The sequence below is a fragment of the Pelophylax lessonae genome (genome assembly GCF_965119305.1).
Source record: "Pelophylax lessonae genome assembly, chromosome: 1".
NCBI classification, from domain to species: Eukaryota; Metazoa; Chordata; class Amphibia; order Anura; family Ranidae; genus Pelophylax; species Pelophylax lessonae.
The window spans coordinates 586290101-586362189 of NC_138768.1; positions in this window are offsets into that span (position 1 = coordinate 586290101).

Consider the following 72089-nt stretch of genomic DNA (forward strand, 5'->3'; position numbering starts at 1 on the left):
TCGGGGGGTCCCTAATGTTCGGGGCCACTTGTAGTCTCAGGGGTGGGACTCCCCTGTATACAACCTGTGGTTGTTGTGGCAACAGTGGTCCCAATATGTTATCATTCTGTAGAACGTGCCAATGACGGCGCAACATTTTTTTAACAGAAAAATGTTGTGTCGAAAAAGAGGAGAAAAAAGCAAAATCAAAGGGTTTTTTATTTTTTCTGATCCTGGGCTGTAATAGGTCATCTCTAACCTTCATATCGGCCCGAGCAATGGCTTCTACCAGGGCCACCTTCCCATAAACCTTTTCCAAAAAATTTTTCTTTAATATTGCCGCTTCACCCAGGAACTCCTCCCGGCGCGAGCAATTGCGTTTTAAACGCAACAACTGACTGACAGGAACGGACTCCAACCACGCGTTGTGGTGACAACTCATGGTGTCTATGAATCTGTTCCTGTCAGTCGGTTTGAAAAAGGTCGAAGTGAGAATTTGACCCTCTTCCACCCGTATACGCAGATCCAAAAAATGAATCTCGGTACTGCTAGACTCAAACTGCAGGCTAATACCCCTCTGGTTGGCATTGAGATCCTCCATAAAGTCTTGCAGTGAGTCAGGGCTGCCATTCCATAGGAAGAGGATGTCGTCAATGTACCTACGCCAGAGCACAAGCTCCGGCCTAGGTACACCTAGGACGACATCCTCCTCCCACTTGCCCATAAAGAGGTTGGCCATACTAGGGGCAAAGTTAGCCCCCATGGCCACCCCTCTATTTTGCAGATAAAATTGACCATCATACCAAAAATAATTTCTGGTCATGGCAAAATCAAGGAGTGTAAGGATGAAATCTCTTTGCAGGCTTAACAAGCTGCCCCTCTCCAGAAAGAGAGAGACAGCTTCTCTTCCATGCTCATGATGGTATACAGCGACGAAACTCGCTTTCATTAATCATCTGCATCGAATCGCGTAAATAAGAGGGCAACTTGGTGACAACTGGTTGCAGAAAGTAATCAAAATATCTGCCCACCCGGGAGGTGACGGAATCTATTCCGCTAATGATAGGCTGCCCGGGTGGGCAGACAGGATCCTTGTGCACCTTCGGCAGAAAGTAAATCACCGGGATCCTGGGAGTCGAAGGCACCAAAAACTCTTCCTTCTTAGTGAGTAACTTTCTGTCAAAACCATGTTGAACCAGCTCGACAAGCTCCCTCCTATAAAGCTTGGTGGGATCGCTCCTCAAGGGGATATAAGTTTCTCTGTCAGACAAAAGTCTATACATCTCTGCATCATAGGCGGTGGAGTCCATGATGACAATCCCACCGCCCTTATCAGCTGGTCTGACCATAATGTCTGTACGTTCCTTCAGCGATTTAAGTCCTCGGTTAAATGCCAAATCCATCCCACATTTCTTAATCTGAAGATCCTCTATATCCTTGGTGACAAGGTCTCTGAAAACCAACAGAGTTGGTGCCAGAGATCCTGGAGGATTAAATGTGGAAGCATTACTAAGATTAGTACTCTTAATCCCCATATTGTACTCTTCTCTAGCAGTTGAAGGATTGGTAGCAAAATGTCTCTTAATATTGACCTTCCTGATAAATTTTTGGAGATCAATAAAGGTCCCAAATGTATCAAATGATTTGGGGGGGGGCATATTTAAGGCCCTTATTAAGGACATGCTTCTCATCGTTAGTGATGATTGCTGAACTCAGATTGAAAAGTCCTCCATCCCTCAAAGCCGCCTCTTTTTTGTAACGGAATCTTCTCCCCCCTCTGGTCCCCCTGTTTGGTTTTTTATTCTTTTTGTTTTCAGGGTGGCCCGGGGAAAAAAATGTTGGTCAGACCTCCATTGTTGGTTTTGATTATATCCCTCCCCACCACCATAAGGCTGATTAAAGCGGTGGGATGTAGGTCCCTGAGAGCTTGAATTAGGATTATTAGACCAACCCTCTTGACGATTCTGTGATCTATTGCTCTCAGAAGGATGGTTCGTCATATATCTGGGGGGTTCCGTTGTCCCATTGGCCAATGGAGCAAAACTATTTGAGGTACGTACCGTACCCTCTGGTAACCGTGGGTGGGGACCTCGTCCTCTACCCCTTCCCTTTCCTCTTCCTCTTCCCCTTCCTCGGCCCTGTTGTTGCCATTGGGCTGGTTGAGGAAGAGGGGAGTAAGGGGGTCTGGTTACCTGCTCCACTCTAAACCAACCTTGGGGAGGGAGATTAGTTGATACCTCCATCTGTTCAGGTTGTTGATTGTGGCCTGTGGAATGTTGTTCTACTCCTATTCAATGGCAGTGCGAAGTTGCTGGATTTTGGCAGAACCTGGACGCTGTCGTATACTCCGATCCAGAGAATCCCAAACATGCTCAATAATTTTGTTCAGTGTATATAATAGAAGGATTACTCTGATTGGCTGTCCCCCGAAAAATGGAGGGTAAATGTGTTAATTAATATATGGGCTAACCAATCATGGTTCCAACTCAAGCAGTACATTCTGTTGTGGCAATAAGGCACTTACACAGATGCAAAAACCTCAAATTAACTTACAAATTAAAATTTACTTATATATTACTAATGCACACACTAAATTTCTTATATGGTATTAATAAACGTCACCCCATTTTTTTTTTGTTATTACACCTAATTGGTAACCTACTCATCATCTCCATCTAGTGGTAACAAAGTATATACCACTCTATTTCTAGCATTTGTGAATAGTATTCAGTGAAAACTAGACATAGCCCCTTAAAGGGGCCCAACTTGTGTAATTAATGACCCACTGAAATATAGTTTCAATTCCTATTGTTTAGAAATGAAAAATAAAATGGGTATTCTATACCTAACAGAGGGGGAAGGTTTTACATATGCTGTTTAGAGATGAGCTTGGATGTCCTCTGAACCCATCTCTACCTGAACCCCAAAAACTTGTTCCTATTTTATTCCAATACCTTAATGGCTGGGTAATTCCTGCCCCGCAGCTAATGGAAAACAAAGAGGTGAGCAGTAAAGATTGACCTAGACCACAGCTCATTAGAGTAAAAAAAAGGAACCTGAGTTCAGAGTTTGGATAGAGATGGGTTCAGAGGGTGACTAATATCATTTCTAATGCTATTGCTCTCAGAGGCATGCAGTGCAGATCTTAAAGCGGAGTTCCGGCCTCGGGGGTCAAATTTAGATAAAAATACCCCCGGGACAGTCAGGGCTAGTACATTCCACAATGGATAGCCTCTGAACTGTCCCGGGTCGCACTTACCTGTAAGAAGAAATACTTACCTTGAAAAGTTCTTCTCCAGTGCTGCCATCTCAGGTGTGGGCAGCTGAAGCCAGCGCGTCCTCTTCTGCGGCCTCTTCGGTGACGTCGGTGTCCCACAATGCACTGCACCGTCCCCACTCGTCACTTCTGGTGCAGGTGCGGTGTCCCTGCACAGCTTCTGGGCATGCCCAGAAGCTGTTTAGCAACGAATGCCACGCTTGCACCGGAAGTGACGAGCGGGGCCGGTGCAGGTGCATTGACTTTTGGGAGCGATGACGTTCAGCTAATGGCCCTAATTTGACACAGATATCTAGACAAAAAGGAAGTAATGATATTAAATTCCACTAGAAACTAATATATACTTAGCACCTATATATTGTTTGAAAACAGCACAGCACCTCAGCAGATGAAGATCAGAAGACTGCCAGCAATGTGTCTCCAGGAGACACGTTACCTTAGCATTTACAGTATATATGTTAGAACTAGAAGTGTCATATACTGTAAGAACTGAGAGTGACATGTCATTTATGATCACATTAATAATGAAATTTAGGCAAATAAGCACTTGATTGGTGAAATGAGCTTATCATGTTACATTACATAAAAATCACACTTATTAAAGGCTAATTGCGGGATGAAATATTGTCTTAATACAAGAGTGATGTGTATTCTTACTTGAATGTCAGTGTGTTTTATGTATTTCTTCCAGATCTGTTCAGTATTCCAGTGTAATATTGTGCATGGCTTTCTATAATAAAGACCGGTCATTGATGCTTTCTCCTTGTGCGGGGTGACTGGTCTTATCTCCGCCCCTTCCTGTAATTTCCTACAGGCAGCCTGTAGTGGGTGGATCTTCTGAGCCCCCTTTCACAACCCTGGTCTCTGCATAGACTTTGTGCAGCACAGTTATGCCACTGCCATTACAAAGTAATATTTGGGTTTGCAAAGTCATTTGGTGCACACAAAGTGGATTTACAGTATATCCAACCTATTTTTAAAAAAAAATAAAATTTTTTTGCCTGAAGTTAAGTTTTAGGCCCCTTTCACACATTTGCAACTTTCCCTGCGACTTGGGACTGCGAAGTCACATGACAAGTCGTACCCCATGATTTGCATTACTTTGGTCTGACTTTGATGTGATTTGAGGTCCATACAGTATACCTCAAGAATACACAGGCATTGCTTCACTTCAAAGTCCTGTCAAAGTCATGCAGTTTTCAGGTTGTACAAGTGTGAAAGAGGCCTTACAGGGTTATAAAAGACAGCGCATGCTAAACATGGTAATTACTGAGGTCAGCAGCTCTATATGCTTTACACTACTGAACAGTGCTTTACTAGTGGATATTATTACATCATCCACTGGCAGACCATGTTATAGCTGAAGGAAGGCTACAGCGCGGCCGGCCAGTTCCAGGAGGCCGTCATATGACGGCCTCCTGTGATTGTGCCTGCCGGACACTGCTGTGTCTAAATACAGCTGATCACTATGTAAACAGAAGCCAGTTATACGCACTCCTTTCCTCATGCTGACAGCACGAGGAGAGGAGAAGAGAGCCTATAACCAGCTTGTGTAAAAGGGATATGTACACTGATAATAAGGGCACTGAATATCAGTGTCCTGTTTATCGGTGCAGTCCCAACAGTGCCCATCAGTGCTGCCAATCAGTTCCCACCAGTGCTGCCAATCAGTGCCCATCAGTGCCTATCAATGCTTCCAGTCAGTGCCCACCAATGCTGACAATCAGTGCCCATCAGTGCCTCCCCATCAGTGTCACCTATATGTGCTGCCCACCAGTGCCCATCAGTGCCGTCTATCAGTGCCCATCAGTACTGCCTATCAGTGCCCATCAGTGCCACCTATCAATGCTTATCAGTGCTGCCTCATAGGTGCCCATCAATGCCCATCAGTGTTGCTTCATCAGTGCCTCCTTATCAGTGCCCATCAGTGCAGCCTTACAGTGCCCATCAGTACAGCCTCATCAACGCACATCAGTGAAGGAGAAAAATTACCTGTTTGCAAAATTTTATGACAAACTATGAAAACACTTTGTGTTTTTTTTTTTTTCAAAGTTTTCGGGGGGTTTTTTTAACCTGCCTAGCAGTATCCCTGAGCGTGACTCGGGGTGGATTTTCTATGCTGTTATCGGTATCCCCGAGTCACGCTCGGGGTGGATGTGCAGAGCGCGCAGCGGTGTCTTACCTTCTCCTGGCAATCCAGCGATGATCTCCCATTGCTGTTATCGCCAGCCATCTAAGATCCCCACCGCTTGTCCGTCCTCCGTCGGTGTGATGACTTCCTAGTTCCGTTCCCTGCAGCAGCAGCAATGCTGCATGGGAGCGGAACTAGGGAGGGAAATTCAAACTTTGAACGTTGCACAAAACACAAACACACACATAACATTTATATTATATATATATATATATATATATATATATATATATATATATATATACACACACATACATACATACATATATATATATATATATGTATATATATACACACACATACATACATATATATATATATATATATATATACAGTGGGTACGGAAAGTATTCAGACCCCCTTAAATGTTTCACTCTTTGTTATATTGCAGCCATTTGCTAAAATCATTTAAGTTCATTCTTCTTACTCATGAATGTACACATAGCACCCCATACTGACAGAAAAACACAGAATTGTTGACATTGTTGCAGATTTATTAAAAAAGAAAAACTGAAATATCACATGGTCCTAAGTATTCAGACCCTTTGCTGTGACACTCATATATTTAACTCAGGTGCTTTCCATTTCTTCTGATCATCCTTGAGATGGTTCTACACCTTCATTTGAGTCCAGCTGTGTTTGATTATACTGATTGGACTTGATTAGGAAAGCCACACACCTGTCTATATAAGACCATCCAGATCACAATGCATGTCAGAGCAAATGAGAATCATGAGGTCAAAGGAACTGCCTGAAGAGCTCAGAGACAGAATTGTGGCAAGGCACAGATCTGGCCAAGGTTACAAAAAGATTTCTGCTGCACTTAAGGTTCCTAAGAGCACAGTGGCCTCCATAATCCTCAAATGGAAGACGTTTGCAACGACCAGAACCCTTCCTAGAGCTGGCCGTCCGGCCAAACTGAGCTATCGGGGGAGAAGAGCCTTGGTGAGAGAGGTAAAGAAGAACCCAATGATCACTGTGGCTGAGCTCCAGAGATGCAGTCAGGAGATGGGAGAAAGTTGTAGAAAGTCAACCATCACTGCAGCCCTCCACCAGTCAGGGCTTTATGGCAGAGTGGCCCGACGGAAGCCTCTCCTCAGTGTAAGACACATGAAAGCCCACATGGAGTTTGCTAAAAAACACCTGAAGGACTCCAAGATGGTGAGAAATAAGATTCTCTGGTCTGATGAGACCAAAATAGAACCTTTTGACCTTAATTCTAAGTGGTATGTGTGGAGAAAACCAGGCACTGCTCATCACCTGTCCAATACAGTCCCAACAGTGAAGCATGGTGGTGGCAGCATCATGCTGTGGGGGTGTTTTTCAGCTGCAGGGACAGGACGACTGGTTGCAATCGAGGGAAAGATGAATGCGGCCAAGTACAGGGATATCCTGGACAAAAACCTTCTCCAGAGTGCTCTGGACCTCAGACTGGGCCGAAGGTTTACCTTCCAACAAGACAATGACCCTAAGCACACAGCTAAAATAACGAAGAAGTGGCTTCACAACAACTCTGTGACTGTTCTTGAATGGCCCAGCCAGAGCCCTGACTTAAACCCAATTGAGCATCTCTGGAGAGACCTAAAAATGTCTGTCCACCAACATTTACCATCCAACCTGACAGAACTGGATCTGCAAGGAGGAATGGCAGAGGATCCCCAAATCCAGGTGTGAAAGACTTGTTGCATCTTTCCCAAAAAGACTCCTGGCTGTATTAGATCAAAAGGGGGCTTCTACTAAATACTGAGCAAAGGGTCTGAATACTTAGGACTATTTGATATTTCAGTTTTTCTTTTTTAATAAATCTGCAACAATGTCAACAATTCTGTGTTTTTCTGTCAGTATGGGGTGCTATGTGTACATTCATGAGGAAGAAGAATGAACTTAAATGATTTTAGCAAATGGCTGCAATATAACAAAGAGTGAAAAATTTAAGGGGGTCTGAATACTTTCCGTACCCACTGTATATATATATATATTATAACGCATGAATTATAATCTAATCAATAATATAATTTTATTATATAATATATATATATATATATATATATATATATATATATATATATATATATATATATATATATATATATATATATTATTATATTATATATTATATAATAAAATTATATTATTGATTAGATTATAATTCATGCGTTTGTGTTTCAAATTTATCACATCTGGGATGTCGACTAGAGTCTTGTTTTGGTCAGGTTTAAGTCAGTAATTACTAAGAATTGTAGGCCTATAATACATAACGCCAAATTTCCATGAAAAAAAATTGTACCGCTTTTGGTACAGAATTCCTGACATAATCATACCGCCAGGGAGGTGAAGCAAAAAATAAAAAACCCAGTGGTGAACAAAAACCACCAAAAGAAATCTCTGCGCAATTGCGCAATTGTCATTCAAAGTGCAACAGCACTGGAAGCTGAAAATTGGCCTGGGCAGGAAGGGGATAAAAGTGCCCAGTAGGTAAGTGGGTAAAGTTAAAAGAAATTGAGAATTTTAAGAGCTTCATTTTTTTTTATTTCAAAAAGATCCAACACAGGGACATCACTGACACAGGTGCATTTTTTTTGCTTCCGGGGACACCACCAAAGCAAGGACATTTTTTGTTTCCAGTGCCAAAAAATGTCCTTGTGTTAGTGCTGTCACTGGAAGCAAAAATGTCCTTGCATTTGGGTTGTCACTGAAAGCAAATAATTCCCTTTGTCGATGGTGTCACTAGATGTAAATAATGTCCCTGTGTCTGTGAACATCAGACAACGGACAGAAACAAAAATCCATGTGTCAGTGGTGTCAGTGGAACACAAAATTCCTTTGAATTTTTTTTTTTTCTTTCAGTGAATTTACCGCTTTCTTCCAGAAGCATTTTTTCTTTCAGTAAAACAACTGCTGCAGGGACATTTTTTATTTCCAGTGATAGCACCAATTCAAGGGAATTTTGTGTACCACTGACACCATTGACACATGTGACGACCCATATGCAAGGACATTTTTGCTTCCAGTGACACCACTAACACAAGGACATTTTTTTTCCATCTAGTAACCAATGCAGAGGCATTTTTGCTTTCAATAACACTACAGCAGTGTGTGGTATCCACAGACACAGGGGATTTTTCTACTTTCAATGACACCACCGACACAAAGGCATGTTTTGCTTCCAATGACACCACTTACACACAAACATTTTTGCTTCCAGTGACATCACAATTGCAGTAGCATTTTTTTTCCTTCCAGTGACATTATCAACTTACTTTTCCTTACAATGACACCACCAATGCAGAGGCGTTTTTTCCTTCCAGTGCTGCTTCTGACACAGGGACATATTTCCCTTCCAGTGGCACGACTGACACAGGTGCAATTTTGTCTAACAATGACAGCACTGACACAGGGGCATTATTTCCTTCCAGTGACAGCATCAATGTGTGGATTTTATTTCCTTTAAGTGACACCACCAACACAGACATTGTTCTGTCCAGTCTTATCCCTAACACAAGGGCATTTTTTTACATTCTCTGACACTGCCGACTCTTTCATTGCCTTCCACTGACACCACCAACACAGGGGCATTTTCTGTTATCTAGTGATAACACCAATACTGGGACATTTTTATCCTTCCAGTAACACCATTGACTCAGGGATATGTTTTACTTCCAGTGACACCACCAACGCAAGCACATTTTTCCTCCTATCAGTGCCAGAGAATTTCACCACTTTTATCCCCATATTTTACCACAAGACAAATGGGCTCCATTCACAAAAGCAAATTGCATGCAGTATTTTCCCAAATACCGCATGCGATCCTGAAAATGTCAATTCACCATTGCTTTATGAGATATTTATTGCATAAAGTAAAAACGCTCAGTAAATACCACTTAAACAGGAGTTAAAGTCAATTCATAAAAATAAATAAATAAATAAATACATGCAGTAAAAAAGGAGCGGTCCTGGCATGCAATAATCAAGGAATCGGCAGCCACCGGTATCATTACCAACCTATAAACAACATGGTTTTTAAGGAGCAGAAGGCCACCACGTCCCTAACAACTGATGAGTCAACAGCTGTCAGCCATGTGGTATATTGGTCTGTGCCTTATCAGGTGTGGCTGTACACAATAGATGGGTGTATCAGGTGGTGACAGATGCAGCTTAGTGTACACAGGGTGTGATGGGGGTTGGGTGACACTCACCAGCTCCTCTGGGGTGCGGCTCTCCCTCTACCCACAGCAACAGCACACGTCTCCCTGGCAGGCTGCCATCTTCCTGCACCCCTTAGATAGTTGTCTGTCACATGAGTACAGCAGCCTACCATGTGAAAGGTCCCACCCACCGCTGGTCCTATGACTGCCAATCTGGTGTGATGGTCATGTGAGCTTTAATGCACACAGGCAGTGTCCACGGGGGTGAGTCTGGGTTTGTGGTGGTGGTGGTGATGAGGGAGGTGAGATGGACTCAGTACTGCATGGACCACGGCCAACTCTCTATTGAACCATGGGATTGCATAATAACCTAATAAAGAAACCAGGAAATTCTCATGGGGCCCCCTACTAGCCTTGAGCAGTGTCCGAATGGTCAGTTTGCCCCTGAGATCAGATGCCCGGCTACACGGGGAAAACAATTTGTGAGCACAGCTGCTTTGGGCCCCACAATAATACCTGGACCCGGAGCTTCTTCCCTGTTTGCCCCACGTTAAAGACAGCCCTGGACCCCCATGCTGTTTTTTTTCTTAATTTTTCATTGCCGGCAATTCTTTTTACATTCAGCTGTCAGTGGGGAAACCCGCTGACAGCTGATGACTTATCGGGCTCCTTAACAACCATGTTGTTTACTGGTTGTTAAGTATGCCAGCGGCCCTCCGATCCTTAACAACCAGCTATTTACACTTTTAAGGATGCTGGCTCCCGCCGGCGATAAATTTCCACAGGCTTTCACTACTAAAATACCTCATGACTTCATAAAATAGTGCATAGTGGTATTTTAGTAGTGTTTTTTTAGTGAACGCCAAAAAAATGTTTAAAAAACCCTGTGCGGTATCTTACCGCATACTCGGATGAGGGAAGATACTGCTTTGTGAATGGAGCCCATAATGCACACTGCTATTAAACTCTTTGATTTGCTGCTGTGTGGCACAACCATTGGCACTATGTTGGCAAATGCAGCAACCATTACATAGGTTTCTGCACTGCATGCATTGCTGTGAACTCTGCCCCCTGCTCTGCCTGGAGAAAGGGATGCAGTTTGGCATCTTTACTTTATGCACTAAGGCAGTGATGGCGAACCTTTTTAAGCCCGAGTGCCCAAACTTCATCACAAAACCAACTTATTTTTTTCAAAGTGCCAACACTGCAATTAAACTGCAGACACCCAGGTGATGATCGCACACTGCAAGAGGGATTGTAGTCAATTCAGCACTCGTCCGGCTCTGGCGCCCAGTGTTGGTGTACCTGGCAGCAGCGTCTCCTTTTGTTTCTGCCTTTGATCACCCTCCTCACTCTTGATGGTGTCCTCTCAGCACTGTCCTCTTGCTCCTCTCTGGCTGGTTCAACTCCAGGGGCTGTTGTGGCTTGGACTCTCCCTCCTGAACCACCTTAGCCTCATCTCACTCTTGTCTCCACACTCCTCTCATGCTTGCTGTCCCTTCTCTCTCAGCCCTTTTTTTTCCCAGGCTCCAAGCTGTCTCTCCTCTTTTTTTACAGGGTATGCTGGGGCTGTAGTTTTCCTTTAATTGATTAAAAAGGAGCAATAGTCTTCTGAGACTACATGTCCCATGGTGCACTTGTCCTGGCCCCTCATTGGTCCCTGGCTTCAGCCGCTCTGTCCCTGTCCCGTGTTGCTTGACAGAAGAAGGGGAGCGAGTGGGGAAAATACATCGACAGCCCTCGCTCGCTTCTCCTCTTGTCACCGGGCGGGCAGTGGCGTTGTCTCTCGCTTGCCCACAGAGAGGGCTCTGCGTGCCAGCTGTGGCACGCGTGCCATAGGTTCGCCATCACTGCACTAAGGTGTCCTTTTATGAAACGGAGATGAGCAGTGATCCTGCTGATCACAGCTAATTTCCGATCATTCTCAGTTTATGAAACAGAAATGATCGGGGGAGAACATGTTCTCCACTGATCATCTCTTCACACGGGAATCTGTCATTGACAGACACAGAAATGGCCAGGCTATGAAGCTGCGATCCCCACACTTCACTGGCGATCTGGGTCAGAATTCACACTCCCGGATTCACCAGCCTGGAGCTTGTGAAGCGGGGAGTGAAGACAGAATCGGGGGAGAACTGAGGGGGAAAAAGGAAGATTATGGACTTCCTTCTTCCTCGTTCAGACCCCCCAACACAGTAATCATGTCCCCCTGCCATATTTATGTATATATATACATGTATATATATACACACATACATGTAGATATATATTTAATGTGTATATATACATACAATGTATGTGTGTGTGTATTCAGTGTATATATATATATATTTATGTAAGGGGACTATTATTTATTAACCTCGTGTACTCAGCAGTGATAATTTATCACTGCTTGTTAAAGCGCGCCAGGGATTTTCATACTACTGTAATCTCGCTTTGTCTCACGAGATTACAGACGCCCCATTGACTTCTACACAGATCTCCGAGAAAACCGTTCTCCTCTGATCACCCTGGGCGAACTGAAGTTCTCCGATTCATAAAATGGGTGCCAGATGTGATCATTTTCCCTGGAGAACTGTAGAGAAGCCAACAGAGAAAAAAATTCACCCATTCATAAAAGTACACCTTTATGACAAAAAAATGCAATGCAATATGGCTACCTGGAGCTGTTCTGTACACAGAATGTGTACTGACCACACCCCAGAAACATCATTTCCTCCTCATAATTGGCTCACACATTTTTCCACAAGTCTGCCTAAGTACATTCTGTGTACAGAACAGCTCCAGGTAGCCATATTGCATTGCATTTTTAGAAAATTACAACAGCTGCAGATTGAAAAGGAAAGGTAATTTTTAATAACATTCAAATACAATATGATTTGTGTCACAATTGTATACACTATATTGTTTTTTCTTCCGCAATTTTTTTCACCACAAAACTGGAGTATCTTTTAAGCTATTGGTATTTCTACAGTAATTATTTTAGCTCAACCCCTGTTAATAAATGTTAATTGTTAATTAAGCAAAAAGCGTTTTTTTTGTAAATAAGGTAAAGTTTTGTTCACATCAATCAACAAATCATGTGCTAGCAAAAATCTTGTTTTTTTTAATTCTCCTTAAACACATCTGGGTATTCAATGTGAACCAACACTGACTTTACAAAATGAATAGCCTCAACCCCTTTAGTAAATATAAAGTGATACTAAAGTCTCATTTTTTTCATTAAAAAAAACAAAAAACAAACGTTATACTTATTAATAAAAGGTATGATAAAACAACCGTGCCAGGAAAAAAATGTTATACTTACCTGCTCTGTGCAGTGGTTTTGCACAGGGCAGCCCCAATCCTCCTCTTTTGGCGTCCCACGCCAGCGCTCCTGGCCCCTCTCTCCTGCCGAGAGCCCCCACAGCGAGCAGCTTGAGACAAGACAAGCAACTACCATTGTCAAGGTCAGAACAGAAGTAACAAGTTATGTATTTACAGTATCTCACGAAAGTGAGTACACCCCTCACATTTTTGTAAATATTTTATTATACCTTTTTATGTGACAACACTGAAGAAATGACACTTTGCTACAATGTATAGTAGTGAGTGTACAGCTTGTATAAGTGTAAATTTTCTGTCTCCTCAAAATAACACAGCCATTAATGTCTAAACGGCTGGCAACAAAAGTGAGTACACCCCTAAGTGAATATGTCCAAATTAGGCCCAAAGCGTCAATATTTTGTGTAGCTACCATTATTTTCCAGCACTGTCTTACCCTCTTGGGCATGGAGTTCACCAGAGCTTCACAAGTTGCCACTGGAGTCCTATTCAAATTCTCCATGACGACATTACGGAGCTAGTGGATGTTAGAGACCTTGCGCTCCTCTAACTTCCCTTTGAGGATGCCCCACAGAGAAGCCATATGGGTGTTAATTATTTCATTAGCGCAAGCATAGTGTTCTGCTACTTTCACACCTATATATGTGTATGTGTATATATACATACATGTGTGTGTGTATATATACCCCTACACAGAAGTACAGATGTTATGCCTGCCTCCAAAGATCCCTAAAAAATGCCCAAAAAAACGCCTGTGCCAAAAAAAAAAAAAAACGCCCAGGTGTGTTTTTGCAGCAGGCGTTTTTTTGGGCATTTTTTGGGGGTCTTTGGAGGCAGGCATAGCATCTGAACTTCTGTAAAGGGGTATATATACACACACACTTATATGTATTTATACACATACACATATATAGGTGTTGGCAGAGAAGCCATATGGGTGTTAATTATTTCATTAGCGCAAGCATAGTGTTCTGCTACTTTCACACCTATATATGTGTATGTATATATATATACATACATGTGTGTGTGTATATATACCCCTACACAGAAGTACAGATGTTATGCCTGCCTCCAAAGACGCCCAAAAAATGCCAGCTACAAAAACGCCCAGGTGTGTTTTTGCAGCAGGCATTTTTTTTGGGCATTTTTTGGGGGTCTTTGGAGGCAGGCAAAACATCTGAAATTCTGTATAGGGGTATATATACACACACACTTATATGTATTTATACACATACACATATATAGGTGTTATAGCAGAGAAGCCATATGGGTGTTAATTATTTCATTAGCGCAAGCATAGTGTTCTGCTACTTTCACACCTATATATGTGTATGTGTATGTGTATATATACATACATGTGTGGGTATATATATATACCCCTACACAGAAGTTCTGATGTTATGCCTGCCTCCAAAGACCCCCAAAAAATGCCCAAAAATACGCCTGCTACTAAACCGGCAAGGTGTGAAAATAGCGGAGCCACTATCCTGTTCTATATTAATTCTAATACAAATGAACTTCTGGTTCTGGACATGCTACAGAGCTGAAACTTCACAGGTACACTTTTTAGACCCCCCCAGACACTAAATCCAAAGAAATCTCTTTTTTTTTTCAATAATTTTTTCAATAATTGGCTCTCTATCAAAAATGACAATTTTTAAGAGCTTTTTTTTGTGTGATTAATTTAATAGTCCTTGGGGCATGACCCAGAACCCTAGACACTTTTTAGGGGCATTTATTGGGTTTTAGGGCTTCAAAATTGTGTTTTTTGATTACCGAAGTTCGGGTCCCATTAACCGCTTACCGACTGCTCACAGTATATTTACTGCGGCAGTCAGCCCCTCACAGGCAGAGCGACGTAGGTCTACGTCGCTAGCCTGTAAGGCTCTGGGGAGCGAGTGCGCCGCCGGAGGTGCGCTCCCGCTCCCGCGCAGTCACGGACCCCCCCGCGCGTGTGACCGCCGGACCCGATGTCCACCGGTCACTCGGCGATCGTCTGGGGAGAGGGAGAAAGTCAGGCGGCTTATGTAAACAAGCCACCTGTCATTCTCCCCGGTGTAGAAACACTGATCACACGGTTCTACAATGTAGGACCGTTGATCAGTGTTCCTACAGCTCAAGCCACAGCCAATCACAGTAAGAATCACGCCCCTGGGGACACACACAGCCCCTCCCTCTCAAATAATAGCACTGATAGCAATAGCACTGATTACTGTGAAATGTCACTGGTAACCCCAAAAGTGTCAAAAATGTCAGTCAAGGGTCCGATCTGTCCGCCGCAATGTCGCAGTACCGCAAAAAAATCGCAGATTGCCGCCATTACGCGTTTAAAAAAAAAACAACAAAAATGACAAAAATCTTTCCCTTTGTTAGTAAACGCGATAACTTTTGCGCAAACCAATAAAAATATGCTTTTTGCGATTTTTTTTACCAAACATATGTAGCATAAAACAAATTGGCCGAAAATGTTAAAAAATTTTGATTTTTAAATTTTTTGGGGGGGGAATTTCATATAAAAAAATGTGAAAAATATTGTTATTTTTGCAAAATTGACGCTCTTTTTTTGTTTATAGCCCATGATCAAAAAATCGCACAGGTGATCAAATACCACCAAAAGAAAGCTCTGTTTGTGGGAAAAAAAAGGATGTCAAATTAGTTTAGGTACAGCGTCGCACGACTGCGCAATTGTCCGTTAAAATCACGCAGTGCCGAATCGCAAAATACCCCCTGGTCTTTTAGCAGCCAAATCCTCCGGGGCTTAAGTGGTTAATTTCAATGGGGTTCTAAAATCCGGGCCGAACCTTCGGGAAGTTCGGGTGTTCTGGTCAAACCGAACTTTTGAAAAGTTCGATCATCCCTAATTGTGATGTGTCTCTCCTGATGATAACAGCTGATTATTATTATTCTCTATCCAAATGTGTTTTATATACCCCTAATGGTTTCTTGTAATACATTGTTTTGCATATGTGTGGATAGTGACCAACTTAATCCTCCAATTAGGAGAGTGTTAGTGCAATTAAATATATTATCTTATGAAAGTGCTAGTGCAAAATAATATATTGTCACATTATCCACATAGCAGTGCTATAGGTGATTGGCTGCATTTCTGAAAATTTATCTTTTTCTTAGTATCTTGAAATAGCCATTTGCTTCCAAAAATACTCCTAGGTGCCAGATCTTTTTATTATTGACATTCTCAGAATGGTGCCCATGTCAAGTGAGTCCACTGGAGTAGTAGTGCCTACTACAGTGATTTCCAGCTTTTAGAGGGGCCCCACTGGTATAGTAAGTGTAGAGTTGCATTGGTTCAAGCTGGACCAATGTAACCATGTAAAGATATCCATAACTGGAATTAATTTTTAAAACAAGTACCCAGGCTTTTTAACCACTTAAGCCCCGGAAGATTTTACCCCCATTCCGACCAGGGGGTATTTTACGACTCGGCACTGCGTGACTTTAACTGACGAAATTTACATCCTTTTTTTCCCACAAACAGAGCTTTCTTTTGGTGGTATGTGATCACCTCTGCGCTTTTTATTTTTTGCGATATTAATAAAAAAAGAGCGAAAATTTTGCAAAAAAATGACATTTTCAACTTTGTCTTTTAAAAAATATCCAATATACTCAATTTATGTATTTTTTTTTTGGCCGAAATATATTTAGCTACATGTATTTGACAAAAAAAAATTCAATGAGCGTATTTTTATTGGTTTGCGCAAAAGTTATAGCGTCTACAAACTATGGTGTAAATACTGAAATTTACGCAGCTTTAATTTTTGACTGCCTATCTCATTTCATGAAGTGCTAAAATGGCAGGGCAGTACAAAACCCCCCCAAACTACCACTTTTTGGAAAGTAGACATCCTAAGGAATGTTGTGAGAGGCATGTTGAGCTCATTGAATATTTCATTTTTTTGTCACAGGTGTTTGAAAAATGACTAAAAATGGCTTTTTATGGACTTCAAAAGTGTGATAGGTAGTAAGGAGTGAGATCAACAATTTACGCCCTTAGAAAGCCAAAAGGTGCGCATTGGTTTTCCGGGTCCTGTACGCGGCTAGACTGGCAAAAAGTCTCACACATGGGGTATCATTGTACTCAGGAGAAGCAGCAGAATGTATTTTGGGGTGTCATTTCACATATACCCATGGCCTGTGTGAGCAATATATCATTTACTGACAACTTTGTGTAAAAAAATAAAAAAAAAATAAAAAAATGTTTTTTCCCCGAAACTTGTGGCAAAATATAAACTATTCCATGGACTCACCATACTTCTCAGCCAGTAGCTTGGAGTGTCTACTTTGCAAAATGGGGTCATTTGGGGGGGTTTTGTGCCATCTTGAAATTTCAGGGCCTCTGAAACTGTGACAGGTAGTCAGGGGTAAAATCAGCAATTTACGCCATTAGAAAACCTGAAGATGTGGATTGGTTTTCGGGGGCGCGTACACAGCTAGGCTCCCAAAAAGTCTCACACATGTGGTATCCCTGTACTCAGGAGAAGCAAAAGAATGTATTTTGGGGTGTCATTTCACATATTCCCATGGCATGCATGAGCAATCTATCATTTAGTGACAACTTTCTGTAAAAAAACAACAAAAAAAAAAAATAATAATTTTCCCGAAACTTGTGGCAAAATATAAAATACTCCATGGACTCACCATGCCTCTCAGAAAAAAGCTTTGGGTGTCTACTTTTCAAAAAGGGGTCATTTGGGGGGTGTTTGAACAGTCCCGGCATTTTATGCTCAATCTTATCCACACATCACCCACTCTTCTAACCACTTGAAAACCAAGCCTTTTCTGTGCCTTTTTGTTTACATGAAAAAATATTTTTTTTTTACTAGAAAATTACTTTGAACCCCCAAACATTATATATTTTTTTAAAGCAGAGGCCCTATAGAATAAAATGGTGGATGTTGCAAATTTTTTTGTCACAGGGTATTTGCGCACAGATTTTCCAAACGCAATTTTTGCGAAAAAAATACATTTTGTTTTAATTTATTGCACAAATACACTATATAATTCCAATTTTTTTGGTAAAATTTAAAAGATGGTCTTATGCCGAGTTCATAGACACCTAACATGACATGCTTTAAAAATTGGCAGCGGCAAAAACATACGTACATTTTTAAAAACATTTAAAAGTCTCTACAGGTTACCACTTTAGACTTACAGAGGAGGTCTACTGCAAGAATTACTGCACTCGATCTGGCGATCGCGGCGATACCTCACATGCATGCTGCAATTGCGGTTTACATATGACACTAGACCACCGCTTGCGTGCGCCATTGCGCGCAAGCACCGGGGGAAAGGGGGGGGCTCAATTTTCTTTTTTTTTTTTCTTTTTTCTTTTGCTTTTTTATGTTATTTTGACACCTTTCCGTTAATTTTTTTTTTTAACCACTTGCCGACTGCCTAACGCCGATCTACGTCGGCAGTCAGCCCCTCACAGGCAAAGTGACGTAGGGCTACGTCACTAGCTTGTGAGGGTCTAGGGAGCGAGCGCGCGCCCCCGGAGGCGCGCTCCCGCTCCCGCGTGGTCACGGACCCCCCCGCGCGTGTGACCGGCGGACCCGATGTCCGCCGGTCACTCGGCGATCGGCGGGGGAGAGGGAGAATGTCAGGCAGCTTGTGTAAACAAGCCACCTGTCATTCTCCTTGCTGTTAGGATACTGATCACTCGGATCTAGTATGTAGATCCGTTGATCAGTGTCCATACAGCTCAAGCCCCAGCCAATCACAGTAGAAAGCACGCCCCTAGGGATACACACAGCCCCTCCCTCCCAAATAAAGTTAACCCCTTCACTACCAGTGTATTTTTACAGTAACAGTGCATATATATAGCACTGATTACTGTAGAAATGTCACTGGTAACCCCAAAAGTGTCAAAAATGTCAGTCAAGGGTCCAATCTGTCCGCCCCAATGTCGCAGTACCGCAAAAAAAATCGCAGATCGCCGCCATTACACGTTAAAAAAAAAACAACAAAAATGACAGAAATCTTTCCCTTTGTTAGTAAACGCGATAACTTTTGCGCAAACCAATCAAAATACGCTTTTTGCGATTTTTTTTACCAAACATAGGTAGCATAAACAAATTGGCCAAAAAAGTAAAAAAAATTTAGATTTTTAAATTTTTTTTTGGGGGAATTTCATATAAAAAAATTTGAAAAATATTGCTATTTTTGCAAAATTGACGCTCTTTTTTTGTTTATAGCGTGTGATAAAAAAATCGCACAGGTGATCAAATACCACCAAAAGAAAGCTCTGTTTGTGGGAAAAAAAGGACGCCAAATTCGTTTAGGTACAGCGTCGCACGACCGCGCAATTGTCCGTTAAAGTCACGCAGTGCCGAATCGCAAAATACCCCCTGGTCGGAATGGGGGTAAAATCTTCCGGGGCTTAAGTGGTTAAATCATTTTTATTGTTATCATAGTGAATTTAAGTATCCCCTATGATAGCAATCTGTGGTGACAGGTACTCTTTTTTAAAAAAATTGGGGTCTTTTAGACTCTAGATCTCTCCTCTGACCTTAACGCATCTGACCACACCAAAATTGGTGTGATAAAATACTTTATCAATTTCCCAATGGCCCTGTTTATTTCTGGCGAAACAGAAGTCATAAAATGCTAGTAGCCTCCGGCATCTTAGGCCATAGAGATGATTGGAGCCATTCTCATCTCCAATTAGCTCTATGGTTAGATAATTGAACCACCGGCTGCACTCTCGGGTTAACCGGTGGGACAGGAGAGCCCGAGAAAAACCACGGAAGGCTGCGGAAGGCGGCCGTGGGGGGGGGAGGCCCCTCCCACTGCATGTAAAAGCAGTCTAGCGGCCAATTACCTGCTATGATTGCTTTTACATGTAAGCCGACCGCTGGCTGTAAAAAACAATACCAAGATGATGCCTAAATCTGCAGGCATCATCCTGGTATAACCACTCAAAGTCCAGCAACGTACCAGTACATTGCTGGTCCTTGTTTGGCATATAGGTTTTTTTTTTTTTCATGCAGCCTGTGGGCTGAACGGAAAAAAAGAGAACCTATCAGAAATCAGCACAGGAATAATGCGTAGTATTACTCATCATTAACCGCCCAAACAACCACCCACTGAATTTAATGATGGGTATACACGACACTATCCACGTATACCAAAATAGGATTTTAACTGCAGTGCTGAAATCAGAAAATCACCACAGCTGCTATCAGCAAAGGTATCCATATATGCTGAGCGCAAACACTGTTTGTGTCAGAATATATAAAATCAATGCGTGGTAGCCGACGAGTACCTGCAAGAGAAACAGGTCACAAAAGAATGAAAAAACAAAAAGTACATTAAAAAAAGTACAGTAGGAAGAGTAGAAGGACATATAAAATGACTGACAACAACAGTTTTTGGATCTTCATCATTAACCGCCCAAACAACCACCCACTGAATTTAATGATGGGTATACACGGGACTATCCACGTATACCAAAATAGGATTTTAACTGCAGTGTTGAAATCAGAAAATCACCACAGCTGCTATCAGCAAAGGTATCCATATATGCTGAGCGCAAACGCTGTTTGTGTCAGAATATATAAAATCAATGTGTGGTAGCCGACGAGTACCTGCAAGAGAAACAGGTCACAAAAGAATGAAAAAACAAACAAAGGACATTGAAAAAAGTATAGTAGGAAGGAGTAGAAGGACATATAAATTACTGACACCACAACAGTTTTTGGATCCTTTTATTTTTCTTTCTAACTGTTCCTTTATTTCTTGATTTGGGACTGCGATCTTCTGCGATCTTCTCTTCCAGCTTGGGTCTCTCAAAATGTCGATAGACATCCAACATCCTTCGAGACCCTGTGTTTATGTGCCCTACACTGTGTCGCGCTGTACCCTACGCTAATAATCCACTAGTGTATGGTAGCGCTCGAAACATTCCCCGATGCAGAGACCAGGTTGGTCAGGACATTTGGGACAATAATAGCGGGTGTCACGCCTAAATCCGCGCTTGCTACAGACACGACATCTTCTTTGGGGCCATCTTTGGGTAGGGGTACTCGGGAGGACATGTGAAAAATGCCTCTCATGCAGCCGGCTCACTGCATCTGGAAGGGGAAGTTGGGCAGGCATGCCTCCTGGGTACAGGTAGGCAAGGATGATCTCTTCCTGGAATTCCCAGAAAGATCCAGTTCGTCCTGACGCCCTGTATAGGACAAAGTTCAGCATAGCCAATTGGTATAGGTAAACAGACACTTTTTTGTACCAGCGTCTGGCTTTACGGGCAACTAAATACGGCGCCAAAAGCTGGTCGTTAAGGTCCACCCCTCCCATATTAAGGTTATATTCGTGGACACAGAGGGGTTTCTCCATAATACCAGTTGCCGTAGGAATTTGGATCGTCGTGTCTGGGTGAAGGGAGGACAGAACATAAACATCCCGTGTATCCTTCCACTTCACCGCAAGCAATTTGTCCGTTTTCAAGCAGACTCTCGCCCCCCGACTAAGAGGGGAATCTACAAGCCGTTGGGGGAAGCCCCGGCGATTAGGTCGCACGGTGCCACATGCGCCAATTTGTAAATCGAGAAGGTGACTAAATAGTGGCACGCTTGTGTAAAAGTTGTCCACGTACAAATGGTACCCCTTTCCGGATAAGGGTGACACCAAGTCCCAAACGATCTTACCGCTGCTCCCTATGTAGTCTGGGCAGTTGGGGGGCTCCACACAGCTATCTTTTCCCTCATAGACCCGGAAACTAACTGTATAGCCTGTGGCCCTGTCACACAATTTATACAGTTTGACCCCGTACTTGGCACGCTTGCTGGGGAGGTACTGTTTCATAGCAAGGCGGCCAGTAAATTTAATCAGGGACTCGCCAACGCAGACAACTTGTTCGGGGGTAAACAAGGCTGCAAACCGCTGATTGAAGTGGTCTATGAGGGGCCGAATTTTGTGGAGCCGATCGTATTCAGGGTCTCCCCGAGGACAACAGATTTCATTGTCGCTGAAATGCATAAATCGCAGAATTTGCTTGTATCTCGTCCTGGACATAGAGGCAGAGTACATGCGCATATGGTGAACTGGGCTAGTGGACCAATATAGCCGCAATTCACTCTGTTTAGTTATGCCCATGTGGAGGGAAAGGCCCAGAAAGATCTTAAATTCGGAAACCGTTATAGGTTTCCAGCCCAATCGTCTGGCAAGGTGCGAATTTGGGTCGGCGGCGATGAATTGTTGTGCATATAAATTTGATTGATCCACAATAGATCTGTAAAGATATTCCGTCCACTACTTGGGCTAGCCACCGCACCAGCTTCAACTGCACTTAGGGGACTCGCCACGTCACCAGGTCTTACTGCAGTGCTGCTTGTACTAGGTCCAGGTTGTACTAGGCCGCTGGCGCTTGCCAGGTCGCCAGAAAAATGAGCGGCACTAGTAACCACACTCTGCTCCATACGAGCACCCTGCGATTCCTGCATCTCAACAACTTCAGAATGGGGTCGGGTACGCCTGGGTCTAACAGGGACCCATCTGTCGTCGGAGCTATCTGTCAGGGAGCCGCTGCCGTCATCAGGTTCATATACTGACACTAATTCGGTCATTGTAGCTTCCCCTTCGCTATCAGATGACTCGGTCAGCATATAACTGATAAGCTCTTCATCACTGTACGAACGTTTGGTCATTTTGGTAACTAAATTTACCCGTACAGTGATGCGACTCACAGGTAATAAAAGCACCTGGTTGTCGAAGATTACTACACTTGCCTGGGTGAAAGGGTTAAACGCAGGTGCTGGCCGGAATCAGTACTGATCGTGCAAACACCGCGTTTTGGGAACCCTAAACTATGGGGGCGCTAGTATAGTTCTGATCAGATCAGATATTGATCTGTTCAAACACTATACTAGAAATGGAAGTGTATGTGCGTGCGTGCGTGCGTGTGTGGCAATCAAGGGGTTACTTCTAAACTATGCGCCGGGGATCTGGGGGGGGTGGCGGGGACCCTAAACCTCCTTTGGGAAAGAAACTAGCTCGCTAGCACAACCTCAAGTCACAATGACACCAATACAAAATACAGTAAAAACAGTATATTATGTGTGTATTAGTGCTAATGTGACAGAGGGTGTAGGGGTTAACGGGATGTGATCAGGGGGGGATCAGGGGTTTAAATCTTTATTGGAAGGGACTGGCGGGTATCCTAAGGATAAAAGGAACGGTGGCAAGCGCTAAACCTGGTCACAAGTCACACTTATACGGGTATATAGAAAATGCGATATACTGTATACAGTGTGCGTTGTGGCAGGGGGTGTAGGGGTGATCAGGAGGGGATCAGGGGATTAAATCTTTATTGGGCGGGTGGCGGGGACCCTAAACCTCCTTGGGACACAAACTTAGTCGCCTGCGCTAATTCTGATCACAATGACACTAATACAAATATACAAAAACACAGTATATTACGTTTGTATTAGTGCTGATGTGACAGAGGGTGTAGGGGTTAACTAGCGGTGATCAGGAGGGGTTCAGGGGGGATCATGGGCTTAAATCTTTATTAGGGGGGGTGGCGGGTAATTCAAGTGGAAAAAGGGGGGTCGCAATCGCTAGACCTGACCACAAATCACACTTATACGGGTATATAGCAAAATGCTATATACTGTATACGGTGTGTGTTATGGCAGGGGGTGTAGGGGTGATCAGGGGGGGTCAGGGGCTTAAATCTTTATTGGGCGGGTGGCGGGGACCCTAAACCTTCTTGGGACAGAAACTTAGTCGCCTGCGCTAATTCTGATCACAATGACACTAATACAAAAATACAATAACACCGTATATTGCGTTTGTATTAGTGCTGATGTGACAGAGGGTGTAGGGGTTAACGGCGGTGATCAGGGGGGGGGTCAGGGGAGATCAGTGGGTTAAATCTTTATTAGGGGGGTGGGGGGTAATTTGAGTGGAAAAGGGGGGTCGCAAGTGCTACACCTGTTCACAAATCACACTTATACAGGTATATAGGTAACTGCTATATGCTGTATATAGTGTGTGTTGTGTCAGGTGCTGTAGGGGTTAATTGGGGGGGCGATCGGGGGTGAAATGTGCCTATCTAGCTGTGTGTGGGTGCTTGGTGCAATTACTCACAGTAAGATGTGCTCTCCTCTCACGCTGGATCCAAAAAGACCGTTGTGGGGGGAGGGCACATCTCCTCTAAGCCTGTGTTTACATTTCACAGGCTTAGAGGGTGATCTGATTGGGCAGGACCGATCAACAGGTCCAGACCAAAAATGATTGGCCTGGACCTGATGACTGATCGGTTCTGAACCCAATCGAGCCATCGGTGGCGGCGGGGGCACGCGGGAGCGCGCACAGGGCCGGCAAAAAGTGCTGACGTAGGCCTACGTCAGTTTGCCTGGCCGGGGCTGAGTGCCGACGTAGATCGTCGTGCGCCGGTCGTAAAGTGGTTAATATTAAGTATTACATCAACGCAGGGCCGTCTTTAATATGGATTGGACCCTGGGCAAACATTTTCTTGAGCCCCCGCCCCTGCAATCACAGTACCCCTTATCACATCACATTGCCCCATTACATTACAGCCATTTTCACATCATAGTGCATTTACAAATCACAGTGCCCCTTTACACATAATGGTGCCCTTTATCACAGTGCCCAATTACACTTATCACACTGCTACTTTAGGCTCCATTGACATCTAGGCATCCCGGGTCACGGGTGGAATCGCCACGATTCTCCTCAGATCCAGAATCTCCTCAAATCGTGGGAGGCCCTTGCAATCCCCGTCACTTCCAATGGCACCCCGATTGCAGCGTGGTTTTGCTGCGATTGTCGCCCGATGAATCATGGTAAAATCACGCAAACAGAATCGCAGTATGCCTGTTGCCCAAAAGAACTTCTTTTGGGTGACAGGCATATTCCGATTCTGTTTGCGTGATTTTACTGTGATTCATCGGGCGACAATCGAGGCACAATCGTGCCGCAATTGGGGTGCCATTAAAAGTGACGGGGATCACATGGGCGTCCAGCAATTTGCGGCCATTTGGGATTGCAGAGATAATCGCAGCGATTCTGCCCACGATTCGGGACTCCTAGATGTGAACGGAGCCTTACACATTACAGTATCCCTTATCACCAAAGCCCCTTTATACATTACAGTGCCCCTTATCAAAGTGCCCCATTGCTCGTTACAGTGCCCCTTTCAGTCACCCCACCCCCTCCCCCCAACATCACTGTCCTCCTTTATTTTCAGCCTCGGTCCTACCAGGGCCCTTATCAGCCTGGCTGTGTAAGGGAGTGGACACATACTGTAACTGCTAAGTGGCACTACCGCAGTTCGAACAGGATTGCTGCTCGCTCCGTCATTTAGTAATCCCTGGTATATATTATAGTTTGTGGACTGTATAACTTTCCTATAGACTAAATAATATACATGTGTGTTATGTTTTCAAAAGAAATGTAGGAGAATACATTTTGGCATACATTTACACTACTGTTTAAAAGTCTGGGGTCACCCAAACAATTTCATGTTTTCCATGAAAACTCACACTTTTATTCATCAAATGAGTTGCAAAATTAATAGAAAATATATTTAAGACATTGACGAGGTTAGAATAATGATTTTTATTTGAAATATTAATTTTGTCTTTCAAACTTTGCTTTCATCAAATAATTATCCATTTGCAGCAATTACAGCCTTGCAGACCTTTGGAATTCTAGCTGTCAATTTGTTTAGGTAATCTGAAGAAATTTCACCCCACGATTCCTGAAGCACCTCCCACAAGTTGGATTGGCTTGATAGGCACTTCTTATATACCATACAGTCAAGCTGCTCCCACAACAGCTCAACAGGGTTGAGATCTGGTGACTGCGCTGACCACTCCATTACAGACAGAATACCAGCTGACTGCTTCTTCCCTAAATAGTTCTTGCATAGTTTGGAGGTGTGCTTTGGGTCATAGTCCTGTTGTAGGAGGGAATTGGCTCCAACCAAGCGCTGTCCACAGGGTATGGTATGGTGTTGAAAAATGGAGTGATAGCCTTCCTTATTCAAAATCCCTTTTACCTTGTACAAATCTCCCACTTTACCAGCACCAAAGCAGCCCCAGACCATCACATTACCTCCGCCATGCTTGACAGATGGCGGCAGGCACTCCTCCAGCATCTGTTCGCTTGTTCTGCATCTCACAAATGTTCTTCTGTGTGATCCAAACACCTCAAACTTAGATTCATCTGCCCATGACACTTTTTTCCAATTTTCCTCTGTCCAATGTATGTGTTCTTTTGCCCATCCTTTTCCTTTTATTGGCCAGTCTCGGAAATGGCTTTTTCTTTGCCACTCTGCCTAGAAGGTCAGCATCCCGGAGTCGCCTCTTCACTGTGGACCTTGAGACTGGCGTTTTGCAGGTACCATTTAATGAAGCTGCCAGTTGAGGACCTGTGAGGCGTCTATTTCTCAAATTAGAGACCCTAATGTGCTTGTCCTCTTGCTTAGTTGTGCCCCGGGGCCTCCCACTTCTCTTTCTATCCTGGTTAGAACCGATTTGTGCTGTTCTCTGAAAGGAGTAGTACACACCGTTGTAGGAAATATTCAGTGTCTTGGCAATTTCTCGCATGGAATAGCCTACATTTCTCAGAAAAAGAATAGACTGTCAAGCTTCAGAAGAAAGTACTCTTTTTCTGGCCATTTTGAGAGTATAATCGAACCCACAAATGCTGATGCTCCAGATACTCAACTAGCTCAAAGGAAGGCCAGTTTAATAGCTTCTCTAATCAGCAAAACAGTTTTCAGCTGTGCTAACATAATTTTACAAGGGTTTTGTAATGTACCATTAGAACACAGGAGTGATGGTTGCTGGAAATGGGCCTCTGTACACCTATGCAAATATTCCATTAAAAATTATTTATTTGCAAAATTGTATAACAGAAACAAATAAAAAACACATTTTTTTTTTTTTTAATCTTTCAGTCTTTTTTGTTTATTTAGCATGGAATAAAAAAAACAGGCGGTGATTTAATACCACTGAAAGAAAGCTCTACTTGTGTGACCAAAATGATAAAAATTGTTCAAAATGTGACAGCGCTGAAAATTGGCCTGGGCAGGAAGGGGGTAAAAGTGCCTGTACTGAAGTGGTTAGAACAGAAGAGACCCTAGTGGTCTCTTCTGTCATAAATGTCCCCCCTGCCTGCCAGCGATAACGCGATTTGAGGATTTAAGTCGCGCATGCACAGCTCACAAAACATTTAGAGAACGCTCTGTGTGCTGTGGCTTTGTCACCCCCGTGCACATGTGCAGGAGTGACGTCACTCACTGCAGTCTGTCTATTCAAGCGGTCAAAGGTTGAGAACCCAGAAAGAAGACTGGAAGAAGAGGGATGTGCCATAGACCAAGGGGTGCCATGAAGGGCTCAGTTTGCAGGTGAGCCTGTAATAATGTGCTAGTATGCAGTGCATACTAGTGCATTATGACTTAAACCTGCAGGGGGACCAGAGTTTTTATTTTTAAAAATTACTTTATTATTGTTTTAGGCCTGGTCCACATGTATGCGGGTTGGCAGGCCACATTTGCACAGGCACAGCAGCCCATTCATTTGAATGGACTGCCATGCCTATGTTTCCTGCAGAAAAAAGGTGCATGCATCATTTTATAAAATGCAGTGGCCATAAATTGGTGCTTTTGCGTCATGCAACTTACCTGTGGTTCCTGCACACGCAAATGCACTGTTTTTTGATGCGTGACCCACGCATCTAAAAACCCAGCATGTTTGCAGGTGCAGGAACTGTAGGGAAATCGCATGGTGCACAAGCAGCGATTTCAAGGCCACTGCATTTTTAAAATGCTGCATGCACCTTTTATCTGCAGGAAACATAGGCATGGCAGTCCATTCAAATGAATGGGCTGCTGTGCCTGTGCAAACCCGCATACATGTGGACCATGCCTAAAATAAGCCCATCAAGCAGTGAAATAGCACTCTCTATGTGTGGAAGATATCAGTACATGCTGTGTGCTCTCTAATGAATACAGCCACAGCCAGGTCAGGTCACTACGTAATATTGGGAGCCAGGGGTGGAGAAAGACCTACCTGGTCCGAGCCAGCTGAGCTCCGATCACCAGCCGCGGGCTGACGGGCTCACACCTGTGCTGTTGGCTGCAACTAGCACTCTGACATCCGCTCCACTACGTGGTCCTACCCCGAGTCCTCCGATGTCAGGCAGCATGCATAGCAAGGGGCCGGGTCAGACATTCAGTGGAGCTCACGGCCCCGCCTGCTCCTCCTTGCTCGAGAATTTTCCATTTCAGCGCGCCAATACAAACTGTCCCTGAGTGCACAGCGGATGGACTGTCACTGAACCAGTGGATTTGCAGCAGCGATGGGGGTTCCCGATTTTTGGGCAGCGCAGTCTTATGGGCTCCAAAACAGTGACAGGGCCCTGGGCAGCTGCCCCTTTTGCCCTGCATCAAAGTTGAAATAAATGTTTATAAGCATTTCAACCAGATTATCGGTTTCTGTAAGTTGTATATGTTTAAAGCGGAAGTTTGGGCTAAACCTATCAAATCTTAAATCTGCTTCCATCCCCCTTCTAACTCTTACACTAGCTTGCCTGTAGAAGAAAGATGTCTATACTTACCTATTCACATGACCGCCCTAGTCTGGTCATGTGATCCTCCCAGCGGTTTGCTTCAGGAGAGAGGAGAGAGCAGTGATAAGGGCAGCAATGCCTGGGCAGTGACATTACCCATAGCCCTATTATAGGGCATCCTTTGTCCGCTATCCCTCCTTTCCCCTGATGCCAGCGCTGGGAGCCGATCACGTGATCAGACCAGAGCAACCTAAGAATAGGTACGTATAAGCATCTTCCTTCTGCAGGGCAGTTAGAAGAGGAGTAAGAATGGGGGTGGGTGCAGATTTAAGATTAGATAGATTTCTGCTGGACTTCCACTTTAACTTTTTGTACTAGTTTCAACTACCAAATTCAATAGTGCTTCTAAAAAGTAACATTGTATGATATTTGTAGATGTAGCCAGAACTTCCCTCTTTTCATGTCAACTTATGAAAAAGAAAGAATAGCTGAAAATCTGCCGTCTCCCTATATTGAAAATATCTAAGATTGTATGTATGCTTTAGACTTCAAGGCAAACACAATGTAAACACAATGGACTGCTGTCATTTTCTTTTGTGCCTTGTATCTCAGTCTTTTAAATGCTTACACGTTATTATTCAATGAGCCTCAGCAGGGAAAAAGTCAGCATTATCTTTTCCTGGCTTCACGATGTCTTGAAAGATCAGCTCTCTGTAAAATACAGCGGGGAGGCTGCCCTCTGACCTCAGAAGATGCACTTCCCACTGGGACAGACTCACTTACTCCATAGGCTTTCTCAAAGCGTGGATCAAGTCTATTTCAACAGCTCTGCAAGGTTGCTGATAGGACATAAAAACAGTTCCATACTCGGGCACTGGGAATCAAAATTCAGAATTACCATAATTGGCGGTATTACGTCTCCTGCAAAAATGGCCCAACATTAATTATCCTTCTTTTTTTTTTTTGTATGCAGAAACTACACTGATTATATTAGTGGTGGCATGTTTTTAAACTAATATTGTGATTTCAGATGAATTTGCAAATTGCATTAACACATTTTTCCTAAGTCTATTATCAGAATGACATTGCAGGAACATAAACAGAAGTAACCGAATTAAAATGACAATTAGAAAATACAATATTACATTTTCAAACAAAACATTAAAGCAAACTTGTGGGAAAGATTAAATTAACAAGCTACTAACTTCAGCAGACAGTACTTTAAAACAAACTTGTGATTTGCCCATTTAAAGCATAACTAAGGTGCCAATTTTAGTTCTTTCTTTAGTTTTGGATAGCATAGGGAGGGATCATAATACTAGGGATGATCGAACGGTTCGGGTCGACCATCGGTTCGACCCGAACATTGGGTGTTCGAAATTTGGCCAAATTCTGAACTTTTTGCAGTAAAAGTTCAGAATTTGGCCACCAGAACCGCCCAAAATGCAATGGGACAGGAACTGGGCTTTAAAAGCCCATGATTGGCCCAGAAACATCAGTAAAATGTTATTGGAGTGACTACGGGGTCCAGAGCCCAATGAGGAGTGAATACACCCCCCAGTATACAACATAGCCCGCCAAATCTCTAGCACTGTAATACAGGGGCTGTGGAAGAGAGTGGAAGCATTTGTGTTGCTCCAGTGTCATTTTGCAATTATTAGTGTGAGGAAAGGGATATGCAGTGTAGTTAGGGTACTATATACCACTATAGTTAGATTCAATAATCTAGTTTTTGTAGGAAAGTTTTAAGTGTCAGGGTGACCGTAGTGTAGTTTAGGGTGAACTGACTCTGCTATGCCAGGGTGACCGAACTCTTCCATGTCAGGGTGACCGTAGTGTAGTATGTAGTTTAGGGTGAACTGACTCTGCTATGCCAGGGTGACCCCACTATGCAGATTAGGGGTATATATATATATATATATATATATATATATATACACATGCACACACACACACATATATATATACCCCTATACAGAAGTTCAGATGTCATGCCTGCCTCTAAAGACGCCCAAAAAACGCCCAATAAACGCCTGAAACAAAAACGCCCAGGCGTGAAAGGAGGGTAACACCATCCCTGCGCTACTGAAATTCTAAGAAAAATAATCTGTTTTTTTCTGGTTCTGGACATGCTACAGAGCTGAAACTTCACAGGTACACTTTTTAGACCCCCAGACACTAAATCCAAAGAAATCTTTTTTTTTTTTCAATAATTGGCTCTCTATCAAAAAGGGCAATTTTTAAGAACTTTTTTTTGTTTGATTCATAGTCCCTGGGGCATAACCCAGAACCCTAGGCACTTTTTAGGGGCATTTGTTGGGTTTTAGGGCTTCAAAATTGTGTTTTTTGATTCCAGAAGTTCAGGTCCCATTGATTTCAATGGGGTTCTGGAACCCGAACCGAACTTTCGGGAAATTAGGGTGTTCTGGCCGAACCAAACTTTTCAAAAGTTTGATCATCCCTACATAATACCTGTCAGGTTTTTATTGCTGCCTGTGTTTCTATTAATGAGGTTCACCCTTTTTATTTTTTCTGGTGACCATTGTTACTGACAGTGTAAGTGAATGAAAATCCCAAATTTTGAGCTGTCAGAGATAATTCTCAAGAAAAGAAGAGCAATATTTCCAATTGGGATACTAGTTCTGGTGACCCTGGTGACAATCATGGATTTCTCTCACTTTGAAAGGGGTTCACACTCACTTCCTATTGCAAGTATGGAACATGAAGTAAAGGGATATCTCCTCAATGGGGCAAAAAACTGTCAGGGATTATAATCTCCCTTACCCTATCCAAAATAAAAAAAGGTTTGGATTTAGTTTGCTTTCTTTCCCCTATCCCTAGTACCATTTACCTTACCTGTGCTCCCCACCCCTGTTTAGCACCAGGAGCAGTAGTGTATCTTTTATGGGTGCAGTGTGTGCGGGGCACATGGGTCCCCCAGGGACGATGGACCTCTGTGCTCTGTCTCCCAGTACAATCATTGCACCCCCCAGGTCAGTCTGTCTAGACCTGGGGAGGATTGTAATTGGGGGCAGAACTGACCTGAGGCAGATTGTAATGGGGTATAATCCGGGGAGATTTCCCTTCACTTCCTGCCCATAGCCAAAACAGGAAGTGAGAGGTTATCCCTGCAAATTGAGGGAATCCCTCGGGGACCCCCATGTCACCAGAATGTGTGTTCCCATTGGAAAACTTCCCCTCTATTACTTTTCTGGGGACAACCCATAATTGAGGGTTTTTTTATATTTTCACTTTAAATGTTAATGGTTAACATTACAAATAGAGAGAGTGAATTTCCCTAGCGGGAGCACAGACGGCAATAAAAAGCAAAACAGATGTTCTAATCCCTCTCAACTATATTCAAAACTGAGTGACGGTTCACATATATGCGTTGACAGACATTGCATATGATTCGCAGCGCACTGCTCTGCAAATCAAATGCGATGTCTGTGCGATGCAAATTCAACCAAACAAATTGTATGGCTGAATTCACATCGCATTCGGACACAACTCGCACAGGACCCTTTTTTGGGTCCGCACCAGAATTGGATTAGATGGGTGTTTACACCTATGCCATTCGATTTACGTCTGAACTGACAGTTCGCACTGCGATATGCAAACTGATCTGGGGGAGTCGTTAACTTTGTATTGACACCCCCAGTGATTCGCATATGGCAGTTTGAACTGCCTGCAAGTTGAATGCGATGAGGAACCCGCAGTGGATTTGCAGGGTTCCCGCATTGCATATGTGTGAACCGGGACTGAAAATAGCTTTGCCTTTAGTTACACTTTCAGGTAAAAAAAAAAAAAAACGTTTTGCATTTACAACCAATTTAACAGGCTCCTTCACTATAAACACTATATTGTACAATACAGACTCCTGCACTATATATATATTACCTTATAGTGTACATAACAGACTCCTGCGCTATATACACTACATTAAACATAACAGACTCCTGCGCTTTACACTACATTGTACATTACAGACTCCTGGGCTATACACTATATTGTACATTACAGACTCCTGCGCTATACGCTATATTGTACACAGACTCCTGCAATATGTATGCTATAGTGCACATTACAGACTCTGGCACTATATACACTATATTGTACATTACATACTCCTGCACTATATACACTATATTGTACATTACAGACTCCTGGGCTATACACTATATTGTACATTACAGACTCCTGCGCTATACACTATATTGTACATTACAGACTCCTGCGCTATACACTATATTGTACACAGACTCCTGCAATATGTATGCTATAGTGCACATTACAGACTCTGGCACTATATACACTATATTGTACATTACATACTCCTGCACTATATACACTATATTGTACATTACAGACTCCTGGGCTATACACTATATTGTACATTACAGACTCCTGCGCTATACACCATATTGTACATTACAGACTCCTGCAATATATATGCTATAGTGCACATTACAGACTCTGGCACTATATACACTATATTGTACATTACATACTCCTGCACTATATACACTATGTTGTACATTACAGACTCCTGCGCTATACACTATATTGTACATTACAGACTCCTGGGCTATACACTATATTGTACATTACAGACTCCTGCGCTATACACTATATTGTACACAGACTCCTGCAATATGTATGCTATAGTGCACATTACAGACTCTGGCACTATATACACTATATTGTACATTACATACTCCTGCACTATATACACTATATTGTACATTACAGACTCCTGGGCTATACACTATATTGTACATTACAGACTCCTGCGCTATACACCATATTGTACATTACAGACTCCTGCAATATGTATGCTATAGTGCACATTACAGACTCTGGCACTATATACACTATATTGTACATTACATACTCCTGCACTATATACACTATGTTGTACATTACAGACTCCTGCGCTATACACTATATTGTACATTACAGACTCCTGCGCTATACACTATATTGTACATTACAGACTCCTGCAATATGTATGCTATAGTGCACATTACATACTCCTGCACTATATACACTATATTGTACATTACAGACTCCTGTACTATATACACTTTATTGTATATTACATACTCCTGCATTATATACAATATAATCTACATTATATAATCCTTCACTATATACACTATAGTATACATTACATACTTCTGCACAATATACACTATATTATACAACAGGGCTCAAAATTTCAAGTCCTGAGCTACTAGCCAGGCCTTAAATGTTCCTCGCCACCAGTTGCCCCACCCAACTCCTACCCTGCCCCACCCCTAATTCCGCCCCTAAACACGCCCTCATCAGTTATCTTATAAAATTACACTGTTAAATGTTTTTGCATTAATGCAGAAGTTACAAAAATAAATATTAATAACGTTTTCAGTGCCCATCAGTGCAGCCTCATCAGTGCCCATCAATGCAGCCTATCAGTGACCATCAGTGCAGCATCATCAATAAAGCTTATCAGTGCAGCCTCAACAGTGCCCATGAGTGAAACCTCAACAGTGCCCATCAGTGCAGCCTGATCAGTGCCCATCAATGCTGCCTCCCCTGTGCCCATCAATGCCGCCTCCCCTGTGCCCATCAATGCAGTCTCACCCATGCCCATAAATGCAGTCTCAACCATACCCATCAATGCAGCCTTGCCCGTGCCCATCAATGCAGCGTCACCCATGCCCATCAACGCAGCCTCACCCATGCATGTGAATGCAACCTCACCCGTGCATATCAATGCAACCTCACACATGCACATCAATGCAACCTCACCCGTACCCCTCAGTGCAGTTTCACCCATGCCCGTCAATGCTGCTTCACCTGTGCCTGTCAATGCAGCTTCACCTGTGCCCATCAATGCAGCTTTACCTGTACCCATCAATGCAGCTTTACTTGAGCTTGTAATGCAGCTTCACTTGTGCCCATCAATGCAGCTTTATCTGTGCCCATCAATGCAGCTTTATCTGTGCCCGACAATGCAGCTTTACCTGAGCCTGTTAACGTAGCTTTATCTGTGCCCGACAATGCAGCTTTACCTGAGCCTGTTAACGTAGCTTCACCTGTGCCCATCAATGCAGCTTTACCTGTGCCCGACAATGCAGCTTTACCTGAGCCTGTAAATGCAGCTTCTCCTCTGCCCATCAATGCAGCTTTACCTGAGCCCGACAATGCAGCTTCACCTGTGCCCATCAATGCAGCTTTATCTGTGCCCGACAATGCAGCTTCACCTGTGCCCATGAATGCAGCTTTATCTGTGCTCGACAATGCACTGACTAGTGCAGGGAAGAGAGAGAGAGGAAGAGGAAAGCTGGCCGGATAATGACAGACCGTGTGTCATCCCGCTGTAACAGCTTTAATTGTAATTGCCGATCGCTCGCCGACACACAGTCCCGCCTCCTAGCCCGGCTCATTTGATAGACGTCACACGTCCTGGTTGGCCAGGTGTTCTGTCTGTCTGTTCTGTCTGCGAGCGCCCGGCAATTACAATTAAAGCTGTTACAGTGGGATGATCCGCGCTCTGTGATTATCCAGTCAGTCGGCTGGCCGGTTTTCCTCTTCCTCTCCTCTCTTCTCCTGAGCAGCTCCCGGAGCAGCCCCACACTCGCCCTAAATAATTTTCCACTCGCAAAATGCGAGCAGGCGAGTAGAAAATTTGAGGTCTGTTGTACAATACATACTCCTGCACTATATACACTATATTATACATTACAGACTCCTGCAATATACTGTATATTGTACATTACAGACTCCTGCCGTATATACACTATATTATACATTACACACTCCTACCATATATACACTATATTGCACATTACACACTCCTGCCGCATATACACTATATTATACATTACACACTCCTGCCGTATATACACTAATTTATACATTACAGACTCCTGCCCTATGTACACTATATTGTACATTACAGACTTCTTCACTATATACACTATATTATACATTCCATACTCCCACAGTATAAACACTATATTGTACTTTGCAGACTCCCGCAGTATATACACTATAGTGTACATTACTTACTCCTAAATTACAGTATATACAATATATTTTACATTATATACTCCTTCACTATATACACTATAGTGTACATTATATACACCTGTACTACATACACTATATTGTACATTACAGACTCCTGCCGTTTATGCACTATATTGTACATTACTTACACCTGTACTATATACACTATATTGTACATTACATACTCCTGCACTATATACACTATAATATAGATTACAGACTCCTGCCCTATATACACTAAATTGTACATTACAGACTTCTTCACTATATACACTATATTGTACATTACATACTCCCGCACTATATGCACTATATTGTACATTACAGACTCCTGCCCTAAATACACTAAATTGTACATTACAGACTTCTTCACTATATACACTATATTGTACATTACAGACTCCTTCACTATATACACTATACTGTATTATTTACACATATTGTACTTTGCAGACTCCTGCACTATATACACCATATTGTACACAACAGACTCCTGCACTATATACACTACAATGCACATTAAATACACTGTATACACTCCTGTTATATACACTATATTGTACATTATACACTCCTGTACTATATACACTATACAGTATTGTACATTACAGACTTCTGCACTATATACTCTATATTGTACATTACAGACTCCTGCCGAATATACACTATATTGTACATTACTTACACCTGCACTATATACACTATATTGTACATTACATGCTCCTGCACTATATACACTATATTGTACATTACAGACTCCTGCCGTATATACACTATATTATACATTACAGACTCCTGCCCTATATACACTATACTGAACATTACAGACTCCTTCACTATATACACTATATTATACATTACAGACTCCTTCACTATATACACTTTTTTGTACATTATAGACTCCTGCACTATATACAATATAATCTGCATGACACGCCCCTGCACTGTATGCACTTTATTCCGCATGACACGCCCCTGCACTGTATACACTATATTCTGAATGACACGCCCCTGCACTGTATACACTATATTATGCATGACATGCCCCTGCACTGTATACACTATATTCTGCATGACACGCCCCTGCACTCTATGCACTTTATTCCGCATGACACGTCCCTGCACTGTATACACTATATTCTGCATGACACGCCCCTGCACTGTATACACTATATTCTGCATGACACGCCCCTGCACTGTATACACTATATTATGCATGACACGCCCCTGCACTGTATACACTATATTCTGCATGACACGCCCCTGCACTGTATACACTATATTCTGCATGACACGCCCCTGCACTGTATACACTATATTCTGCATGACACGCTCCTGCACTGTATACACTATATTCTGCATGACACGCCCCTGCACTGTATACACTATATTTTGCATGACACGCCCCTGCACTGTATACACTATATTCTGCATGACATGCCCCTGCACTGTATACACTATATTCTGCATGACATGCCCCTGCACTGTATACACTATATTCTGCATGACACGCCCCTGCACCGTATACACTATATTCTGCATGACACGCCCCTGCACTGTATACACTATATTTTGCATGACACGCCCCTGCACTGTATACACTATATTCTGCATGACACGCCCCTGCACTGTATACACTATATTCTGCATGACACGCCCCTGCACTCTATGCACTTTATTCCGCATGACACGCCCCTGCACTGTATACACTATATTCTGCATGACACGCCCCTGCACCGTATACACTATATTCTGCATGACACGTCCCTGCACTGTATACACTATATTCTGCATGACACGCCCCTGCACTGTATACACTATATTCTGCATGACACGTCCCTGCACTGTATACACTATATTCTGCATGACACGCCCCTGCACTGTATACACTATATTCTGCATGACACGTCCCTGCACTGTATACACTATATTCTGCATGACACGCTCCTGCACTGTATACACTATATTCTGCATGACACGCCCCTGCACTGTATACACTATATTCTGCATGACACGCCCCTGCACTGTATACACTATATTCTGCATGACACGTCCCTGCACTGTATACATTATATTTTTCTCAACAGTTGCTAAGCATTCCTTGACTATTCTAGTGAAAGCAAAGTGTTAATTCTCTGTCTATTTTCAGTGTGCACAAAATCATACGTAATAGGAGCCACACATTATATATGTGCACAGAGAAAGCAAAAAAGCAATATTTGTGCACAGAGAAAGATATTCACAGTACCCACAATCCTAATTCAACAATATTGTTAACACCTTTTCTCTCTTTTCATTTATAAGTGTCTGTTAACCCCTAAAAAATTAGGCATTGCCTTCCCAAAATATTCTTGAATGTTATAGTGTCAATCAGTTTTTATAAGGCATGTAATAAGGGCTCATTTACACTTTCGGGCAGGGGGGTAAAAACAGCTCCGCCCCAAACTCCCACCTTAAACAAATAGGGTGACCAGAGGGGGTGGGTGGTACACCTACCATGGCTGCAATGCTATGCTTTTTGGCTGCAACAAACATTTTAGACGATGTAACGCTCAGAGGGCAGTGCTGCAACAAAATGCGACCCATGCAAGTGAATGGGGCCATTCCTCTGCAGACATTTAGGAGGCAACTTATCGAAATTATCCACTGCGCACCATTTTTCAGAGGGGCAGCAAAGGTAGCTGCAAGTGCAAACAAGCTCTAATGCTGGCCGTACAATAGTACATTTTCAAGCAAACATTTCTGCAACTACTCTTACAAACATTTGTCAGTGCATTGGATAACTTAACAAATGTCATTCAAAAGTATTTACATTTTTTTTTTTTTTTTAATATTTGAAAAATTAATATCAGTTTGACCCCATCATTGATTAGAAAATAGAACAAACATTCTTAACCACTTTACCACCGGAGGATTTTGCTGTCTTACGTCCAGGCCACTTTTTGCAATTCGGCACTGTGCGACTTTAACTGACAATTGCACGGTAATGCAACGCTGTACCCAAACTAAATTTATGTCCTTTTTTTCCCACAAACAGAGCTTTCTTTTGGTGGTATTTGATCACCTGTGCGATATTTACTTTTTGCGCTATAAACAAAATAATAGCGACAATTTTGAAAAAATAACAATATTTTTCACATTTTTTTATATGAAATTCCCCCCCAAAAAAATGTAAAGATCGAAATTTTTTATCATTTTAGGCCAATTTGTTTTCTGCTACATATTTTTGGTAAAAAAAATCGCAATAAGCGTATTTTGATTGGTTTGCGCAAAAGTTATTGCATTTACTAACTAAGGGAAAGATTTCTGTCATTTTTGGTGGGTTTTTTTTAACGAGTAATGGCGGCGATCTGCAATTTTTTTTGCAGGACTGCGACATTGCGGTGGACATATCAGACCCTTGACTGACATTTTTGACACTTTTGGGGGTACCAGTGACATTACTACAGTAATCAGTGCTATACATATGCACTGTTACTGTAAAAATGACACTGGCAGGGAAGGGTTCATTTTTATTGGTGATCAAGGGGTTAATGTATGCCTGGTGCTTACTGACGTGTGTGGGGGGAGGTGACTGAGTGACACAGGGACAGATCGCAGGTTCAGCTATGCTGAACCCTGCAATCTGACCCTGTCTGTCACTTAGGAGATCCGCCCGCTTTGTTTACACAAGCGGGCGGATTTCCACACAAGATCCCCGACGATCGGGGAAGAGCAGCAGCGATCGCCGCCGCTCATCCCCTGGCCTGACTCCCGCTGTAACTGAATACAGCGGGAGCGAGCCTCCAGCGGCGCGCTTGCGCCACCCACAAGGGGAGGAGTCCAGCGACGTAGGTCTACGTTGCTGGACGATAACGAGCCACATTGCCGCAGTAGCAGCAATGTGAGCGGGGGTAAAGTGGTTAAAATGAAAAATGTAGAACAAAATTCTACTAGTGTATGGCTAGCGTAAGGGTCCAGGTGTGTTGGGATTGCACTGGCCAGCCTTGCAAAACAAGGCAAAAAAACCTTGTTCTCTATCAGGTCTGTTTACAGCACTGTGCTGTGATGGTGTAATCTGAAAAGAATGGAAAGAAGTATTTCTTTTAGGGCAGCATAGAGTTTTGAAATCTAAAAAAACATAATGTCACTTGTACCTTTTCAATAAAGTTCTAACAAAAATGTATCGGTTCTGGCGCATCACCACTATTCTTGCCAGCGTACACCTGGGGCCAAGCCTTAAAATACTTGTTGATCCCGCCATACTTTTTTCCTGTATCTGTGCAACTTCACAACCTACAGTCTGCCTGCTAGGCATATTCATACACTTTTGTCAATGATTTCTGGAAAGCCATGACGTGTACAACAATGCTCTTTTCTTCTAGATTCCTGCAGCACATCACAGGTTGCAGCCTCTGTGAAGGATTGACAGTGGCTCCCACATAGAGCCTTGCTGTCACAGTACAGCAATCCAGCTGCATGCTGTGTACAGGGCTGACTACCCCAAACAGTGCTGACATAAAGAGTTGGACAGTGGTCACGTGACTATGAAAAAATCAATCTGAAAAGGTCTCAAGTTGGGGCTTTGGGAAAATTCTACTGCATTACCTTGCTGAGTGTTAAAGATAACAAGTGGTGAGGAGGTGACGCTTTACAAGCTCCCTTGACAGTACCGCGTAGCAGGTACTAACACAAGATAATTATTAAATTAAGATATTATATTAAAAGCCTCTGACCTTCTAAAGCTAGTCAATTTACAGCTTGTGTAAGGACCCAAAGGAAATAATCAGTAATTCCAGGTTTCCTCTTACTTCCAGCAGCTGTGCAAAGAGATGGAGGAATGGAAGGAAGGTACAAACATGTTAATGCATTTTTAAAGTGACTTTAACAATATCCTTATTCTCCAAAAATAACTTGACTTCCATGTGGTTGGAAATGCATGTTAGTTGTGTACTGCCCTATACACACTACAAATCCTATAGTCCATAGTCCATCTTGGGATTGAGCTGAGCATTAGAGGGCTACATTATTACAGTACATACAGGGGGACCATGAAGAATGAACATAGGCACCCTCTAACAGGAGGTCGGATCAAAGCAGCAAAAAATAAAGGAATTTGGAGATTTGAAGGCTGCTAAGAGCAATAAGATACATTTTTAATTTTAAAATACATACTTGAATAGATTTTTTTTCCATACTTTAGTGTTACTTTAAGTCTTCAGTGAGTATATGTTCAGTTAGTATCTGTCCCTCCGGTACCAGCAAAAGCCTTCTCAAAGTGGACATGCACATATCAACATTTCTGGTGTTGACTATTTGCATAGCCATGGACATTCTTCCACATGTCGTTGCCTGCTGGTAGGTCACTTAAACGGTGGTTACTCCATTGTAAGCTGGAAGCCTTGTGTAACCTCTAATATAAGGCGTGGAGACATCCAAGGGGGCTTTTGTCAGAGCCAGAGTGACAGATAGTGACTCACAAGCTATATGTTGACAGCTTGAGCTTGTAGTTTCCATGCTCATAGCATTGTTTAGAATTAAAAAGAAAAAACATTTGCAAATTCTGGTGTCAATGTTTTACTCTAGAGGGATGGAGAAGGTACAACTGTGACATGCCACATGTGGTCTTAAGGCCCGTACACACGTACCGATCGTCGGCAGACAAGCGTCGGCCGACGAACGATCTGCCGATTGTACGCTTGTTAGTATGATGCCTCCGACAGCCGTCAGCGCACATTCTGCCGACAAGAATCTGTCATGCAAGCATTAAAATTTTTGTATGCCGACACCAGAACGGCCGATTGTTCGCCAGTCAGTACAGAATTCGGCCGACAGACCGCAGATTTGCAAGACTGGGCATGCTCAGAAAAGAAAAAACACAGGGAAAGATAACCATTACATGACATCACTTCTGCAGTCGGCTGTAGTCGGCGGACAAAATTCTTGTGCTGTCTTTGCACTTTTCAACAGACACCGACAGCCCGGGGACAAAAGACGGCCGATCGTTCGCCGACGATCGGTACGTGTGTACGGGCCTTTACAGGCCACTCTAATCTCTATTCCCTTTAATTACCAGCTAAGTAGTAGCAACATATTCTGTGCAGGCCAGGGTAAATGTCTACTGGCAGAGCTTTAGGCCCCTTTTACGCATATGGACCGTTCGTCTGTTTTTCATCCATCCGTTGACGAATGAAAAACGGACATCAATGCATTCCTATAGAAAAATGGATGTAAATGGAGGATCATCCATTTACATGTTTTCATCCACTTCAGTCAACATCCGTTTTTTTGATCAGAGGAAAGCCCTATTTTTCATCCGTTAAAAAAAACAGATCAGATGAAAGCAGATGAAAAACGGATGACAACAGATGAAAAACGGATGACAACGGATGAAAAACAGATGACAATGGATGAAAACAGATGACAACGGATGACATTGGATAAAAAACGAATGGCAACAGATGAAAAACAGATGACAATGGATGAAAAACGAATGGCAACAGATGAAAAACGGATGACAACGGATGAAAAACGGATAACAACAGATGAAAAACGGATGAAAATGGATGAGAAATGGATGACAACGGAGGAAAAACAGATGTGAAACTGATGTTGACTGAAAAAACTGATGAGAAAAAAAATGTGACTGAACTGATGAAATGAATGGTTCATATGTGTGAAAGGGGCCTTAAGGCCCGTACACACGTACCGATCGTCGGCATACAAACGTCGGTGGACGAAGGATCTGCCGATTGTATGCGTGTTAGTATGGTGCCTCCGACAGATGTCTGCGCACAATCCGCGGACAAAAGTCTTTCTTGCAAACATGAAAATTTTTGTATGCCGACACCAGAACGGACGATTGTTCGCCTGTCAGTACAGAATTCGGCCGACAGACCGCAGATTTGCAAGACTGGGCATGCTCAGAAAATAGAAAACACAGGGAAAGTTAACCATTACATGACATCACTTCTGCAGTCGGCGGACAAAATTCTTGTGCTGTCCTTGTGCTGTCTTTGCACTTTTCAGCAGACACCGACATCCCGGGGAGAAAAGAGGAACATTTGTATGCCGACCATCGGTACGTGTGTACGGGGCTTTAGTTCTGCTATCTGCTGTCTCAGCCTCTAGCAGGTGTACAGGAGTCGTTAGTTCAATAGAATTTATAACCTGCAGGTGGTACTATCAGTGCTTGGCAACGTTTCTGGTGAAATTGTTCACATATCAAGTTCAGGAATAATAGACTGAGCTCCTGAGTTACAGGTAATCCACAATTCACTATTTACATTAACTCAATGTAACTTCAGAAAAATGCTATTTGTGTGAAAAGATAAGACATTTATATGGTGCTTTCCAATGCTGAAAAGATGAGCAACTTAAGCCTCGTACACACGCACCGATTGTTGGCCGTAAATTTTCGGCCAACGTTCGATCGGCCGATTGTAGGCTTGTTAGTATGATGCTTCCGACAACCGACTGCGACTTTTCGGCCGAAAAAAATCTGGTGTGCAGGCTATAAAATTTTTGTTGGCCGTCACCAGAACGGCCGATTGTTCGTCAGTCAGTACAGATTTCGGCCGACAAAAGTCAGATGAGCAAGACTGGGCATGCTCAGAGAAGAAAAAACACACGAAAAGTAGACCAGAACATGACATCACTTCTGCAGTTGGTTGTTGTTGGCCGACAAAATTCGTGTGCAGTCTAGAGCACATTTCAACCAACACAACAACACTGGACAAAAGACGGCCGATCGTTCGGCCGACAATCGGTGTGTGTGTACGAGGCATTACACTTAACTACTTATTTTTTGAAATCACATATGCAGAACTGCTAGAGATATACAGTAGGTGTTGATTTTCTAAATGCAAATAGGCTGTGTACATAGTTACATAGTTACATAGTTAGTCAGGTTGAAAAAAGACACAAGTCCATCCGGTTCAACCAAAAAAAAAACTATTGAAAACCCAACCATACAATCCCATATACACAATCCTATACCCGCTGTTGATCCAGAGGAAGGCGAAAATAAACCCCAGCAAAGCATGATCCAATTTGCTACAGCAGGGGAAAAAAAATCCTTCCTGATCCCCGGAGAGGCAATCGGATATTCCCTGGATCAACTTTAACTAAAATAAATTTTAGTACCCATTTATATTATATTATATATATTTATATTATATTATATGTACACCTAGGAAATAATCCAGGCCTTTTTTTAAAGCAATCTAGTGAGCTAGCCAGAACCACCTCTGGAGGGAGTCTATTTCACATTTTCACAGCTCTTACGGTGAAAAAACCTTTCTGTATTTGGAGACTAAATCTGTTTTCCTCTAGACGTAAAGAGTGCCCCCTTGTCCTCTGTGTTGCCCTTAAAGTGAATAACCTAACACCAAGTTCACCAAGTATGGACCACTTATGTATTTATACATGTTGATCATATCCCCCCCTTAATCTCCTCTTCTCAAGAGAGAATACATTTAGTTCCTCTAATCTTTTCTCATAGCTGAGCTCCTCCATGCCTCTTATCAGTTTGGTTGCCCTTCTCTGCACTTTCTCCAGTTCCTCAATATCCTTTTTAAGAACTGGTGCCCAAAACTGAACTGCATATTCTAGATGAAGTCTTACTAATTATCTGTTATCATTACTTTGCAACTTTGCAAAGTAATGACATTACTTTGTACTTTGCAAGGGGATTTTTTTCTTTGCAAGGAAATTTTCCCCAGAGCTTAGACAATCAGATGAAGCTCTGCTGACTTGCATCATTCAATCATGTGCAAACAAAAATGCTGTTTTTTATTTTATTTTCCCTACATATGTTTGGGTATTCTTTGCAAAGATAATTTTAACCACATTCAGTAAGCTATGGGAAAATTCCCTTGAAAATGTAACAGCCTAGGACAGCTTACCTTAGCAACCAAAACGTTTGGAGCCCAAGGTCCAAATGGTATAAGCAACACTTCAGCAGCAATACGATTCTATAAAAATGAATCCTCAGTGCATTTCTCTAGGTTTGAAAGTTTCCCTTTCCCACCCCTAGCACCGTTTTAACCACTTAAGCCCCGGAGGATTTGGCTGCTAAAGGACCAGGGGTTTTTTTGCGCTTTTTTACTGCGTGACTTTAACGGACAAATGCGCGGTCGTGCGACGCTGTACCTAAACGAATTTGACGTCCTTTTTTTCCCACAAACAGAGCTTTCTTTTGGTAGTATTTGATCACCTGTGCGATTTTTTGATCACGCGCTATAAACAAAAAAAGAGCGTAAATTTTGCAAAAATAACAATATTTTTCACATTTTTTTATATGAAATTCCCCCAAAAAAAAAGTAAAAATCAAAATTTTTTAACATTTTTCGGCCAATTTGTTTTATGCTACCTATGTTTGGTAAAAAAAATCGCAAAAAGCGTATTTTGATTGGTTTGCGCAAAAGTTATCGCGTTTACTAACAAAGGGAAAGATTTTTGTCATTTTTGGTGTTTTTTTTTTTAACGCGTAATGGCGGCGATCTGCGATTTTTTTTTCGGTACTGCGACATTGCGGCGGACAGATCGGACCCTTGACTGACATTTTGGACACTTTTGGGGTTACCAGTGACATTACTGCAGTAATCAGTGCTATACATATGCACTGTTACTGCAAAAATGACACTGGCAGGGAAGGGGTTAACTTTATTGGACAGGGAGGGGTTAAGTGTGTCCTAGGGGCGTGATTCTAACTGTGTAGGGACATTCCTATTGGTGTAAAAGCAAAGATCAACCGTTCTACATAGTAGAACGGTCAGATCTTCACTTTTACACAGGGAGAACTGACAGGCAGCTTGTTTACACAAGCTGCTCTGTCTTTCTCCCTTCACAGGAGCGATCGCAGTGTGACTGGCGGACATCGAGTCCGCCGGTCACACGCACTGACTTGCCTGTGAACGAGCCGCGGCGGGCGCGCGCCTCGGCGGGCGCGCGCCCGCCCGCGATAGGCTCGCAAGTCAGTGACAGGCGAGTGACGTACCGATACGTCACTCTGCCTGGCCGGGGCTGACCGCCGCAGTATATAGTCATGCGGCGGTCGGCAACCGGTTAATGAAGGTTATCTGAGGCAAATAGGTGGTGTTATCATATGGTATGCTCAATGTTCATTACATTTGCTTGTATGCATTATTCTTCCTATGTTATCAGCATTTGGAAATTTGTATATCTATACCCTGACTGTAAACCCCATATTTGCCAAAGTGGTTAATTGTTTTGTCTTTGTTTTGAAAAATCAATTAAAAACCAATTAAAAGAAAATTCAACAGCCTAGTTGCCTTTATTAAATCACCACTATATCTCAGTTCTACATATTTGTTTCCAAAAATAATAAGTAGCTGTGTGTAGCTGCTGCTCTTCTCAGCAAAAGACAGAGTAGGGTTTCTGCTGAATTTCAGCAAGCATGAAATGTAATTTTTGTTTAGTTCATTATGGAAATGTCCCTTCCTGTCATAGGAAAAGCAACAGGAAGTTAAAAGAAATCTCCCAAAATGAAGGAAATCCCCCTCTTAGACAGTTGTCCCTGGAACAGATGACCCTATTGTAAAGATTCCCCTTTCCATAAAATCGGACAGAGGATCTAACCCTTCCATGCTTTGTCCAAAACTTATTAAAAAGGTTTTTCCAAGAAGTATACTTTAAAGAGGCCCATGCCTTTTTGCACACTTCCTCACGTCCTCCCCAATGCAGGATCCTTGCCTCTCTAAGCTCTAGCATTATAATATGTCATAGCAAACAGAATGGGCCTTGTGATTGGCCACTAGGCTCCATCAGAGCAGAGAGGCAACATGTAATAAAAAACAGAATGGGCCTTGTGATTGGCCACAAGGCTCCATCAGGGCAGAGAGGCAACATGTAATAAAAAACAGAATGGGCCTTGTGATTGGCCACAAGGCTCCATCAGGGCAGGGAGGCAACATGGAAACATGGCTGGGGAGACTCTGTCGCATTGTAACACTGTAAAAGCCACATCTGAAAACTACAGTAATAAATAAAAGCATGTTGACTTTGCTTTCCTTTTCATTTTGGTGGATTTCAAATTTGGATGATGTTTTTTTTTTTTTAATTCTTTATTTAAAGGTATGCCATGAAAAAATAAGGAACAACCATACTACAAATCAATTGTAAAATAGCGACAGAAATTCCGGCTACATAGTATGGATAACAACCTGGTGTAAGACACACGATCACGAAGCATAGACATAAAGTGTAACCTGGGCTCGTTCGTCGTCTTGTCTTCAGTACTTAATCATTCACGTGCAGTATTGTTGTAAACAAGAGTTTGTGTGGAAGGTAGTCGAGCGCCACCCACCCAAGCGGAGAGGGGTAGTAGTCCCCGCCGGCATCTAACACTTGGCCGGCAAGGGGGCCCACCAAATCCCCCACCTGAAGTGGGGAGGGACCCCGGACCATCCGGATGATGGGTTTTAATGACTGACAACATTTCTCATAATTTTTTTTATCCATAAACATTTTATTGAAAAATTATAAGGAAGAACATACAAAATATGCATGATACATATGAACATTTGAATGGTATGCATACAGGTAAGCATCTCATACAGAAAAAAAAAACAGAACATCACAGAACAGGCTATACATCAGTGAGGCTATGGTGGGTTACATGCAGAGAGGATAACATAAGGCAAAAAAGTGGGCCACAACCTGTAAAAGGGGGTTATACGGAGCATGTGTCAAAGCTAACTGGCGGCATGCTGAAGAGGGATCATGTGCCACAGCAACATTTATGGAGTACTGTTAGCCAGGTTGTATGGATATTAGGGGTGGGGGGCGGCCTTTATATGAAGGAGGTCCCACTGAACATTTCTCATAATTTAACCTCAAAGCATAGCGTTTGAATTGATGTACAGCCCTAAAACACCTAATGATAATTCTTTGATTGGTTTCAAAATGTTTCTACTTAAGAACACCTTGATATATTGGTGCTTTTTTACTGCATTAAGTTGGCAGCAAGCTGGTCCCAAAAAAAAAAACACATTTATTGGGCTTAACGGGTTATTATGGGACATCTAATTTCAAAGCTACCACCACTGCTCAGTGCAGTGATGTCAAAACCCTAGACTTATAGTGACACTAAACAATATCCTTATTCTCCAAAAACGTATTCACATCCACTACTTAATGGCCCTGTAAACTATTTTTCATGAAAATACTGTCTTTTCTGCCTTCTCCTACCCTCCTGTATGCTGTGGGACCATTGAGCCTTCCTCTAACATAGCCTTTCCCAACTTTTGCACCCCAGGAGAGCCCATAAAACAACCCCCAGGTCTCAGAAATCAATTAACCTGGGGGGCAATGGGAAAAATGCCTTAAACATTGGTAACCATTAGGAAGAACAAAACCCTTACAGTGGTGGTCAGAATGCCTCTCTTGCAGATAGCCAAAAGGATCATTGGTGTCATACTGCTGGCTTTGCCAAATGGTGCTAGTCCTGGAACTATGCCCAATTATTGAGAGGTCAATCAGCCACATCTGAAGGAACCCCTAGTAACCTCTGGTAACACGAAGTTGGGTCACAGAAGCAAAAAATAGATGTAAGGCAGGCCATACACGTGCAAATTTAGTTCCTGTAACCGCAGGCTGCAGGAAAGAAAGGTGCACGATTCCCCCAATAACACAGACAGGGCTGACAGGGGAATCAGAGATTTTCAAAAGCTGCTGTAGCAGCCGCTTGTGATAATTGCAAGCAAATCCAGCAGGCTGGTTGTACTCAAGTTAATTGATCGATCAACTTGGTACATTTAGCCTGCCCATTAACGGTGTGAATCTCGACCTGTTCCTGCTGAACTGGCTGAGATTAGAACCACGTATGGCCAGCCTTAATAATAATTTGAGGCTGCTTTCATAAAGATGTAGGAAAAACAGCTCCAAATTGGTACTTAATAGTGGTGCTACTGAAATAGCAGGCATTCCAAATGAAAGACTATCACTTCTCAGCATCAAGGGGGTATGTACATGTTTTCCAGTTCTTACATAAAAAAACAGAAATCCTCTGTAAGATTTCCAAAATGCCTAATATCTTTTATGATTTCCAACAACCCTGCATTTTATTTGAGGAGATCATTTTTATTTTGTGGAATTACTCAATAAATCAAACTGAAAGCATGAATCATGAATCGTTTTATTTCTGTCTAGTGGCTAACTAAGCAAAGAGTTTACTTCCAATCCACATCAAAAAGTCTTTGTAACAGACCTCAACCTCAACAAGGAACATCCTGTCTATACACACTGGATGGACAATGAAGGCAGTTGTTTTATCTGTGATCACCTCAGCATGCTGTACAGATAAAGATAAAAAGTCAGATACATTTCATAAGTCTAGGTAGAAACACTGGCAGAAAGGTCAAAACTCGCTCCATGTCCAGCAAACATTTGACCATGCACTGTTGCCCAAGCCTTTAAAGATAGACAGGCATTAAAGGCAAAAGCAGAACTGACAGGCAAATAGTTACTTCAATTCATGGAAAAATGTGGGTCCTACAGTGCCATTATTTGTAGCCAGGTTTATATGAAAATGCAATGCTATTCATAAGATTGTTTCAACACTGGTTCTTCCAATTTCTTTTTCTTTTCCTGTCCTGCAGGTTGCACATAATTATAAAACAATATGTTTCATAGCTTATAAGAATTGCACCATGTCCATACATTTAGGCCAATAGAGTTATTGATTGCTGTGTTAAAGGAGAAGTAGAGCCAAGGCCCTTTTTGCTCTACTTCTCCTTGGAATCACAGGAGGGAACTTTGTTCTGCACTCTTGTGACCCATTTTCAGTTGGAATCCACCCAGATGCAACCCAGATGCCTGGACTGTCAGCTGATGTAACTGAGATGGTCCAGGCTCTTGAGAGATCCTGACTTTAAAGTTGGAATCCATCCATATGCCCAGACTGGCAGCTGGCTCAGCCTCTCAGCAAGCCGCTAAGATTCTGATCCAGATGGTTCTGCCCCCTACGCAGGGTCGGGGTTATTCTGAGAGTCAGTGACTGACAGCCAAGTAAAGACCAATAACTGAGCTATCAGCAGTCTTTGATCACTCAGTTCTCAGTCTTAGAGGCTGCTGGGGACAAATGCAGCATTTGACAACGTCTGATGTTAGGACAAAATGCGTCAGACACGCCAGCCCTTATGCAGATACGCTTGTAGCCGCGGCAAACTTTTATTACATGCCTGTATCACGCAGCTGACATGTGAGTGTTTTACCTTAGTTTTATTCAATAAATTGTACATACTTCACCATGTGAGCCCCACTTGTTTTTTTTTTTTGGAGGAACATCAATGTCCAGCATTTGGGGTTTATGAATTCTACAAAGTTATACTGTCTTGTATGAACATTCCGTGGTGGATTGGATGCTGATTTGGAGTGGACCCTTCACTGGTGATCGTTTCTATACCTCATGCTTGGTGGACCTTCCTTAACAGGGGGTCTAAAATTCTGGTAAGGAGATTACCTTATTTTATGCACGTGGTGATCGTCAGGATTGTGTCTGCACTAACGGTGTTGGAATTTATCTGCATTTATTTCTGTACCTCAGCACCAGTTTCAGACGGACTTAATGGACTTTGTTCATTTTATTATTTAGGGTTTTTTAAAAATGTGGCGCTGTATTTGAACACAATTGCTTTATGGTCTGATAACACTTTTGTACTGGCAGCCTTTACTCTTGCTAGTGTATTGAGTGCAGCTTTCTTTCTTCTTTGTTTGTTTTTTTAAGATCCTACTCATGTAAGTATGTGTTCTTCAAAAAATGGGCTCTTTCAACCTACTTTTCCTGGGGCACTTTGTTCTGCAGTCCTGTGGCCTGTTTTTAGCCGACAATGGGCTAAAATCCACTGTCGGCTAATGTCACTAAGTTGTTCCAGACTCTGGAGAGATCCTGACATTAAAGAGGGGATCCACCCAGATGCCTGGACTGGCAGCTAGCTCAGCCTCTCAGGGAGCCGCTAAGAGTCTGAGCCAGCTGCTTACTCCCCCTATGCAGCCCACTTGGCAGAGAGCTGATGACAGAAAGCTCACTGAAGACCGAGAACTGAGTGATCAGTGGTCTTATGATCGCTCAGTTCTCAGTCTTAGAGGTAGTGGGGGATAGATGCAGCATTGGACCAATGCTGCATCCATCCAGGTGAGTATGTATGTTTGTTTCTTTACATTCCTACCATGCAAGTATGTGTTCTTAAAAAAAAATGGGCTCTCAGATCACAGGAGGCACTTTGTTCTGCACTCCTGCGACCCATTTTTTAGCCGACATTGGGCTAAGTCCACTATTGGCTGAAGTCACTGCAATGGTCCAGGCTCTGGAGAGATCCTAACTTTAAAGTGGGGATCCATACAGATGACACATATGATGCCTTGACTGGCAACTGGCTCAGCCTCTCAGCGAGCCGCTATGTGCCTGAGCCAGCCAATCCTGCCCCTACGCAGCCTGGCCCTCCAGCAAGCAAGCAAGAGACCCAAATATTTCATTGTTGTACAATGTACATAGAGACCCAAATATTTCATTGATGTACAATGATTATATAGACCCAAATATTTCAGTGTTGTACAATGATCATATAGACCAAAATGTTTCAGTGTTGTACAATGTTCATAGAGACCCAAATATTTCATTGATGTACAATGATTATATAGACCCAAAAATTTCAGTGTTGTACAATGATCATATCGACCCAAATACATCAGTGTTGTACAATGATCATATAGACCCAAATATTTGACTGTTGTACAATGATCATATAGACCCAAATATTTGAGTGTTGTACAATGTTCATCGAGACCTAAATATTTCAGTGTTGTAAATGATCATATAGACCCAAATGTTTCAGCGTTGTACATTGTTCATAGAGACCCAAATATTTCAGTGTTGTACAATGTTCATAGAGACCCAAATATTTTATTGATGTACAATGATCATATAGACCCAAATATTTCAGTGTTGTACAATGATCATATAGACCCAAATATTTTAGTGTTGTACAATGATCATATACAGTGGCTTGCAAAAGTATTCGGCCCCCTTGAACTTTGCAACCTTTTGCCACATTTCAGGCTTCAAACATAAAGATATAAAACTGTAATTTTTTGTGAAGAATCATAAACAAGTGGGACACAATCATGAAGTGGTACAAAATTTATTGGATATTTCAAACTTTGTTAACAAATAAAAAATTGGGCGTGCAAAATTATTCAGCCCCTTTACTTTCAGTGCAGCAAACTCTCTCTCCAGAAGTTCAGTGAGGATCTGTGAATGATCCAATGTTGACCTAAATGACTAATGATGATAAATAGAATCCACATGTGTGTAATCAAGTCTCCGTATAAATGCCCCTGCACTGTGATAGTCTCAGAGGTCAGTTTAAAGCACAGAGAGCATCATGAAGAACAAGGAACACACCAGGCAGGTCCGAGATACTGTTGTGGAGAAGTTTGAAGCCGGATTTGGATACAAAAAGATTTCCCAAGCTTTAAGTATCCCAAGGAGCACTGTGCAAGCGATAATATTGAAATGGAAGGAGTATCAGACCACTGCAAATCTACGAAGACCTGGCCGTCCCTCTAAACTTTCAGCTCATACAAGGAGAAGACTGATCAGAGATGCAGCCAAGAGGCCCATGATCACTCTGGATGAACTGCAGAGATCTACAGCTGAGGTGGGAGACTCTGTCCATAGGACAACAATCAGTCGTATACTGCACAAATCTGGCCTTTATGGAAGAGTGGCAAGAAGAAAGCCCTTTCTTAAAGATATCCATAAAAGGTGTCTTTTAAAGTTTGCCACAAGCCACCTGGAAGACACACCAAACATGTGGAAGAAGGTGCTCTGGTCAGATGAAACCAAAATCAAACTTTTTGGCAACAATGCAAAACGTTATGTTTGGCGTAAAAGCAACACAGCTCACCATCCTGAACACACCATCCCCACTGTCAAACATGGTGGTGGCAGAATCATGGTTTGGGCCTGCTTTTCTTCAGCAGGGACAGGGAAGATGGTTAAAATTGATGGGAAGATGGATGGAGCCAAATACAGGACCATTCTGGAAGAAAACCTGATGGAGTCTGCAAAAGACCTTAGACTGGGACGGAGATTTGTCTTCCAACAAGACAATGATCCAAAACATAAAGCAAAATCTACAATGGAATGGTTCACAAATAAACATATACAGGTGTTAGAATGGCCAAGTCAAAGTCCAGACCTGAATCCAATCGAGAATCTGTGGAAAGAACTGAAAACTGCTCACAAACGCTCTCCATCCAACCTCACTGAGCTCGAGCTGTTTTGCAAGCAGGAATGGGCAAAAATTTCAGTCTCTTGATGTGCAAAACTGATAGAGACATACCCCAAGCGACTTACAGCTGTAATCGCAGCAAAAGGTGGCGCTACAAAGCATTAACATAAGGGGGCTGAATAATTTTGCACGCCCAATTTTTCAGTATTTTATTTGTTAAAAAGTTTAAAATATCCAATAAATTTCGTTCCACTTCATGATTGTGTCCCACTTGTTGTTGATTCTTCACAAAAAATTACAGTTTTATATCTTTATGTTTGAAGCCTGAAATGTGGCAAGAGGTCGCAAAGTTCAAGGGGGGCGAATACTTTCGCAAGGCACTGTAGACCCAAATATTTGAGTGTTGCACAATGATCATATAGACCTAAATGTTTCAGCATTGTACATTATTCATAGAGACCCAAATATTTTAGTTTTGTACAATATTCATAGAGACCCAAATATTTAATTGATGTACAATGATCATATACAGTCAGGTCCATAAATATTGGGACATTGACACAATTATAATCTTTTTGGCTCTATACACCACCACAATGGATTTGAAATGAAACAAACTAGATGTGATTTAACTGCAGACTTTCAGCTTTAATTTGAGGGTATTTACATCCAAAGGAGGTGAAAGGTGTAGGAATTACAACAGTTTGTATATGTGCCTCCCACTTTTTAAGGGACCAAAAGTAATGGGACAATTGGCTGCTCAGCTGTTCCATGGCCAGGTGTGTGTTATTCCCTCATTATCCCATTTACAAGGAGCAGATAAAAGGTCCAGAGTTCATTTCAAGTGTGCTATTTGCATTTGGAATCTGTTGCTGTCAACTCTCAATATGAGATCCAAAGAGCTGTCACTATCAGTGAAGCGAGCCATCATTAGGCTGAAAAAAAAACAAAGCAAACCCACCAGAGAGATAGCAAAAACATTAGGTGTGGCCAAATCAACTGTTTGGAACATCCTTAAAAAGAAAGAACGCACCGGTGAGCTCAGCAACACCAAAAGACCCGGAAGACCACGGAAAACAACTGTGGTGGATGACAGAAGAATTCTTTCCCTGGTGAAGAAAACACCCTTCACAACAGTTGGCCAGATCAAGAACACTCTCCAGGAGGTAGGTGTATGTGTGTCAAAGTCAACAGTCAAGAGAAGACTTCACCAGAGTGAATACAGAGGGTTCACCACAAGATGTAAACCATTAGTGAGCCGCAAAATCAGGAAGGCCAGATTAGAGTTTGCCGAACAACATCTATACAAGCCTTCACAGTTTTGGAACAACATCCTATGGACAGATGAGACCAAGATCAACTTGTACCAGAGTGATGGGAAGAGAAGAGTATGGAGAAGGAAAGGAACTGCTCATGATCTAAAGCATACCACCTCATTAGTGAAGCATGGTGGTGGTAGTCTCATGGCATGGGCATGTATGGCTGCCAATGGAACTGGTTCTCTTGTATTTATTGATGATGTGACTGCTGACAAAAGCAACAGGATGAATTCTGAAGTGTTTCGGGCAATATTATGTGCTCATATTCAGCCAAATGCTTCAGAACTCATTGGACGGCGCTTCACAGTGCAGATGGACAATGACCCGAAGCATACTGCGAAAGCAACCAAAGAGTTTTTTAAGGGAAATAAGTGGAATGTTATGCAATGGCCAAGTCAATCACCTGACCTGATTCTGATTGAGCATGCATACAAAACTGAAATGAAAAAAATTGGTGTTATGCACCAACAATCCCGCGCAGTGGAAGTTTTAAATGTGAAATAATTGTTTTCAAAGAAACAGATAAATAAATGTGTTAAATTTAGGGAGCTCCATCATAAACGTGAAAAACGTGACAAATGACAGACTTATATAGTGAAATATAATAGCTGCGCTCAACCAAATAGTGAATGAAATCCTAGAATGTGCAACAAATATATGCAAGCAAATAAATGAATAACAAATTAACAATAGCCCAAGTGATTGGTGCTAAATTAATAATATAATCCACAAACAAACATAATGATTATGCATAAATCAATATAGTGCAAAATGGTGATGTATGTCAAATCAGTCCCAGCAAAAAATCTGATATGGAATGAAAAACCACAGCAAACAGTCCAAAATGGTACAAGGCTGGAAATTCTAGATAGGTGCTTCTTCTGACAGTAGAAACCTCCACCAAAACCAAGGTCACCCAGTGGTACAGGCTGCTTACCAGATGAGATGGACCCCTAGCGTGATGCGATGGGACGTCTGATTGTATGGGACAATGGGGTTGACTTATTAAGGAAGTAGAGACTGTTCACATAGCAAAATACATTTTTATTGATTTTAGTAAACAATTTGAAGATGTGTTCAATTAAATCAACCAATCATATACTAGCAAAAATCATATTTTATACCTCCCTTGCTCATGGTTGGGTATTCAAAGGGAATACAGGTTTTACTTTACTTCACCTTACATAGCTGAATGAGTGAACAACCATCACCAAGAAATACAAAAGAAAAACAATTGCGGGATAAGGTAATAGCTATGGAGGAATACCATTTTTGCCCACATATAAAATGAACATTGGACCACTATATCATCTACTCTTCAGATCATCTAGAATAAAAAGGGATGATAAAAGTCAATGGGGTTGATCTACTAAAGGCAAATAGGCTGTTCACTTTAAAAAACAGGCAAAAAATTTGGGGGAGCATACCCATGTATTTCTAAAGCTGCTGCAGCTATGAACCAAAAGACATGTATATTAAAAAAGAATAGCGCGCAAATGCAAAAGAAATAACTACCAAATCTGAAGACAATCCATAAATAAAAATGGGGGTTTGGTCCCACCATATGGCCATATCGTGCTCAAGCCCACTACTGCGTCAAAGTACCCCATTATCAGTGGGTCCTACACTATCCATGAAAAAGAGATGAATCCAGCCTTTCTAACCCTTGGAGATAATACTCCTTGCTGGGAAGGATGTGCAAATGCACTACAGGGGACTCCTCCTATATCCACTTGATGGTGGACACTGATTGAGTACAGGTGTGTGTGGGGGGGTGGGGAGGGTTGCTCAACCTCGATAGTCTGGTCAGACCGAATACATAATAAACAGGCAAAAAATTTGGGGGAGCATACCCATGTATTTCTAAAGCTGCTGCAGCTATGAACCAAAAGACATGTATATTAAAAAAGAATAGCGTGCAAATGCAAAAGAAATAACTACCAAATCTGAAGACAATCCATAAATAAAAATGGGGGTTTGGTCCCACCATATGGCCATATCGTGCTCAAGCCCACTACTGCGTCAAAGTACCCCATTATCAGTGGGTCCTACACTATCCATGAAAAAGAGATGAATCCAGCCTTTCTAACCCTTGGAGATAATACTCCTTGCTGGGAAGGATGTGCAAATGCACTACAGGGGACTCCTCCTATATCCACTTGATGGTGGACACTGATTGAGTACAGGTGTGTGTGGGGGGGTGGGGAGGGTTGCTCAACCTCGATAGTCTGGTCAGACCGAATACATAATAAACAGGCAAAAAATTTGGGGGAGCATACCCATGTATTTCTAAAGCTGCTGCAGCTATGAACCAAAAGACATGTATATTAAAAAAGAATAGCGCGCAAATGCAAAAGAAATAACTACCAAATCTGAAGACAATCCATAAATAAAAATGGGGGTTTGGTCCCACCATATGGCCATATCGTGCTCAAGCCCACTACTGCGTCAAAGTACCCCATTATCAGTGGGTCCTACACTATCCATGAAAAAGAGATGAATCCAGCCTTTCTAACCCTTGGAGATAATACTCCTTGCTGGGAAGGATGTGCAAATGCACTACAGGGGACTCCTCCTATATCCACTTGATGGTGGACACTGATTGAGTACAGGTGTGTGTGGGGGGGTGGGGAGGGTTGCTCAACCTCGATAGTCTGGTCAGACCGAATACATAATAAACAGGCAAAAAATTTGGGGGAGCATACCCATGTATTTCTAAAGCTGCTGCAGCTATGAACCAAAAGACATGTATATTAAAAAAGAATAGCGCGCAAATGCAAAAGAAATAACTACCAAATCTGAAGACAATCCATAAATAAAAATGGGGGTTTGGTCCCACCATATGGCCATATCGTGCTCAAGCCCACTACTGCGTCAAAGTACCCCATTATCAGTGGGTCCTACACTATCCATGAAAAAGAGATGAATCCAGCCTTTCTAACCCTTGGAGATAATACTCCTTGCTGGGAAGGATGTGCAAATGCACTACAGGGGACTCCTCCTATATCCACTTGATGGTGGACACTGATTGAGTACAGGTGTGTGTGGGGGGTGGGGAGGGCTGCTCAACCTCGATAGTCTGGTCAGACCGAATACATAATAAACAGGCAAAAAATTTGGGGGAGCATACCCATGTATTTCCAAAGCTGCTGCAGCTATGAACCAAAAGACATGTATATTAAAAAAGAATAGCGCGCAAATGCAAAAGAAATAACTACCAAATCTGAAGACAATCCATAAATAAAAATGGGGGTTTGGTCCCACCATATGGCCATATCGTGCTCAAGCCCACTACTGCGTCAAAGTACCCCATTATCAGTGGGTCCTACACTATCCATGAAAAAGAGATGAATCCAGCCTTTCTAACCCTTGGAGATAATACTCCTTGCTGGGAAGGATGTGCAAATGCACTACAGGGGACTCCTCCTATATCCACTTGATGGTGGACACTGATTGAGTACAGGTGTGTGTGGGGGAGTGGGGAGGGTTGCTCAACCTCGATAGTCTGGTCAGACCGAATACATAATAAACAGGCAAAAAAATTTTTGGGGGAGCATACCCATGTATTTCTAAAGCTGCTGCAGCTATGAACCAAAAGACATGTATATTAAAAAAGAATAGCGCGCAAATGCAAAAGAAATAACTACCAAATCTGAAGACAATCCATAAATAAAAATGGGGGTTTGGTCCCACCATATGGCCATATCGTGCTCAAGCCCACTACTGCGTCAAAGTACCCCATTATCAGTGGGTCCTACACTATCCATGAAAAAGAGATGAATCCAGCCTTTCTAACCCTTGGAGATAATACTCCTTGCTGGGAAGGATGTGCAAATGCACTACAGGGGACTCCTCCTATATCCACTTGATGGTGGACACTGATTGAGTACAGGTGTGTGTGGGGGGGTGGGGAGGGTTGCTCAACCCCGATAGTCTGGTCAGACCGAATACATAATAAACAGGCAAAAAATTTGGGGGAGCATACCCATGTATTTCTAAAGCTAAAAATTTTTTGCCTGTTTATTATGTATTCGGTCTGACCAGACTATCGAGGTTGAGCAACCCTCCCCACCCCCCCACACACACCTGTACTCAATCAGTGTCCACCATCAAGTGGATATAGGAGGAGTCCCCTGTAGTGCATTTGCACATCCTTCCCAGCAAGGAGTATTATCTCCAAGGGTTAGGCTGGATTCATCTCTTTTTCATGGATAGTGTAGGACCCACTGATAATGGGGTACTTTGACGCAGTAGTGGGCTTGAGCACGATATGGCCATATGGTGGGACCAAACCCCCATTTTTATTTATGGATTGTCTTCAGATTTGGTAATTATTTCTTTTGCATTTGCGCGCTATTCTTTTTTAATATACATGTCTTTTGGTTCATAGCTGCAGCAGCTTTAGAAATACATGGGTATGCTCCCCCAAATTTTTTGCCTGTTTATTATGTATTCGGTCTGACCAGACTATCGAGGTTGAGCAACCCTCCCCACCCCCCCACACACACCTGTACTCAATCAGTGTCCACCATAAAGTGGATATAGGAGGAGTCCCCTGTAGTGCATTTGCACATCCTTCCCAGCAAGGAGTATTATCTCCAAGGGTTAGAAAGGCTGGATTCATCTCTTTTTCATGGATAGTGTAGGACCCACTGATAATGGGGTACTTTGACGCAGTAGTGGGCTTGAGCACGATATGGCCATATGGTGGGACCAAACCCCCATTTTTATTTATGGATTGTCTTCAGATTTGGTAGTTATTTCTTTTGCATTTGCGCGCTATTCTTTTTTAATAGGCTGTTCACTTTGCAAGGGAATTTTCATTTGCAAGAGAATTTTTCCTTGATGAATAAAGTGAAGCTCTTAATCAGCAGAGAATCTTGCGCCTTCCCTAAACAACCTAAAAAATCTGCGTTCCCTCAGTTCTGCTGCTGATTTTACCCACAGGCAATACCTCTTTCATTTTTTCAACTTTTTGGTTAGTATTTATTTTAAACTTTTTTTACTTATTGAATAAAATATATGTAAGTATATGTAAGAACCCAATATACACAGTGTGATTCTGGAGCACTTTGATGCTCTTTAAACAATTTTATTTCCAAAATGCACCCTTATGAGTTTCTCTATGTTTTCATGTATTTTTAAACTAACTATTGAAAGCAGTTCTTGAAAACAAGCAAAAATGCTACAAAAATGAACACTTGGTAATATTAAATGATATTTCCTATAGCTTTGTAACTACACCTTTATGTACAAAATATTGTAATGACATTTTCTAAAGTATACTACCACCTGCAAGAGCCTAAATAACTTATTATGGCTTTGATCAACTCTTATGAAAGTATTTTGTCTTTTTAACAGCAGATGGCGCTGTGGTACTACATCAGAAGATTTTGTTACCAGGATGTATACCTATTTGAACTGCAGAAAATATATAGTTCTATAGATTATAAGCAGGTTTTGCTGTTAGTATTTATAGCTGCCAGTAAGTTATTATCTACATTTATCATTACCATTCCCAAATTGCTGATTCTAAAAAAAATTTAACCCAGTGGAATATACTTAAAACTATTCTCAGTTCTTTTATATTTGTTTTTAGTGGACTAAACCTTTTGTATAATATTTATGTATATATGTTAATTTCGCATTTATGTGTACTTATTCTAATATAATCTGTTGTTAATTCAACAAAATAAATTTTCAATTTGAAATAAAAGAATATATAAGCCCATGACATTCTTTATTTATTTATTTTTTTTTTTTCATTTTTTCTTTTACTTTATTTAAATTTTTTAAATGCGGCAAGCCAGAAAAAAAGTTCATACATTTTTTTAACCTTGATAAACAATATTTCAAAAGTCTAAAGATACAATTATTCCATATTATTCAAGAATGTCCATACTTGTTAACAGTAGTACAGTATACCCTAATAGAAAAATAATATATGTAACTAGTGAGTTTGCTCGGCTCAGAGCTTTTATAGAAATAAATATCAATTACCAATTTAAAAAATATTTTATACAACAATAGATTTATGTCGCTTGCGGGGGTGCACTGCAGGGACCCACTAATTTTTCTTACCCCCACCTCTCCCCCCCCTCCCCTTAACAAGGAGCCTAAAAAAAAGAGAGATAAAAAGAAAAAAGAAAAAAATTGATAAATAAATAATTCAATAAATAAATAAATAATAAAAAAAAAAAAAAATAAAGAAAAATATCATTTTATAGAATGACAGTCCTTAGATGTGGTGGCTGCACTCATTTTATTATTTTAAGGCTGTTTGCAGGTATGAAAAGTTGCCTGTTGATCTTACCAGAATTCCAGTATCATTATAACTTTATGTGCATGAAATTGATATCTCAAGCAACATTATCATCTCCCCTAGCTGCCCTCTGTGAACTACAAAACACCCCCTCCCAATTTATTAGGTGTGGAGAGTGGGGGTCTAAATCAGGAAAACAGGCTAGGGTGACAACGCAGATGGTTTTTCCTTAGATATAGCATAGTGATGGTTGTCATCCAGGTACAGAAAGAGGTTCATTTCTACAACTGGAGATTGCAAACTCTGGTGCAGCTCTGCATAGAAACCAATCAGCTTCCAGCTTTTTTTTTTTTTTTGGTCAAAGCTTGAACCTAGGTTCACACTGAGGCCATTTTGAAACTGGCAAAAGTTCAAGGAGGCATTTCAGTCCGATTTCACAGACATCTGTGAGGGTTCCTGCACAGATGTCTAAGGAAATCACCCCAAAAAGTCACCAAAAGTAGTACAGAAACTACTTTTGGGGATTCAGTACAATTGCTGCCAATTGGCTCCGATTTGACATGCGATTTGACATGTCAAATCACATGTCAAATCGAACCAATGTGAACGTAGGTTAACTAACCATTTAACGGCCACCCGCTGCAGTTTTACTCTGACTCTGTCTTGCGAAACTACGTACCTGTACGTTACTTCGCGGCACCGCTAGCAAGGGGGGGATGCACACCCATTCGCCACAAAGGAAGCCGATCAGCAGGTCCGGCAGCCGCGATTGCCGCCGGGCACCCACAATCGCTTCTCATGGAGATAGAACGATGGTCTGCCATTGTAAACAGGGCAGACCACTGTTCTGTCAGTTATGAACACAGGGATCCTGTGTTCCTCCTATTTAGGAAAACATGTGTCTCTGTGTTTATCCAGCTAACCCATCCCCCACACAGTTAGAAAGCATCCCCTAGGGACACAATCCTTTGATCGCCCCTGGTGTTAACCCCTTCCCTGCCAGTGTCATCAGTACAGTAAGAGTGCATATTTTTAGCACTGATTACTGTAGTAATGTCACTGGTCCCTCAAAAGTGTCAAAATTGTCAGTTAGGGGTCCGATCTGTCCCCCCGCAAGGTCGCAGTCCTGCTAAAAATCGCTGATCGCCGCCATTACTAGTAAAAAAATAAATAAATAAAAATGACATAAATCTTTCCCCTAGTTTGTAGACACGATAACTTTTGCGCAAACCAATCAATATACACTTATTGGGATTTTTTTTACCAAAAATATGTGGCAGAATACATATTGGCCTAAAATGATGAAATAAAAATAGATTTTTTATTTTTTTTTTATTGGGAATGTTTTATAGCAGAAAGTAAAAAAAATATGAATTATTTTTTTCTTTTTCAGAATTTTCGCTCTTTTTTTGTTTATAGCGCAAAAAAAATAAAAATCGGAGAGGTGATCAAATACCACCAAAAGAAAGCTCTATGTGTGGGAAAAAAGGACATCCATTTTATTTAGGTACAGCATCACACAACCTCGCAATTGTCAGTTAAAGTAACGCAGTGCCGAATCACAAAAAATGGCCTGGTCATTAAGGGGTAAAACCTTCCGGTCCAGAAGTGGATAAACAAGCTGAAGTTAGAAGTTGATTGGTTTCTATGCAGAGCTGTACCAGATGATGTGTGTGTGTTTGCTGTTAACCGTACATTGTATACCCCTGTATGTTGTGGTCTTTAAGGTGCCAATCTAATAGTTTTTTAAAAACTATTGATGCTCCCTGCTGATACCACTGCTTGTGGAAGAGAATTCCACATCCTTACCGCTCTGATAGTAAAGAACCCTTTACGCAGTTTAAGGTGAAACCACTTTTCTTCTAGTTTTAATGAGTGGCCCTGTGCCTTATTAAATTCCCTTTCTCTGAAAAGTTTGTTCCTTATGCTAGGGTCACCAGTACAATATTTGTACATTGATATCATATCCCCCCTCAATCGTCTTTTCTCCAGAGAGAATAAGTTCAGTGCTTGTAGTCTTTCCTCATAGCTGATGTCCTCCATTCCCCTAATTATTTTTGTGGCCCTTCTCTGGACTCTCTCCAGTTCCAGCACATCCTTCCTGAGGACCGGTGCCCAGAACTGGACAGAATACTCCAGATGTGGCCGGACCAGAGTCTTGTAGAGTGGGAGAATATATATGTATATATTGCATTTAAATATAATTTTTTTTTTTTTTGTTCTTTTTCTGATGAGATATTCAGCTTTGGGCAATTACATTATTAAATTAAGAATTGATGCTACAGTCCAGATGTTTAGATGAAAAGTGTCCGTAAATGAAATAGACGATATATGAAAAAAGTTTCCAGAACTGTATTTCCCAGGAGACATGCCAGGGATTTGCTGCTATGCAGTCTGAATAGTGTTGAAAGCCAACATCATGTCACATTTTGTGTGCGGTTTCCAAAGAGCAATGCAAGCGTGACGAATGGGACAGAGACTGCCATTGTGGTGGGGACACACCTACAATATTCAACCTGTTGTTTGTACACGGACATCCATGAGACACAAAAGACAAGCCGGACAGCAGAGTTAGGAGTAGGGACAAGGCAATATTTTCATGTTTTTTTTTTTATCTTTAATTTATCTACATGTACTTGTAGAAGCTTCACTATTACCTTTCAAATAAATCTAATTATCAGATGGGTAAATAATACAAAGTGGGCTCAGTAAATCATGTATTTAAAAAAGTATACCAATTTTTAAAAAAAATGTGCCGCCTATTAGGTTACAGATTCAAACAGGGTGGAATCCTTTATTTATAATAACCATCTATAATAAACAATATATTATAATAACCATCTATAATAAACAATATATTATAATAGCCATCTATAATAAACAATATATTATAATAACCATCTATAATAAACAATATATTATAATAACCATCTATAATAAACAATATATTATAATAACCATCTATAATAAACAATATATTATAATAGCCATCTTTAATAAACAATATATTATAATAACCATCTACAATAAACAAAAAGGCAGCACCAATGGCTAATAAATACAGTCCCAAAAGAGAGTATTTGAAGAAAGTAAGATGGGAAAGGCCCTCCAATCACCAGTAGATAAGTATAGAGTGCTTCATCAATCACCACGTGACAAATAAAAACTGCCTACCAGATGAAATTGACCCTCATATTATAAAGCGGTCAAAAATGGCAAGATCGAATCAGATGTAAGCGGCTGATGAGGATGTGATGGTATGATGACACATGGGACCTCTGATGATGTCATTATGTGACAACACGTGTTCCTGTGGGACGATTAGCACGCTCACTATACTGTGGATTTTGAATACTGTATCCGGCATATATATACTTGTTTTACTACCTTTTATGTAAGTGCAACTTTTATTCAATAAATACTGTAAATTTGGAATGTACTGCACAATTTTAGTATTTTCGCTCTGAGGTGTTGTTGTTCTGAGAAGGAGGAGGGAGGTCCTATGTGTCATCATATCATCACATCCTCATCAGCCGCTTACATCTGATTTGATCTTGCCATTTTTTTTTTTTTTTAACTTTTTTTTAACTAAGATTTTTATTGAGAAAATATAAAAGGTAAGTACAGAGAAATGTCCATAAATATAAAGTTACAACAGCGAGTCAACAACATGCAAAAAACATTACATACAGATGCCTGGATATGAAAATACAAAATTAGGAAAATACCATTTGGCGCCTAAGCCACTGGAGCAGCTGATAAGTCTATCTCGACAATATTTCTGCAAGTTACCTAGAAGGCATGGGAGGACTACCTTCTTCAACGTGAAAAACACTAAGAAGAAAGGTCCTGGCGACCGAAAACACCAGGCAAGAAAACAGGAAAAGGGGAGAACAAAAGATGAGGGGAAAAACAAATATGAAAACCCCATTTGCCTATTGATAAGAGTCGTTACTACCACCATTTTGAAAAGTCTCAAGAGAGAGAGTTAACAATTTATATTTTGTGTGATCTTGCCATTTTTGGGCATTCTGTAATATGAGGGTCAGTTTCATCTGGTAAGCAGTTTTTATTTGTCACGTGGTTATTGACGGAGCACTCTATACCTATCCACTGGTGATTGGAGGACCTTTCCCATCTTACTTTTATCAAAGTTCCGGTCAGTCATCCCACGTAAATAACATAATTAGAAAATGGCGATCTAGACACATCCAGCTCCAGTGCTATAAAGGTGCGTCACTTGCGTATGCAAATGATCCCCTGAAGAAGCCATGTGACCGGACGTAGCGTAACGCGTAGGGTAGAGCACCGGAAGTGACGTCGGAAAGCGGAAGTAAGGTCCGTGGATAAGCTGTACTCATACAAAGGCTTAAGAATCTTCGTTTCTATGTGAGTGTAATATATTGTATTTAAATAAATGATTTTATTATGGCAATACTGCACTATGTAAGCACCTTATTTTGAGATCCGCGGAAAGTCCAGAGGGCATTCACCCCGATCCAGATAAGAGGCTATCACCATCCCCTGATTGTGGAGCGAGTAAGGAGAGGAGTTGAATAGGAGATCCACATAATTAAGAGGCGCATTTTCATACATATTGAGGTGAGTGGCTGGCACACCCTTAGGGGTTTTAAGGATTGAGAAGCACCCCTTACTATCACTTGGTGAAAGGTGGCGGTCTAACACCTGAAAAAAAGGAGGAATACCGCTTATGCGGGTTTAAATTTTTTGGGACACTTCAAGCACTTTTTATAAAACCTATAAGCACCTTATGTTAAGTCTGTTTAAAAATAATATGCACTTGTGTATTTATTGAGCACTTGACACTTTACTCTGTCACCTTATAAGTCCATTTGAAGTATCAGTTTTAGAGTAAGATTGTTCCCTTTATTATATCAGCACTGGTGCACTTTATATTTATATATTGAGGATGTTTTCATTAATATTTTGAATCATTTTGGAGTCACATATACGAGTGTGAAATTTAAACGGATATTATTTAATTATCTGAGCACCATCACAGAGACTTATTTATTGATTTGGAAGTTTTCATCCAATATTTATTTGAACACTATCACACTATATTCACTATTTAGTTATACCTTTATACTATTTCCCTGAAGCGCGGTACCTCCCCCCTTTAATTACATGAAAAACACTAAGAAGAAAAGTCCTGGCGACCGAAAACACCAGGCAAGAAAACAGGAAAAGGGGAGAACAAAAGACGAGGATAAATAAATATGAAAACCCCATTTGCCTATTGATAAGAGTCGTTACTACCACCATTTTGAAAAGTCTCAAGAGAGAGTTAACAATTTATATTTTGTGTGATCTTGCCATTTTTGGGCATTCTGTAATATGAGGGTCAGTTTCATCTGGTAAGCAGTTTTTATTTGTCACGTGGTTATTGACGGAGCACTCTATACCTATCCACTGGTGATTGGAGTACCTTTCCCATCTTACTTTCATCAAAGACTCTCTTTTGGGACTGTATTTATTAACCATTGGCACTGCCCATTTTTTTTATTGTTAATGTACTGGGTGTGTAACCTTACCTATAGTGCTGGCTGCATTCTTTTTTAAACTCGTTAATATTTATTTGGGTTCCAAGTGCAGATATTTCCCCTTTTTCCAATTCCTATAATACCCATCTGCCCTTACTAATTGGTATAAAGCCACATTTAATTCTTGATGTGGGGGATAGGTTTTATTTTACACGAGGCACAAACATTTTGCTACACTTAAAGCTTGAAAGAATCTCACGCATTCACCATCATTGCACCAGCTGATAAACATTTATGCGGGTAGAAAATGAAAGTGTTACTAAACCCACAACAGTAAAATCAGTGTGAGTGTATATAAAGTAACCAATAGGGGAGAACTGTACTATCCAGATGTTGGTATTCTTAGTATAATGGTAAACAAGCCGGTGGATATAAGAGACCATTTATTGGAAAATGTCAAAGTTAAAATACAATTGAAGTCAATAAAGCCAATAAAAACTGTTGCTGTACCAGACCAGTATATTCCGATGATGATTGGTAATGACTGCTGGGTCCACTGGGTGAACTGTAGATGATGGAGTACAGGTCAGAGGAGCAGTATACAAGCGCATGCGTATAAGCGTATTGATAAAGCGCAGAGACAAAATCTCCATCCAAAATAGGTATTTTATTTTTACTTAAAGCGAAGTTTCACTCATCTGTTTCCCCCCCCCCCCCGGTGCCATTTGGCACCTTTCGGGGGGGGGGAACAGGTACCTGTTTTTGACAGTTACCCTTCCGTGAGACCCCGCTGCGGCAAGGTCCCTCCCTTAGAAGTTCCGCCCCCCACCTCTTTCCTCTGCCACCAGGCCAGTTAGAAAGTGCAGCCAAAAGACTATACTGCCCATCTCCCTTACCACGAATGGCAACGGCAGCACCCAAGAGCCAATCTGAAAATCCGCTGGGGGGGGGGGACATAGCGGGTAAGTGTCCTAATATTAAAAGTCTGCAGCTACAGTATTTATAGCTGCTGACTTTTAATTTTTTTTGTGGGGGGGGTGGAACTTCACTTTAAATGAGCCTATGGTACAGGACCAGTTTATAACAAGGGATGTTACCAGGTCTGTACTTAAAGTGTTACTAAACCTAGGACCCTGCATCCATGGTCACTTACAGTACACAGAACATGGAAATGCAATTATTTTAGTAAATATAAAATGCTAAATACCTCTATATTTAGTATTAATATTTCTCATCAGCAGTATATAGTAGTCTTGTGATTTCTATCAGTGTCCAGCAGAGCACTGGTTAAAGAATGTAGGAGGGGTTTTCATTCTCCCCTGATAGGCCTATGAGGCTGCAGGATCCCTGACCCTCTGTCTGCACAGTGCTGATTGGCCCTGTACTGATCACATGCACCCTCCCAAGAAAAAAAAAAAAACCTCTCTAGCAATACACATCAAAATGAGCATGTGCAGCTTGTCCCCAAGGCTCTGTGCTCAGGAAATTATTTGGAAACTGTGAAAGAAGGACAGGATCAAACAGCCTTTTTACACAATGGGAATAATTGACTTCTTAGGTTCCACAGTGCGTATAACAAGCATGCTTTACTGCATATACAGACTTACCCTGAAAATAAGACCTATCTCTGTTTTCTAGGATGGCTGCAATATAAGCCCTACCCCGAAAATAAGCCCTAAGTAAAATCTTGCTAAAATCATGTAATCCACGCTATAAAAGGATTATAAAATGTCCAGTGTGTGTCATTATGTATCATTATTGTAGAAAATACCTTATTTACAGTGCCACTGGGCGCTCATGTGACCCACCAGAGCTCTCCTCCTCCAGGCTGATGTCAGCAGCTCCTCCCTCGGCAGTGCTCGGAAACGTGGCTGACGTCAGTGAGGATCCCGGCATCTCCCTCGGCAGTGCTCGGAAGCGGGGCTGACGTCAGTGAGGATCCCGGCATCTCCCTCGGCAGTGCTCGGAAGCGGGGCTGACGTCAGTGAGGATCCTGGCATCTCCCTCGGCAGTGCTCGGAAGCAGGGCTGACGTCAGTGAGGATCCCGGCATCTCCCTCTGCAGTGCTCGGAAACGGGCCTGACGTCAGTGAGGATCCCGGCATCTCCCTCGGCAGTGCTCGGAAGCGGGGCTGACGTCAGTGAGGATCCCGGCATCTCCCTCGGCAGTGCTCGGAAGCGGGGCTGACGTCAGTGAGGATCCCGGCATCTCCCTCGGCAGTGCTCGGAGCAGAAAAGAAGAGCTTCAGCGGGGCATGTGAGCGCCCAGCGGCGCTGTAAATAAGGTATTTTCTTCAATGTTACATAAAGACACACACTGGGCATTATATAATCAATTTACAGGGCAGATTAAATGATTTTACAAGGACTTTAACTAGAGTTTATTTTGGGGAATACAGAGATGGGGACTCCTGAGCTGACAGGGAGGGAGAGGGGGAGAGAAGACAGGGGACACATAAGACATCCCCCAAAAATAAGCTCTAATGCATTTTTTGTAGCCAAAAGTACTATAAGACGGGCTTATTTTCGGGGAAACACGATATTAACCTCAAAGCTGCCATTGTTTCAGTCATTTTGTTTCTTCAGCACCTGTTATTCCTATAATCTACATTTTAAGTTGGGTTGTTCAGATTTCAGTTGCTCAGGTGTAACACACATGCACTGTGCTGTAATAATAACCCCAAGGAAAGCTGATTATTTCTTATTTTTATGTGCCCCCTCTAGTTGCTTGACTTGCATTCGCCACAAGTCATTTACATAATGAATGTGTCTACTCAGTTTATAAATGGTGGTAATGACATAGGGTGGATACTTTGTCATGCGTGTGAATGCAAGCACAGCAACTGACACTAAATCATGCTCCATGCAAGTTAGAGATCAGTCAAAAGGTAATCTGAGTAATAAAGGCTATGGGAGGATTAACTAATGCAGGGTAATTTGACATCTAGGAAGTATAATGTTCACCACTATTATTTTGCTTAGAGATTAGGAAATCTCTAAAACACAAGTTTCATTTTTTTTTTGCAAGACTAGAGACATACATAGACCTAAGAAACTCATATGATTAATGATAAGTCAGCATCAGACAAGGCCGTGGGGTTGATTTACTAAAACTGGAGAGTGAAAAATCTGGTGCAGTTGTGGATGGTAGCCAATCAGCTTCTAAATGCAGCTTGTTTGAATAAGCTTTGATAAAAACAACCTGGAAGTTAATTGGTTACCATGCAGAGCTGCACCGGATTTTGCACACTCCAGTTTTAGTAAATCAACCCCAGTTTCTTGATAATTGCTCAATAAAGAACACTTACTTTTTTCATTTTGAAGTCAAGGGATCTGCTAACATGTTGGCAGACATACAGTAGGTGCCAGCATATTATGTTTACGCATGTATTTTTCCCACAATTTTCCATCATCATCGACCTATTCTAATACTGTTGATACTGTTTAATATTTTCCCCCTGCTGTAGCTAATTGGATCATGCTTTGCTGGGATTTTTCGTCTTCCCCTGGATCAACTGTGGGTATAGATTTGTGTATATGGGATTGTATGAATTTTTTTTTTTTTTGGTTGAATTAGATGGACTTGTGTCTTTTTTCAACCTGATTTACGATGTATGATCCAAAAGAAAGCAAAATGATAAAATGAATAAGTCATGAGCCAAATTATAATTTTGATTAAAGTGATTTAAGTCTTGTTTTTAATAAATTTGCACAGAGCAGTCTGGATCCTTCTCTTCTCAGGTCCCTCTTTGGTTCTCCTGGCCCCTCCCTCCTGTTGAGTGCCCCCCACAGCAAGCAGCTGGCTATGGGGGCAACCGAGCTGAGTCACAGCTTTGTGTGTCCATTCAGACTGGCTGATTGACTTTGATTGACAGCAGCTAGACCCAATGGCACCGCGCTGCTGTCTCAGCCAATGAATAAGGGGGCAGCTGATACACTGCTACATTAAAGCTGGATCTATATGGGGCACAGGTAAGTATTAGGGGGGCTGTGGTGGGGGATGCTGCATACAGAAGGTCTTTTATCTTAATTCATAGAATGCATTAAGATTAAAAAACCTTCTGCCTTTACAACCAATTTAGGGAATTATCCTTCTAAGCCCAATAATTGGATCTATATGGGGCACAGGTAAGTATTAGGGGGGCTGTGGGGGGCTGCTGCATACAGAAGGTCTTTTATCTTAATTCATAGAATGCATTAAGATTAAAAAAACCTTCTGCCTTTACAACCAATTTAGGGTTTTATCCTTCTTAGCCCAATAATTAGAAGAACAATTATTTTCATGTTTAAATTGCTTAACTGATAAATCCTGGTAAAAAAATTAAAAAGCATCCAATCCACAATTATACTTATGGCTGTATACCTCTCCTTTGGCAGATAATCTCACCTTTTAAAGAAGAACCAATACTACAATAATACCAGGTAAGATGTGCCTTACCCTGGACCCAACACAAAAATTGTTCATTACTGCAAATTTCAAACCCATATTATTCTTCGAAAAACCAAGGTTGCAGTGAATCTGAACCTCTTCCCCACCAATGAGTTGTTGGAGACTATCTATCAGGGGAGGACTGGGCCAGGGGGCAGGGGGGCAATTGCCCCTGGGTTGCTCTAATGTCCCATAAAAAGGCTGCACCACTTCTGTCACAGACATACCTAAAGGATTCCTGATGAAGGGAAGTAAAAGGTCCCCGCCGCCTTTCCATGCCCCACTGGAGACTCTCCTCCCCCAGCCAGTCCCGACCAAGCTTTCCCAGCTCCCCCCAACCAGCCTCCGCTGGCAAGTTTGGGAACCCGGATTTGGCTGGTGAGTAGAGAGTACCTGTAGAGGAGCTTCAGCATGGAATGAGGGTCAGGAGGAGACTGGGAAGAGGGAGAGTGGGAGGGGGGCCGAGTCGCTGCACCATGGGCCTCTGTTTTGTACTTGCCCCCTGGGCCGAAAGTTGCCAGTCAGCCCCTGCCATCTATAATAACCTTTGCCTTTTTTTAGCATGATGCAGCCCCAGGCTTTGAAACACTGTCAAATCAATGGCTTTTAAAGAACCTAGTTGTCCAAGCCAAAAAAGTTAAAAGCTCTGAGTACTCAGACCTCCAGCCTTCATTAAAATGCTGTCAAACATGGTGGGTGTCCAAGGGCGGAACTCTTTTTTGTGAGCATAACATCAATGAAGTGGCTTCCCTCCTCCCTACTGGTAGGCGCACGCTCCATAAGAAATCTTAACCTCAGCTTTTGTTTCATAAGTAAATAAGCAAAACTCACCGTTTCTCATTGCCAAACTCAAAGACTAGAACTGTCTTTATAAAATGTTGCCTATCTTTTAATTCATTGTACCCGTTATTAGTCCACTCTCTATTGTCCTCTACCTTATGGTTTATGCATTCTCTCCTGCTATGTTGTATTTGCATTTTGTCTCTGGAAATCTTTACGGCTTGGATAGAGTCAGATGCTTTTCAGGCCAGGAGGGTGCATAGGGGACATATCAATTTGAATGGCTTTTAACAGCATTCTCATTGCCATTGTACAGTAACTGTGTTCCTGAGCTGTGCGGTTATGTTTCCGATTCCCGGGAAGTTCTCTTTGCACCAGGGCGTGCCTTGAATCACATCAAAAGACCCCAGTCCTACAAAAGAAAAAAGAAACTCGAGTAGGCATGATCTTACAAAGACAGGCGGAGAGGGAGAGAAGAGAAAAGCCTGGACAGCATTGAATACTAAATGAGTCCAGCCAACCCCAGGAGTCCTTTAGCACTTACATTTGTCTTATTGTGAGAGGGTGAAGCTAAATCCTGCCTTGACACAAACTGTTCTTTGCCTTTGACATTGACACTGTACACATACAGACACAAGCTCACTTAAATAGATGAACACCAGCTACACTTACTTAACACTGGATAATTAGTCTTAAGTATTTCAAAGTTTCACTTGCCACTAAGTCTTTGAGAGCAAAACCACAAATATCACTACAGAACTGTCAAGATTTTTAAACTGTCATAAAGTTTAAAAATCTCAGTGGAATTTACCACATTTTATCTAATATTTTAGACATTTTTATGCTGTTAGGATCACTATCCAAGCTGTCATAATGTATTTTTTAGATCACGTATAAAATGATTGGAAGTACTGAATTGGTGGAGTTAGGAAGCATTTTGTTAGGTAAGGATTTACGCAAACACAAATCTATTTTACCTAGTGATGAGCAAATTGATTTACCCTAACTGGGATTAGATTGATCTAA